Raw genomic sequence first — 72,089 nt, forward strand, 5'->3', positions numbered from 1 at the left:
AAAAATACATTCTCTTGTTGATATTGCCTTTGAAAAAATAGAAGCTTTTGATGAAACATTAGCATTGATTGAAATTGAAATATGGATATCTTTTGATGCTCATGATTATAATACGAAACTCCAATTTCCCAATCGGGCAATGCATCAATTGAGTGTTTGATAGTAAGGTGTTCAATATGCCAGCGAAAAGTGTGAAAAATTTGCAAAATAAAATCAAAAAATAAATTTAAGTTTAAATAAAATAACTGTGAAAGAAAAACTAAAATGAAATCACTATTTGTACAACTAATGTTACAACACATTTGGGATCGTTTTGAAATGATTTCATTTTCACAAGGAATGGTCAGAATTATGGAATTTGGGTAATTTCGAATTCTAACTTGTGAAATAGAAAACGAATTATGATTATGAATAGGAATGGGAGTTTGATCCTCATATGAATCATAAATTGGAATAATTTCTTGAATGGTGAAATCATGAAGATAATTTGCTGCTCTAAAATGAGGATTAGTTGAGATAATTCCTAAATTGAAGCGTTCTTCATCCTCAGATGTTATTTGAATTTTATCATGAGGATTCTCTTGAGAAAAATTGAAATCAACATCCTCAATATCAGAGTAATCATCATAAATGACCTCACAAGATTCTCTAGAATTCCCTTCAATCTCATCCAATATATCCAAACAAGGAGGAACAAAAATCTCATGTTCATTAGTGGCAAAAGAATGATCAATTATTATTTCTTTATCTTGATAAAAATTTAATGGTAATTCATTTAAATCATCCTCTTTAATTTCTGAAATATCATTGATACTAAGAGGAGAAAAATTACTATCATTAAAAATATCAGGATAAAGGGAAAAATGTGAACCTGAAACAATGCATTTAAAAATGTCTCTGTTTGAGAGCTCTTGTGCATTATGCTCATTGTAAATTTCAGATTGCAGATCATTCCTTTGCATACTCATGCTTTCTTGAAGAAGGCTGCTTTGCTGCTCTGATTTTGGCATTTGCTCATCATGGAGAAATTCAAAAATTTGTACAGCAGTTTGCATTTTATTTACTTTGATTGCTGCTTGTACTTGTTGATTTGCGATTTGATTTTCTGAATTTACTTCAAAATAGCTTTCAGATTTCAAGGCGGCTTTTTCCCCAAAATTGCTATTGTTGTCTTCTTGCATTTGAATGGAAATATTTTCCAAGCTTTGTGAAACCACTTCATCACCATTTATTTGCACATCCATATTGGAATTCTCATTTATATTAGAAGGGGATGGAACAAAGCTCGAATTAATTTCATATGGATTGGGAATGGTTGGAAGAGAACAAATATATTCAAACCAATCTAATGATTCTTCTTCCGTAGGTTTATCTTCGTCTTTAAATCTTAAGCAATTCAAATGAAATCGCATATTAAAATCATTAACAGACTCATTTTTAAACCTTCGTAGATATTCAATTTCTTCACATACCTGTTCATAATCATAGCTGTCGAATTTACACATGAAAATTGTAACAAATTGATCCCAGCTGTGGATTGAAGCAACTGAAAGAGTTTTAAACCAGTTTCTGGATTTTGCCGCAAATGTGAGAGTAAAAATTCTGCATAAAATGCCTTCATCAATTCCTTGAAAATCGTAATTTGACACATTTTGAATAAATTGAAAGACATGGTTAAAAGCAGAAGAATTTCTCTTACCATTGAATTTTACCTGAGACAAGAGTCTTACCACTTTGGGTGGAGTATTGGAGGATGCATGTCCATGGATACAACTCCAAATTGGAAGCTTAAGAGGAGCCATCACAATAAATAAAATATTAAAATTGAAAAGTCTCCAATAGACAAATTTCTCAGGCCCTCCTTCTAGCGCCAAAAATGTTGATGCCTCGAAAATCGCTGCAACAACATTGAGGGATAACCACCCGGTCTGGACCTTAAAGCAGCTCCTTTTCCGTTTGGTGTGGTAGCTCCCACTGGTTTAACTAGGTCCAGTTACCTTCTCCCTATCGCTATTGGTTTATGATGTACCTTTAACTACCAATAGACAGGGATATCAGATCACTTCTTCTTGCTGATCAGGCAAAAGAATGACCCTTAAGCTGATTTGGGTTCAACCAAGCCACAACTAAAGTTTTGCCTCTTTGAGGAGAGGACTTAAAAGAATGTAGAATTTACTCTAAATGCAAGCTTATTCTATGATGCAAGCAAAAGAAACTAATCTAAATCCTATCTTAATTAGGCAGATATAGATCTAACCCAACTAAGAGCAAGATAATTAAAGTATTGAGATTTACATGTCTTGTTTATAATGAATATCAAGTTAATGAAGTAGTTCAATTAACTGATATTATGGATATCAAAACACATCCTATTGAGACCTCTTAACTGAAATAATAAACCAACAATACTCAGGAAGTAGTTCACATAAATGATATTGATTATCAAATCAGCAAATCCAATAACTAAACAATAATATGTGGAAATAGTTCACAACATATTACCACTCAATAAATCAGTTTTAATAAGGCAGATTTCTGAGTAAATAGTTACTCAGAAATCAGAAATTAATCCATAAGAACAGAGATACATGATAACAACATTGAGACAAACTACCCATATTGACAATAGTGCACAAACATGAATAAAATGACACATTCCTTTTACCATAAAAATGAAACTGATATTTGAAATAGTAGTATTAAAAATACCAATTTATTGCATCCATTTCTCTAATCTTAGTCTCCAACAGTCCTTTACATTGCTTGAACTTCTGCCTTTAAAACTAGAGCCACAATAGTGCAAACTCTGCCCCTCATACATAATTCAAGATACAAAGGAAAAATCTTCAATAATCCCCAGATCTGAGATTTTCTCTCCTCTCTCCTACAACTCTAAATTCCTATTACACTATTGCTTTTAGAAGTCTAGAATTGCAAAGGAGAGCAGCCCCTTATTACATTCTGCAATCTATTACTTATACTATCTGTGAAGGAATTCTTGAGAGGAAAGTTTGGTGAAGAGAAATCTGCCAAATCCAATTGCTGGAGCATTCTCATTGATTGAGATCCTTTTCTCCATATTTCTTCCACTGTTTTCCTGCAAAAAGAAATCAAAATAAATTAAAATGCAACAATAAAATCAACATGGCATTGCTGGCATTTAAATAAAATCCAATCAAATTCTATAAAATATAAATTCTCTATTGATGCCTTGGGATGATTTAATTGGCCAAGAATATCATTGACGAGTGAATCTGCAATTAGAAGAGGCCTGGACCAATGAAAATAAAACTCAGAAAAATGATTTTTTTTTTCAAAATTCGGAGCTTGATCTTCTGCCTGATTTTTGACCCAATAAATGACCAAATCTGTCAATGAAATCTCCTCAGAAATATTCTCCTTGATTTTCTCTTTCCAATGAGTCGTCCTGGGCCTCATTTGGCCAAGTAAAACTCATTCTATGAGCTTCCAAAGTTGATGAGTCAAAACTGGCATGAATCTGGAAATTCTATTGTTGGGCTAAAAATTAAAATTTTAATTAAAAATCTAATCTTAAAATAGAATTCTAATTATCTAATAATTAATTCTATTTTAATTCTTAATAATAAATTAAACTAATTATTTAATAAACTATTATTAATTAATCTAACTAATATCTAATTAGCGATTTATAAACAAATTTAATCTAATTAAAAAACTAATCAATATTAATCTAAATGATATTTAAATTTTAATTAAATTAATTAAATATTACATATTAATTTAAATAATATAATATATTACATATTATTAATTAATTTAATTAATATATAACATATTAATATACAAACTAATATTAAAAATATATAATAACCTACACTACTTTTTATTCACTCCACTCATACGTATGAGTGATTTAGAAAACTTAAACGAATACAAAACCTAAAACATGTCTTTGTTTTAATGCCCTATGCTTTATGCTTTATCGCCGATCGGGGGAAGTGAGGGTATCGGGGTTCTCAAATGTGTTACAATGTCAAAGTCCCCGATGCGATATAAACCAAATCGGCAATCGGCGTCGGGAGGGCTTATGGGGTATATCGGGGGTTTGTAAAATATGTTGCAAACAAAACTTCCGACCCGATATCGCATCGGGGGTATGGTGTAATGTCGGGGCTTTTTATAATATGTTCCGAATAAAATCTCCGATGCGATTATATATTATTTATTTATTTTTTATATTAAATTTTAATTTAATTAAATTAATTATATTAATTAAATTTAATTAAATTAATATTTAATATTATTTTTTTGGTTTTGATTTTATTTTAATGAATTTTAATTAAGTTGTGAAATTATCTAAACTACAGCCACTTGAAAAATAATTAAAAATAATAAAAATAAACTACAGCCACTTGAATGTTTGGGTTTTCGAGTTTAGGATTTGATTTGGAATTTAGAGTGAATTTCTTAAAATCCCGATAATTAATAATTTGGCTGCATAACTAAAAATGAAAAATGTTAGTAAAAACTTGCTATGGGTTAATATTTAAAATGAATGCCTTATTGAACTAATTTATTTACAAAATGCAATATTGTACATTTTATGCATTTTTAACCCAGGCTAGATAAATGATGAGACTTCAAAGGAGTGTCATTTTCAAACCAATTGACCAAATGAGGCGAAACAAGCGTCAATGGGAAGCTTGTAAAAAATCGATTCTGACAAAGCAATCAAAACAAGAATCCAAAGAGAATGTAAAATTAACAAAAGCGTAGGGCAATCAACTAAATAAAAATCCAAAAAGGTGTTTAGCCAAATTTTTTATAGAAAGGGTCCCCATTATTTGAGTTGTGCAAGTCAAAAATGGGGGGTTGTGTTTTTACCACAACAGGCTCCTATAATGTACAAGACACTCTACATGACTCAAGTTATACTCTCAACTCGAATTAACTGAGACACCTAAGTCAAATTAACTTAGTTAACTAATACAAGTTGTCATGAGATGTGGAATTACAATTTTATTCCCAATTTAATTCAAAGAGAAGTTAAATTAGGATCTTTCTTGATGTTATTTTTAACATTTCTTGTTTTTATATTTAACATTCAATTATGTTTATATATACAAGCCTACATCTATATCTATGAATGATTTAATTATATTTGTATGAGCCTACATTATCATATCTTCATGCATTAATTAGTTAATAATAGGATAGTAAGAGAATTTGGTATCAAAATTAAATTCAATTTGAACTGGGTGTAGCATGGGCGATGAATATATTATAGAGTGGTATCAAAGCATGAAATCGATGGAAATTGGTCACATGAAGAAGTACCCCATATCCTTAATAATTTTAGAGGGTATTAGGCTTGCTACATTGAGGGTGAATGATAAATGTGTGTGTAATGTGAAAAGGGAGAAGCTTGACAAAGTATTGATCAACTACATCTATGTTGTCTATTTAGAAGAAGTTTGATGAAACAAGTTTTAGATATCATTTGGTTATCAGCATGCCTACAATCAAGATGCGACTTTCAAAAGGGAAAATTTCATGATGATTAAAGAGTATATTCCATAAGTATAGGCACAATATGTGGTGATTCCATATGAACATGTTTCTCAATCTAGAGCTGATGATCAAGATAAATAGGGCCCCAAGGGCTTGAGGAAAAATTTATAAAGGCATGTATTGAAAACACATTGAAAATTGAATTTATCATGCAATCTAGCTAGAGGAAAAGCTACCATCAACAACAAGTGAAAATGTGCATTGCTAACATGATTGGTGAGATCATGGGTGAAATTTGATGAAAATACTTTGTTAGCAAGTGATAATCAAGGCTACGAGTCACCTGATTTTAGCTATATTGCATGGGTGATGACTTGAGAAATGTCAAAGAGGCACTTAGTGGAGATGAACCTTCTCAAAGCCATATAGAAAGAAATGAAGGACATGGAATAGAACCAAACTTGGCACTCACAAGAGTTCTTGAAGGATGGAAGGTAGTTCGTTTGGTTGTTTGAGAAGCAAAAGGGAAATAGTATTGTGGAGCAATGCAAAGTTTGTTCAATGAAAAAAATGATTTTCAATTTGGAAGTGTTGATAATGAGGAGACCCTCTCTCATGGCCAAAATGGCATCTATTAGATTGTTGTTGGCATGAGTAATAGATAATGATTTGAAATCAAAACAAATGCATGTAACCCTTTTTTATCAACTTAAAAAGAAATATTCATGAAGTAACCATAAGGACTTGTTGTAGAAGGGAGAACATACATGGTTTGCTAGTGAGAGAGATTATTGTATGGATTGTTGCATTTCCCAACACATTAAGGCAAGGAGATAATATCCCAATTGTCATGTGAGTTTGAAATGAAAGACATATGTGAGTTTCACCATTGCTTATAAAAAGACTTTCGCCATAACTTGCAGCGAGATGATTAAAATAAAAAATTGTTTGTGAATGACAAAAAAAAATGGAAAACATACTTGAGCTTCTTACTATATGCTAACTCAATTATATATTTAGACATCCAATAAGTATGGAGAAAAATGGGCATAGAGCAAAGTCAATTGCTCCCTGCCCCTTGGATGAATCACAACTACAACCAAAATAAAGATGCCCAAGCCTTTTAAGATGGAGAAATGTACATCAATTTGTATCCCATCCCATGTGGAAACTTGTTTTTCAACCAACATGAGGCATAAAAACAAACGTGAACCATAAAAACAAAAGGGAAGAAAAGAGATGGCACTAGTGTTATTTGCGAGCATTAGTAAGGTTATATATAAAACAGTGTGTAAAAAACTAAACATTATACATAAATTGATATTTGCAAATAAGTGTAAAGAGAAATTAAATAATCTTAAATAGTTATATGTACTTATGCCTGTCTATTGTGATATTCATAGTATAAGCTTTGGCAGAAACAAATTCCTTACTTATATTCTATTCACAAACGATGTTAAAATTTCACAATTTTCATATTTGACAATAGTAGAAATACAAAACATTTTGGTAAATACATATACCAAACAATTTGCTAAAGAAATAATGTTAAAACTTTTTTTTTTTATAAAAGGTGAAATGCTTTTATTCCAACCTTGTTAATTCACAAAATATCCGAACAGAAATACCCTATATAAGAAGTGAATCAGTTTGATAAAGTAAACCTTGTAGAAAGTAAAACTCAAGCTCAAGATAATAGATGACACAACGAAATTCAATGCCTTTAGGCATACAGCTAGTGTGAGAAGGAACCAGTCGACAGGAGCCGTCAGCTTCTTGGGAAGTTATGGAAATGAATTTATTAAACTAGTTTATTGAGGATGTTTGTTATTTATTTTTAGCTGAGTTTAATTTATAGATGAAATTTTATTTTTTTATAAGAATTTATTAAAATTTCATAATATAATTAAGTAAAAACATGATGTTTTATTGTTTAAAATATATTTTTAAGTGTATAAATAAATTTCACCCTCTGAAAAAACTGAGAGTGGATGAATTTAAACTCAAGTTTTTAGAAATGTCTATTGGCTTTTGAAGCTTTTGTTTTTTAATCATAATTTTTTACTAAATTTATTATGTTTAATATTTAAACATATATTAAATTTGAAAATCAATCCACTATTAAAACACTTGGTTTATATTATTTTTATTTTATTTAAACACTTGCTTTATATTTTATATTTATTATTTTTTTACTACTTTAAATAGCTTAGTTATATAAATTATTTTTAAGTATTAATCTTTTTTAGTCAATCATAGAAATAAAATTTTAAAGAATCTTAATTAATCTCTTTTCTTAAAGTTTTAGTGAACATTGATTATTATCATTATCATTATCATTAAATTAAAAGAATTATTAAAACTATCTATATTATATTTTTTATTATTACTATTATTATAAATTATGGAAATAATTAATACATCATTTAAACATTTTTACATTTAAAAAAAAAGGTTGGAACAAGTTTTTTAACTAGAATGATCTACCCTCATTTTGCTATGGAGATTCTTAATCTGCAAAGATTGTATTAGTTTGATATGTTTTAGAAAGTAAGATTAATGTAAAAATCTTGATGATATTTTGTAAAAATATCTAAATTTCTAATAAATTTATATAGTGTTTATAAAAATTTGATTTTTTTAAGTAAAATAAGTTTCCTTAATTTTCCTTAATTATTTTTATAAAAAATAAAAATTGATAATTTTATTTTTAATAATATGCAAAACTATTTCATTTACTATCATTTAATCCTAATCAAATTTAAATTAGCTAATTACTACTAAATTTAATTATATAATACCAATATTACCCATAATTTATAAAACTAGAAACTATATCTAACCAATTGTATAAAAAAATAAAATAATAATAATAACAATAAGTAATAAAAATGCAGTATCATGCATAAAAATTTTATTAAAACAAAAATAAATATGATAATGTTTTTAATTAAATAAAAAATAAAAAAACATAAATAAATTTATGATTAAAATATTCATAAATTTTTATAAAAATTAAATACTTACTATAAATAATTAAATTATTAAAATTCTAAAATAAACATTTTTACTCCCTCCAAATTTATAATTTATCACACATTTTTACTCTCAAAAATATAATTTATTACACATCCCTACCTCATGGATAATTAAATTAAAATATTAAAACTTATCACTAAAATTCGCTTTCTCACTCAAAGCGTATGACTTTCAAATTACACTCGTTTCCACACTCAAAGAGCATGACTTTCAAATTACGCTCATTTCGACCAAGTAAGCACCGAAAACAAATACTTAAACTCCACCCTGGGCAGGTATGCTACAACCATGACCTCATGCATGCGTTGGCAGGTCTCCATTTTGCCAGGTGGGCAGATGAAGAATTGGCATTAGGGTTTCTGTATTCCGCCCAGTCATCAAGTGCGTTTCTCAGATCAATGAGCTTCGCCTTCAGGCCTTTGCAGCAGTTTGCGTGCATGGTGTAAACATCAACTATTTCTGGGCTCCTCTGGCAGAATCCCCCAAAATACTTGGTTTCCAAGAACATAAATTTCATTTTCCTTCGAGAAAATCTCCTTCTGCGCTTCAGAATATTTAAGACGTCTTGCTCTTTCTGGCCCGGGAAAGAGCGTCTTGATAGATACCAGTCTCTGTAAAAACTGATGGTTCGTTCATTGGAACGGACATACATGAATCCTGTGTTGGCCTCGTTCTTGACATCAAAAGGGTTGCCATTGTAATTGTCACAAGTAAGCTGGATGTCTGCATCTTCTCTCAGCCTTCTCATGGGATTCCGCAGCCACAATATGTCAGCGTCCTGCAGATCAAAATATGATATACTGTGTGCCTATCAAAATATACAAACTTCAAAAGGCAGAAATCTCAAAATCTTTGAAGGCAGGATTGAACTATGAGCAGAATTATTCTTAATCATATGTTGAAGCGAGATTTTGGGTTGATATGGAGAACCTTAAAATCCTGTAGAGCATGGGTTCAAATCAAGAAGAAACCATAGTCGAAGTGAAAATAGGTTCTGAACATTCCGAACAATCCACTTTCTGAACTTTGGGTATGGTAAACCATAAGCAAAGTAGAATTATGAGTAGAATCAATATGGCCTTGATCGATGACATGTTTATGCTTCAGGGCATGACAAAACCAGGACAGAACCATAATCAAGGTTGAAAAGGAGTATAAAAATGATTTCAGGCTATCTTGTTCAACGTATGTCAATTGTAGATTTCTCAAATATCTCAAAATCTTAAGGTGGATGACGTCAAAAAAAAATTTGACCCTTTATTGACCATCAAATTTAAGAATATTTTCAAAATCTTAGAATATATTTTGCCAAGTTGTCATTCAGGGATGTCTGTTGTTCTATGAAAAAATTTGATCTACCTGATTCGCTGTCTTAAATTTAGCTCTTCTTGCCAATAATATCTCATCATGCAAAACCCACTTATTTCCAGAGATAGCCTGAACATCCTTATTTGGATGGCATATTCTTAGAATATCCCAAAATTAAAAAAAAAAAAAAAAATTAAAAAAAAAAGAAACTATGACTATAGGGCTTGCTAAAAGAATCCATGTTCATCAGTTAAAATGGAAACCTAGAATGGAAGCCTCAGATTCATGTATCATCTGGGTACTAATGTTTTCCTGAAACTTCAAAAAACTTATGTTCAAGAATTATTTTGTATAAAGGCTCTAACAGTTAAACTGTTTTTATTTTGACCTGCTTAAACTTAACTCTCAATGTAGATTCAATTATTTGCAACAGCTGTTTGGAATGACAGGACAAAAACCATTTGGCAGCCTACCAAATAGCGCGTCCAAAGTATAAGAACAGAGTATAAGAACCTTTTGCTGTAAATAATTACATCAAAATATTATGGCCTTGAACTTAATTAGATTGCTGATTTTAGGAACGTTTTGAAATTTGAAATAGAGGAATATAATTAATTTATTTCACCCCTTTTTTTGATTTGTCTATCTTGTTTGTCATATTTCAAATTGAGTAATATTCTCAAAATCTATAATTTGACCTTAGATTGCAGAATTAAGAAATATTTTGAAATATGAGAAGAATGACCTCAATTTGATTGACCTTCTTGCCTGTTCGTCCTGTCTGTCAAATTTCAAATTTCTAAATACTCCCAAATTTTAAAATTTTGATCTTACTGGTGTTGGTCCTATTTTTCTCATTTTAAATTTTTAAATATTTCCAAAATCTACTATCAAAATAGGAATGATCAAATCTTCAGTATTAACCTGGAATGAGACAAAGACAACTCCCTGGAATGAGACAAGGACAACTCCTTTGGAGAGTAAAATTTGATAGACGGTCATGCCTCTGTTCCTATCCTTTAAATTCCTATACAAAATTCCAGGGATACAAAATTCCAGGCATTCTTTGAATACTTACCGAAAAAACAATATTATAGCCGCGCTCCAAAATCTCTCCCAAGAAGCGAAGACATGTAACCTTCAGACATGAACAACTTCTCCGCAGAGAAATCAACACCCCTTGTCTTCAGAGAGTAGCAGTGTGGATGAATTTGTTGACAGCGGTTGTAGGCCTTGTCATCCAGAGCAACAATGAGCAGATTGTTCAGCAATTCCTGCGTCCCTTCACCCACATTGAAGCTCTCCAGGAAGAGATCAATCATGGTATTCGGTTCGACCCAAGCCGCATTCAAGGCCGTGATTATTACTGTCCTGTTCGCATTAGCTGTTTTCGCCAAAACTATGTCCAATTCATCTTGAGGTGAAGGGGAAGGAACAAGAGCTGGAGCAGGCGTCATTAAAATCTTGTGTACACAACAAATACAAAAGATTAAAATCACGGTGCATGTTGGGGATTTTCTGATAAATTTCAAAACAAAATCACTGAACAGAGAGTAATACTCTGTTTTCCCACAGGATCAAAAAGTGAACAGAACAATGCTCTGTTTTTTTAACACAGCGGAATTAAAATTCGTTTGCTGAAACTGATGTTTCAGCAACACTCTGTGTTGACGCCGACAAACTATTTTCTGGATACGGTGTTTCAGCAACACAAAAAAAACTTGTATTAATTAACAGGAAATCAACTGTTACAAAAAAAAACATCTTCCTCACACAGAGGGATTTCACAACTGCTTGTTACAAAAGCATCTTCCTCACATAGAGGGATTTCACAACTGTCTATGCTGAAAAGCATCTTCCTCTTAACAAAGGTATTTTCCAACTGTCTATGCTGAAAAGCATCTTCCTCTTAACAGAGGGATTCTCCAAAAACTTCCAGTTCCATACAAAAAAAATTACTCTGTCTCTTCTGGAAATTTTTACAGTGCTGTGTGTAAAAATTTCTTCACTCTTCTAACATTCACTGCTGTGTGAAAAACAACTTCTTACATTACTCTCATACTACTGCGCATTACATTCCCTGTTCTCTCAACAAAACAAAATTACCCTTGCGCTGCTGCACATTCCTTTCACATTCAACAACAAAAAACAAACTTCACGCTGCTGCGTGCTTTCCTTACATATGCAATTCTACGCTACTGCGTATTCTTTGCATTACATCCACACTGCTGTGTGTATTACATTCAACCTGCTGGAAGAATTCTCCTTACATTCGCTGCGGCGAGTTTCTCTTTGCATTACATTCACAAAAACTGGACATTCACGCTCTGCTGCGTTTTGCCCTCTTTTTCATTTGCGCTCAGCTGCGCTTCACTTCCATTCACACTGTTGTAAGAGAAATTTCTTCTTCTTCTTGCTATCGCGCTACTGCGTCTTTCTTATATTTTATTTCAGTGCCTGCACTGCTGTGCATAAAAGCTTCATTAGATCTCTCAATTCCATCATCCTAGCCTCAGTCAGAGGAATAGGATCCCTACTATGAATCAACTCCATAATTGTTTGTTCATTTTGTTCACATACTTTCCTATTGTACCCTGAAGGTTGGGGGATGACCACAAGTCTTCCTCATTGAGAAAATCATCTTCATGCGGCCTAGACTACATATTTCATCAAAATAAAAGTTATTATTTCGATTATATAAACATATAATCAAAATTTCGCAGAAAATGTAAAGTGAAATGGTTATTTGTTTACTTTTGATTGTGCAAGTGCTTTTCCGTATGGATGAACCTACCAAATAATAATATAATTAGAGCCGTAAAATATTTTTTTTTAAATGTTAAGGAATATGTATAACATAAACATTTAATTAATGGACATATAAATGCATACAAAAAAGGCGAATAAAGGAGTAGTCTCATAGCGCGCATGTCAATAATTATGGCATTTTCAAATTCATGTTTTTATGGGAAAGGACCTACATAAATGGGAGTATGAGACGAGAAAAATTAGCACAAATTCAAGTTAATTTTAGCATTTTAGCATTTATTTTCTCAGCTTACCATGCGTCTTTTTCTTATTGGTGTATAATTTTATTCATCTCAATAATTGGAGTAATCACCTCATTTACCTTTTTAGTTAAGGACTAACAAGTGATCAATAGGTATTTATCTATGGTTGATATTCATGGTAAGCAATTTGTATTTATAAAATACAAGTTATATTGTGTGAGAAATGAAAATTGTATACGTAGCATGTTCTTCATGCTTATTTATTATTACATATTCTCTTCATAATCGTAATATCTGTATCTATTCAATTTAAGTTGTAATTGATCAACAACTCTTTTCCTGCAACTACTGATATTATTGATGCATATGAATACATGGTTTCCTTCACGTGGCTGAAATATGAAATTGGGTTTCTTATCTATTGCCCCACGTTATGTAGTGTTTATAAACCTTGCGATATTCCCCGATGATTTTGGCCTTCCATCAATATAGATAAACATTGTTTTATTTTTATCATTATCTCTTAGTTGTATATAATTTGTATCCAATTTGTATCTTAGCATACCTTGCATATATCAAATCAATGACATCTAATCTTTGCAATTGTAACAGGGTTTGACATACTCCATCAATTCAGTGAATGCGTTGTAAGAAACATTTATTCCTTCCATGGAAAATAGCACCAAACAATGTAGCAATGGAGTAATGTGATATATCCTATCATTGCGATCAAAAAAAAAAAAAATTACTTGAGGAAGGTCCTTGGGTACCCATCTTTTCATTAGATGTTGGCACCTCAAGGGCACCTTGATATCGTTATGCTCTTGGAATCATAAGAAGACGAAACCCCTTTAGCAATACAAAATTCCACACGCCTATGGAATTTTAATCTAATCTTCCCACCCCTAGGTGATCTTTGTATGTTAGACATACTATATATTTTACCTTCATCCACTCTACTTAAACTTCCTTCACTCGAGAAAGACAGATTTGAGAGATACTTGTTTGGTTTTACTTGCAATCCATCCAATATATCCATGTTTAACATTGAGATGAAGTGAATAAAGCAAGAAGAAATTCCACTAAGAGAAAAGGAAGGCTACCAACTAAAGAAAATAATGGATATGGAAAATCTGCAAGAAAAGAAACATTGTTGTGGCCTTGAACAATTTCTCTTGGATTTCCATCATACAAATTTGTTTGCCATATATAGCCATTTCATCAAAAAGTGTGTGGGACATGTGCCTCTCTATAAAAAAATATGTTGTTTTAGAGTAAATATGTCTTGCTTATCTAATCTTGCCTTATGATTATTTATGCGTATGAAGGATTATGGAAACAAAGGCTAAGATGAACCCTTGAGTTTTTAATCGATATCACGGTTAGCATTGGATCTCTTTTATCAAATGCGTAATGTAGGTGGACAACCAAACTAGTTTACTTTTGTCAATTTTCTTCAGGCATGTATTGGGTGGGCATCCCTAGAGGAAGGCATGCAGGTTCATGTCTTTGCAAGAAAGAATAAAATCAGGTCACAAGTCAAGTAATGACTAGAGACTTTAGAGAAGCAAATTTGAATTATAGTTACTCTTTTCTCCAAGGAAAATTTTAAGGATGGAAAATTTTCTTGAAGTTTAAAACATTGGCGAATCTCACTAATCCCTAATATGCAAATTATAAATGTTTATTGATATATTTGTAAAATTAATCAAATTTATAATTATTTTATATATAGTCTCTCTATAATGTTGGCGATTTTTAAGGTAAAATAATTTTATATTCTAAAATTTGGGCGAATCGTCTTTTATAAAATTGGAAATTGGCGAATCTTTTTTGTGGAAAAATCATGGAAAATTAGCCCACTGGGCGAACATTAGCCCCTAAAATTTTCCATGCTTTTCTCATGAATGAAAGGAAACATGGTAGAGTACCCATTTTGGAAGTGATAGGATAATTGAAATATGATCCTATGCTAATATCGTCTAGTTTTAATGCAAAGGAGAACCATGACTGCCCTTAACTCCAGGTTCTTTACTATGGGCTTCATCTCTATTTTCCTCAATTCTAGGTTTATCTTCAATTCAAATTGTATTATCAACTGTCAAGTTCCAGTGATGTTAAAATCCTTCGATAATGGTAGCACCATTGAGTAGAAATTTGGAAGCAAAAAGGGTCTTAGACAACCTACATGGAAGAAGACAACCTACATGGAAGAAAACTAGTTAGAGGAGTAAAATATATGATACTCTTTTCACAATTTGTGGATGACAGTCTCTTACTAGGAGGGGCCTCAACCATAATGGCTAAGTGATTCAAAAGTGTCCTTGATCATTTTTTCAATTATTTAGGAGGAAAAGTTAATTATGGTAAATTTCAAATTCAAATTTTATTTAGAGGTAGATATACTATTTCCGTGGGTTTATGGATATTCAATTCAAACTAGGGTTGGCCCTATTCATAACATCCCTATTTATTCTAAAGAAGAGGATTTAGAGAGAAAACATTATATCATAACTTCCCTATTGAATGGTAAATGTGGTCATATAGTGAAAGTATAACCCCCATTGAATGCCATATCTCCCACACTATTTGTTGAAAAATGGTAGCTATGGTTAGTATTTTCACCATGCAAACCAAAGAAGAAATAAAATTTATTTTTCTAGATCCCTCCTTTTGTTCAAGTCTACTCCAAGTAAGGATACACCTTTCGCATGAATGGAAAATTATAAATAGAGTCTATTCACTCTCCTCCAAGACACAATTTTCGAATAATCTATCTCTATGGCTCAACAAATGTGAATTTTTGTGGCATTCGAAGTATTGTGGATAGTATGGAGATTTTGTGGAACCATGTGAGTTTTTTGAGGCTACATTCTTTGTGGAATAGTGCAACCATGAAAAGTTTTATGAGGCTACAACTTCTATAAAAAGAATGTACAGTCAGAGACACATATCACTATTGATAATGTGAAGTCTAAAGCTAGATGAATAGGCCAAAATTCAGCCATATTGATGACTGGAAAGTGGCCCTTTGTAGATGGTTCTATGCTCAAATATGTGGTATCTTGAGATCAATTTTATCGACATACTAGTGACAAAATTCATATGGACAATTTTTTTCTGGTGGAGGGTTGGCTTGGCAGTCATAGGAGGATATCTTGTTGGACATTAATGCTTTGAGATGATGCTTTTGAAAATAGCACATCCTTTGAATTATCTGGATATTTTAGGGTCATCCATAAAATCATTTATAAAAATATTTGAGACAAATATCATGGACTTGTGAGTAAAATCTGCATCAAAGAAGGTGGGGAATCACTTGGCTTCCACTTGAAAGTAGGTCTAAATATCCTAGTAAATACCATCATTAACCATCTTCATCAGTTTAAAACTATACCTCATTTCACAATAAACAAAAGCATCTACTATAAAAGAAAACTACATAATTCTAGAACATAAGGAATATCTCCAAATGTGGTGGTGTCAAAGATGATATCATCACATTTCAAATTGATAAGCTTCATAAGAAATGTGCACCAGTAGATGTGCATTCAAAAGCAATGGATTAGATCTAAGATCTATTGAAAAACCCAAGGAAAAAGTTATTTGAATAAAGGTTTTGGACTCTAGAAAATAGATGGCCTGGAATTTTGGCTTCATGGTAACAAAAAATTTGTGATTTCTCTAGAAAATATTTGTAGGTATGTTGATAAATCTAAAGAAAATGTTAGTTTTGGGATGACACTAGAAAATATTCTTCAAGTATGTTGATAAATCTAGAGAAAATGTTGGGAAAGAAAAGAATGATCTAAAAAATGTAGTTACCAAGAAGTTCTTGGTATCCAATGCTTGAAGTGGGCTCTTCAAGGGAGCCCTAAACAATGTCAAGAATGTTAAAACCCTAGATTTGCAACCCTTAGAGTAGTGCCTCTAGTCAATAATCCTTGGATCCTTTGTAAAGAAAGGTTATCAAAATTGTGGATCGACAATTAAAACAATGATTCCATCAACCAAAATTCTCTAATTTTCAATTGAAAAATTCACAAAATAATTTAGTGGGAAACCATAATATAGGGTACTTTAGTATCATGCAGAAGATCCATTTTTTTATTTTTTCTATTTTGGCATATTGGATTTTGGTTTTATTGTAATGGACACAAATAATTGTTGAATAATTTTAAGTGTTTTAATTTCTTTTATGAATAATAGTGATGAGATTATATTCTCAATGACAGTTAGTGATTACACCATTAATGCATTGGGCAATGTATGTCAACCTTAGATTTTGTACTTGCCTAAATCCAAAAATTGACATATAATGTACCAGTGAATCAATAAAACCCCAATAAATTAATAGAGCTATAACTCCAGAAATATTGATAAACCAAAATTAATACTATTTTTCTATATATAAAATCTATTATAATTTATTTCTCAATATACAAAATTGTAATTTCCGATAACATACTTGTCTTATTTTCTATCAAAATTCTTTTTATATAGTTAAAAATATTGTTTTTTTAAGCTAAAATATTATGTGCACGATCTGGGATGGTATAATAATAATTTTTCCAGACCATTCAAAACAAATTTATTAAACCTTTTAAAATTGTCAAAATCAAACCTTTTAAAATTGTCAAAATCATTAAATATCTAGCTATTAAATATCTCGTTTAATTAGATATTATTTATTAATAAAAAATATAACATAATCCATCATTAATTTAATTTATACTGTTTTAATATTCGCTATAGGTTAAACTTATCAAATATACCAATAATTATACCAGCAAGATTCCCAAATCAACAAAGGAGATTAACCCGCTTAACCCGCTGGGACCCACAAATATCACATTCAAACTTGCATGGGAATCAAACCTGATTCGGATGGTAAAATCAAACCTGATTCACTATATTTATGCTGAGAATCGTTATAATTTAAATAGGAAAAATTAATAATTAATTTTGAAAAAAAATAATTCCTTTTATAATTTAAAATATTTTTAGTTATAAATTTCAAAACGTAAAAGAAAAACAAATAAAATTTAAGTATTATAATTAAACTGGTTTATTGATAACTTTAATTATAGAAATTAACTGGTTTTCTGATTGTTATTAGTTCTCATATTTAATATTTTTTTTTTTCTAAATTATGCTAAATTCTATTACTATAATATAATAGTACACTGAGGCTTTGGCCTTTGCATGTTCGTGCCATAGTTTAAGGCACATAACAATAAAACAGAATTGTGACTGCTCATAACGGGAAACCAGTCCAATTCAAAACTGAAATTGCAAAATAATATTTTGCTGCCCACAAGGGAAACCGACAATTAAGCACAGTATCTAACCAATTTTTCAAAAAATCATCAAAGAACCCAAATGACAACAAGTTTTCCAAAAAAGGCCCTAAAAAAACCAAATAACATAATTCCCGGAACCTAAGACTCGAAGACACGTGAAATGTTGTGTGGCCGGTCAAGTGTCATGCTGGCAAGTCAAGTATCATGTTGTGGCGACGGGTGTTTCTCAACGATGAAACACCTGTATGCATTCATGTCATCTTCTTCCTGCTGCGTTGCTCCCATGTCATTTTCCACCTGAAGGTCTCGGTCCTTCTCCTCCACAGCTTTCTTGTCCTAAGGAGTGTCCTGCTTCGCCCCTACGCCGTGTGATCTTCCTTTGACCCTAGTTGGCTCCTCGCTGGTAGGGCATCCACCTCCGGTAGTTGGCTCCTCGTGGAAGGAAATGGAGATGGTGGCGATTAAGATGGGTTGGTTCAGGGAGCAGCGGTAGGTGAACAAGGCTGAGCGGAGGGTCTGCTGTGGACTGGAGGGGATTTCAGTGGGCGGAGAGTCGAAATGTGACAGTTGGATGCGGGGAGCTCGGGAGCAGCCTCTGCCGCTGTGAGTATTTGGATATCAGCTTGTGGTCAGATGAGCCGAGGAGGAGGAAGTGTCTGAGGCCGGAGACGGTGGAGAGCGAGGTAATCTACCTCTACTGCTCCCTCTTTTGCTTCACATTCTGTGGCGAATCCTGGGCATTTTGTCGCCTGGGGGGGATGTCTGCTAGGAGACGGCTCAGAGTGATGAGAGGGCACAACAGGTTCAAAGGTCGGTTTAGAGGAAGGAATAGCAATAGACGCGGGGTGGAGAATAAAATTGCAAATCAAGCTCTGTGTAAAATGATTGCCCAGGCCAATTTCAATGCAGCATAGAATGCTGCAGCGCTTGCCCGTAGCAGTGCGAGAGCTCGGTTCCGCTACTGACAGTGGGCAGTGGCATTGCAGAGGCGAGGGATTAGAGACAATGGGGTGGAATTAAAATTACCAGAGGTCACCACTAAGCCAAGCCGAGGCAGGTAGACGCAATCAGATTGATTACAGTGCCAGCTTAATCGCCATTTATGGTCGCTGTTAAGTCGTTCTATGGTTTGGTGTGTGGGATTACGGAGGGCCATGTGGCGAGGCCACTTACCATCCCAATCTGCCGCCAGCCTACTAATCTTGACATACACCCGCATCCGGGAGGTTCTCATATTTAATATTATATATATAATGATTTTTTAATAGATTAGATGTTTCAAAAATAATTACCCTTTTCCTATTTTAATATTTTTGTGATAATTTTAGGGTGTCATTCTAATATTAATAAATAATATTAAGTTTTTTTTTTTTTTTTTTTTTTTTTTTTTTTTTTTTTTTTTATATATATATTTTGGTTTTATTTTAATATTAAGTTATATTTAATTTTTCTATATTTTGGTTTTTTGGTATGAACTAGCGATCATTTTGAGTGATTTTATGATCTTTATTTGTTTAAAATGAATTTTTGAATGTATAAATAGATTCAACGCCCTAAAAAACTACTGAATATATTATTACTTGTGATTATTATTATAATTTTGTTATGGAATAATACTATTTGTTGTTATTAGTTAATATACATTGACTCATTAGTATTATTTAATGAAACCAGGATGTGCAAGTAAAAATAGAATAGATAGATTATTTATGTATATTAATTTGAGATGTATTTGTTGAGTTTGAGAGGTTTATTCTATTATCCAGTATGAGAGGTTTATTCTATTATCCAGTATGACCGGATGTGATATGCAAGTAAAAATTGAATAAATAGATTATTTATGTATATTTATTTGAGATGTCTTCGTTGAATTGAGAGGCTCAACATAAATGATTATATATATTTGGATAGTTTTAATTAAAAGCATTATAAAACATTAATAATTACATTCTCATGAATTAAGAGGCTCAACATAAATGATTATATATATTTGGATAGTTTTAATTAAAAGCATTATAAAACATTAATAATTACATTCTCATTATGTTGGCTTGGTAAGTTGATATTTCACTTCCACTCTTCAAGTAATAAATAGAATATTTAATATTTATGTTAAATATATAACTTTATCTAACTTAAAATAGTAATTAAAAACACTTATATTTCTCTTATAAATATTTAAATATAAAATTTAAATAAATTATTTGAATATAGCATAACATAAAAATAGAAACAAACTATAACTAAAAACTCTTACTCAAATTCCTTAAAAGAGAAACCAACTATAACTAAGAACTCTTACTAAATTCAAGTAGAATAAGAGAAACAAACTATAACTAAGAACTCTTACTCAAATTCAAGTAGAATAAGGATGATTGATTGTATACTCTTCCGTGTTAGGTTTCTCTCTATCCTTATAAATCCATAAGGAAATAAAAATAGAATTCATGGCACATGATCTAAGTGAACATATGTTATGAAAACAATTTTTTTGTTTTTTTTTTTTTTTCATGTATGTGAACTTTTATATTATATTGTTTTCTAGTATTATATTATAGAAAACATATAGGGGATAACATCCCTGCATTCAATTTCAAAACCATAATAGGAACAGCGGGAGAGACACAAGTTACAGTTGAACCCCTCACTCTAATTCCATTTCTTATTAACCACACAGTGGATGACATACAAAACCCTTCACTGTTGGCTCTAATTCTAACCTCATTCTGACTCAAAATGTTGCTTAAGATGATGTGCCTTTAGGACCTTACAGTCTCACCCATCAATGTCCTCTAGCAATAGAGAATGTGTGCTTCGTCTATAGTTAGAGCTACAAATGGGGAATCAGAAGAATCGATCAAACAAAGGTAACACGCCTAGATTTTCCAATCAAGAAATCTATCCATTAGTTAGGTTTCAATGTGAATTCCGAGAAGAGGGAAACAAAAACAAAGGTTGAACCAAAAGAAAATCTAGAGGTATTCTCTCAAATCCTGTTATGCGAGTGCGAAGGGCTTCCTGAGGAAACAGGAAGGTGGGTTTAAGGGTATAAGGTGGGTTTAAGGGTATGAATTAATAGGGTCCAGAACTTGCAATTGTAAGTCAACATTCCTTAACATGAACACCTTCATACAGTCTTCTGAATATGGCATATTTTAATCTTCTCTAGCTTGCAAACAGACATAAGAAAACCATGATAAGTGAACCATTAACAACGCCTAAAATTAATGATTTAATAATATGTAAAGTTACAGCTTAAATATATGACATAAGAATTAAATAAAATAAAAAACAAAACATCTTTTCTTTTCTTTTTATATAAAAGTTGCTTTTAATTTATGATATATTTTTGAAAATTAGATGAACATGAGAGATGAATAGGAGCTGAGTTTCTTATATGACTGAGAGTTCAACTAAAAAATTGAATTGGTTCACACCTATTAATATTTCAAAATCTACAATGGAATCCATAAAAATCTCTCTGTCTATCTGATTCAGATTTATCTAAGAAAACACAACACAGGCCCAGGGCAAGATTTTCTTTAATCACCTTCGAAATGAGTAGTAAAATTTAAAACTACTTTTGATTAATTCAAAACTACTTGCCCGTAGTTGATCTGCTGAGCGTGGAAACTTACAGTTATATCTTTCATTGCGAGGGGAACATCTCTGCGAAGTCAAAAATGTCATATAAATGGAAAGAGCACATCTCTGCAAAATAAAAAAAGCCCCTTATACTTCTCTTAGCTACATAATGCTCGACATGGAACGTATACAAGCGTTGGCAGGTCTCCATTTTCCAAGACTGGGAGACGATGAATTGATGGTGGGGTCCCTGTATTCCAACCAGTCATCCATTGCATTTCCTAAATCAATAAGCTTCGCCTTCAGGCCTATGCAGCAATTTGCGTGCATGGTGTAAGCATCAGCCAAGTCTGGGCTCCTCTCACAGAATCCCCCAAAATACTTGGTTTCCAAGAACATAAATTTCATTCTCCTTGCAGCGAATCCGGTTGTGAATTTGAGAATATTTAAGACGTCCTGCTCTTTCTGGCCCGGGAAAAAGCGTCTTGACAGATACCAGTCTCTGTAAAAACTGATGGTTCGTTCATTGGAACGGATGTACATGAACCCTGTGTTGGCTTCGTTCCTGACATCGAAAGGGTCGCCATTGTATTTGTCACAGGTCATCTGGATGTCTGCATCTTCAGCCAGTCTTGGAAAGGGATTTCGCATCCACATTATGTCAGCGTCCTGCACAACAAAATATGATATAGTCTGCCCATCAAAATACAAAAACCTCAAAAAGCCTTAGAAAATTAACTTAACCCAGGTCTTTCTTATGTTGATTGATTTCCTAAAAATTATTTCAGAATCTTCTATTTCCAAAATATTTTAGGATGTTTAAGTGAAATACAGAGTTCCAAAATATATCAGAATTTTCAAGATTTCAGGACTTCAGGATGGTGGGAGTTTGCTCTCGGAACCTTATTACACTGAGTCAAAGATATTTTATCTAAAATTTGGTGGGAGTATTATCTAGAACTTTATCATAATGAGTCAAAGATATTTTATTTAAAATTTAGTGAGAGTCTGTTTTTAAAACCTTATCCCAATGAGTCAGATATTTTATCCGAGGATCATCAAAACTTAAAATCACTAGATCATCCAAACTTATTTATTTTAAGTATAGAATAATTATTCTATATAAAATTTAATGTCAAATTTCATAGAAAAGATTAAAATAAGAGTAATTTATAAAAGTTACAGGTTACACTATAGTCTTTGGATTGGGCTCAGATCTCATTACTGTATTGATTTTAGGACTTTTCATTTCTTTAACAAAGATCAGATAGGTTGCATGATATCCATCCCAAGGGACCCTTTGATGGCAAAATTAGAGAGGCTCTAAGATACCAGGTTTTGCCTTCATGAAAAGAAGGCATTATAGGCACTTAAAGAATTTGCCATACTCTGCATCAAATTTCCCGTATTATCAAAAGAATCCCCATCAGTTGATGAAGAATGGAGCTTTATCTGTTACCTAAAGATAATTCACAGATTGTAAGGTTTTTAACATGGGTTACATTTAGATTGACTACAATTTACATGCAGGAATTGCAAGAGCAAAATCAAAAATTATATCTGGCCCATTCCTAAAAAAAGAAAGACAATTCCCTCTGTTAATTAGGCCAAATGAATAATTCTTTTTTGGTTTTGAGCTGACCAAAACTGACAGTAAATTGGAATATTTGCACCAGCTGTTTCATAGCTGAAAGACAAAAACCCATTTGGCAGGCCCACCAATCCGGGCGTTCATAAAAACACTTTTGTTGATTGACAGGTAAATGACCACATAAAAGGCATTGAAGTCTTAAAATGTTATCCTGGAATCAGACTATGCCTTTTCTAGATAAGAAAAATTGACTAATGGTTTTGCCTCTGTTTGTATACTTTAAACTGAAGAGAAAACCCAGAAATAGGGATGCAAAATTCTAGGCTTTCTTTAACTACTTACCGAAAAAAGAATACTGTAACCGCGTTCCAGAATGTCTGCCATGAAGTCAAGTCTCCTCCACATCATCTTCAAGTAATCTTCAGTCATGAACACCTTCTCTGCAGAGAAATCTACACCCTTTGTCGTCAAAAAGTAGCAGTGCGGATGAATTCGGAGACAGCGGTCGTAGGCCTTGCGATCCAAAGCAACAATGAGCAGATTGTGCAGCAAATCCCGTGTCCCTTCACCCATATAGAAGCTCTCAAGGAAGAGATCAATCATGGTATTCGGCTTAGCCCAGGCCGCATTCAAGGTCGTAATTATTACTGTCTTGTTCCGGTTAGCTGTTTTCGCCAAAACTACATCTAATTCATCTTGAGGGCGGCGGGCAGGAACAGGAGCTGGAGAAGGCGCCATTAAAATCTTCTGCACTCAAGGAATACACAAGATTCAAAAAATGGTGCACTGAATTTGATATGCGCTGAAACAGCAAACAGGACAAGGAGCGGTAAAATTACCACAGGCAATTTTTGGGCAGATCTCATGGAATAGTCAGAATCTCCAATAACTGAGCGTGAAACGAAATTGGTGAGCACCTGCGAAACGGAAGGATGAAAGAAGGGACCGTAAACATTTGTTGCCAATCCGATGCCTCCAATGCAAAGCAGGATGAGGAACACCTCCCTCACAATATGCTTGCGGACCATCATGGCTTCTGCTAGCCCACTTTTCTTGTTCATTGCGGGAATCGGCTCACCCTGGATTTATTTTTATGTGACCACCTTCCAAACAGGATGGACAAGTAATCTCAGTATACACAGATTTCCATTTAATTTCAAACTGAAAGAGACTCGAACTTGCGACATGCCCGACCTTCACAAATGGGAAAATCTACGGTTAGCGCTAAACACTGCTTGAAGTTTGAACTCAAAAGGAACAAATGCAGCGGGGGTAATACAAATATTGGTCATCATGTTTGGAATTCTGTTGTATAATTAGGTGAGACTGGTTAATTTTGCTGATCGAACTCTCACAATGGGTGCCCACTGCCTACAGGCCACGCCATGTTTCTGCCTAAATCTTCACTTGTTCCCTGGCTCTGCGACTGGTTTTGCTTTCCACCCTTGAAATTAAGAGTCCACGACCAATTAGGAATTGGTGATCTGAATCTTTGTTCATCACAGCAGCTCTTGTCGACATGGTGTTCGAACCTAACGAATTTTCTTTACAAAGTCGGTAGAATTGGTAGATATTGTTTACCAATTTGGTTGAATTTTTTATCAAACTTATAAAATAATTGTTACGATTATAATTTCGATATAAACTAATGGTTAAGATTATAATTTTATGTGTTGTAGTATGTAACTTTTTACTTATCTTATATGTCATTGGTTGTTTTTTTATGGGTTATTATTAGTTAGAGTTTATTTTAAGAGGAAGAGTTGTTTCTGATTTCTAGGAGGTGGTTAGATTTAGTTGGTTTGAGATATATTATTTAATTAGTTAGTTTCCTAAATTAGTGTGTGGTTGAGATATTCTCTCAACTAAGTGATTGTGTCCAAGATAGTTTGTCCATTTTGAAATTACTTTCATGTATTTATATTTATATTATTATATTGGTTAATAAAACACTCAACACAATTTTGATATCTAATAATGTCTACTCTTAATATGACTTAGAATGGCTCTGAGTTTAACTCCTCTAAATGGAAGCTTGTAAGGTTAATTTATTGTGTGAATGAATTGGATATAAGAGAGCATATAACTAGCATTTGCACCACATGTTGCAAAGGAAATGCCGCAAGGCAATGGTATAAGAAACATTAGCAATTTTGTTTCTTTATTAGAGTTTCTTTTTATTATATGTTATGTTTTAGGGAGATTCCAACCAGGATATGTTCAAAGTGAAGGCAATGCACAACACTTCACTCCAAAGAATTTATGAAAATGCTCTTCATTAATATTCTAGAACCTTTACAAGTAAATGTTTTAAATCAAACATTTCATAACAAAGTAATCTTATATCACCTTAATTCACAATGTAATGGATAATAGTTTTCGTTCATTAGAAGTTGGTCTAATTTTATGAGGAAAGCCTAATAGAAAGGCTTTAGTAGTAAGGGGAACATTAATAAACTCCATCATCATTTGTTATATAATGTTGTTAATGTAGCTACTTGTTGCTTCTTATCCTTATTTTAGTCGTGTAATATGTCCAAACTATAAAATAATGGTATTATTTATTCTCTTTGGACCATTGTATTATTATTTAATATCGATTCATGAATTTTTGTATCCTCTCCTTTTGTTATTTTGATTTGTGTCATTTCAAAAAAATGTTCCTCCAATAACCTATATTATTGCTATCTTAGCAGTGACATTGCCATTAGGTTTGTTTGCTTGACATTAAGCACGAGTATGTAATTTCAATTGCAAATTTCATGCCTCCATTCCATTTTTTCTATATATGAAGTTGATATTCATATAAATTGGTTAACATAGATCTTCAAGTAATTTATTTCAATAACATGTTAAAATATTTTTGAAAAGTATAAGGTTTAAACATCTTACTCACATATTTTTTTTTACTTCTAATTACTTTACATAAAATTATATTAGGTCATATGGACCACTAATTAAATGTGCATAGCATATTTTATTATTATTATTATGGCTGACATTTCTTTTTTGTTTAGAGAATATTTGTGTTAATTCCAAATTGAACACGAACATACTTACACATCGCTTTCATATTGAATTATAAAATGAACCTAGACTCAATTACATAATTAGATTATATTAATAATATTTGAAAATAAAATTTATATTAAAAATATAAATTTTATCCATTTAAAAAATAATTAAAATAAATTACTTAATTAAATTTTAACCACTAAAGATTTTAAAAAACACTTAAAAGCTTAAATCAAAATAAACGTTGAGTCATCTAAACCAATGCACATTATACTAAAAAGTGGTTGGAAAAGGAGCATTGATTAATAGCGAAATCACTTAAAAACTTAAATAAAAATAAACTTTCAATCATCTAAACCAATGCACATTATACTACAAAGGGGTTGGAAAATGAGCATTGATTAATAGTGACACATGCAACCATACTATCGCTAACCAAAAAAAAAAATTGACATCTTAACATATGAATATATAGATTTATGACTATATTACGGTAAAAGTTAATACAACTTCAACATTGACTATAATTTAGTGTGGGAGGTGGTGGAGATTACACTCATCATACAGAGGATTTGATTAATAAATTGGAATCTAGGAAAAGTGCTTTATTACTCTCGAATAAATTCAACCATTATAGGGTTAATGCACCTTGGTAATTAATGGGGGTCACCCATCCCCAGGTGCCAACTTGGATCGAGGGACCGGACAGCTCCACGCAGCCACCACATACCCAACATTGTCCTGTGCATGTTCTAGCTATCGTCCTCTTCCTGCACTTGTTCCTCATCTGGCCGTCCATTTGCTCAGGGTTCGATCCGACGGTGCTAATCCTACTGAGTGTTTTGGAAACTACTTTTCCCATCCCAATCACGGTTTTGCATGCCATTTCACTATGCGGAGTCTGAGTTCTGGTTAACGAGTGATAGAGGAGGGTTTTGAGATTCATTCTACTCTACGACTGCTGCTGGGTTCTGTCTCTGTCGTGGGGCTCCCTTAAGCAGTTCCCTGCCATGACTCAAGCTCCAGAGGAATTACTAAAACGGGGGTTCCATGAGTTTGAGTCGATCCCAGTTATCTTACAGAGATGGACAACCGGGAAACCCTTGTCAAATTTGAGGTAAGGTTCTTATATCAGTTAATCACTCTTTTCTTTCTTGTTTTGGATTTACCTGCCATAATACTTAACTCACGGTTGTCGTATTGGTTGCATTGCAGTTCTCAAGACTGTGTGGCATAGATATTTCATCCGACTGGTAAGATCTCTAGACAATTCCTATTAATCAATCTCATTCCTTTTATCCTCGACTAACTACTAGCCTTGGGTTTTTGCAGGTAGAGCCTATTCAGGTATTTGGTAGCCTATGCAGTGACCCGAGTAGTGGTTCCTGGTTTGCGCACTTGCTCATATACAATTGCTCTTCAATTTTTCTTAACTCAAGTGCTTCCTAGGGCAGTAGGCTTGTGCTTGAGGCACGTAGGTGTTTCTAGCAGGATTGTTCTCAGCACTGTCGAATTTCTGGTGCTGCGCTTCACCTCTCAGGCCAGGGTTACCCTTTTTATATTCAGTACTTAATTTTTGTTGTGCTAATGGGATTCACAGATGATCAATGCCACAGGTAGTTTGGGGACACATCGACGGTGGAGAGGAATTCGTTGTGGCTGAAAGGTAACTGTTCCACCTCCTGCGCCGTTCCGTTGCTCATTCAACTCCTCCCCCGAGCACCCTACCTCCCTCTACAACCCCTCTGTAACCCAATTAGGGTTTCACGAACCCTTCTTATTGCTCAAGTTTCTGGTGGTATTTTTCTATCACGCGACTTTGTCCATGAACCAGCTACTCACCGAGGTCTGTTTCTTCACACCATTTTCCATGGTAAGCTAAAATGTTTCCGGATTGCTAAGGTTTTGTTTGTAATTTCTCTCTGGTTCTCATGAGTTTGTTTATCTCGACAGGGTCTCAATCTCCATCTTGTTGTGCAAGTACTTGCCCTTTATCCTAGTGCGAAACGAATATGCTGTCGAGTTCCTTCAAACCCTTCGCACTCATCTCACGTAAAGAATTAGTTTTCTTTTATGTACATTAAGGGGTTTTCTTAATTGTTCGTCTCAATTTTGCACCGATTAACCCCCACCTTCCTGTGTTCGATGTTTTCAGAATGTTGCGCAACAGTCAGGGTTTTGCACATGCTAGAGTGTCTTCTGGTTAGCTTCAACACTCCATGTGTGGTACTTGCGCATTCCCCTGTTCGCTGTAAAGGGTTCTTGGTATCAATTTGTTCCTAACGGCCTCAAAGGCTCTAGAGGTCGTGACTCTTTTTTAATGTTTTGTGTTATTTTAAGAGGAATATATAAAGCGAGCTCAAACTCCTATTCTTTTTTTGAGATAGTCCTTCTATGGAGGCACAGGTTCTTTCACATTCTAACTATTTATAGCATTTGGTTCTTGTATTTGTTTTGCCATAAAACAACATTTTTCTAGGTATGCAATTGAAATCATTATTACATTTATGTGTTTAGCTACGAGCTCTGTATTCCTCTTTTCTCTTTGTGCACATAATGTTTGTTTTAATGTTAGGTGTATATTATACTTATGTTAAATTATATACTACGTTCTTTGCATTCGACTGATGCTATTAGTTTTCCTAAATTATTATATGGACTTCTAGTTACTAGATGATTTTTCATTACATCAATTTACCTCAGGTTAAATGGTTTCATTGCATAGTCTAATACCCAGCACCTAGGTTTTCATGTTAGTGATAACAGAGTTTTCCTTGCTAACCCATTACTTGGCTCCTTCAAGTAACTTGGATTTTCAGGCCATTTCTCTGTAGGGTTTTCACCCTCACACAAAGAAATCTACCTACACAACTGACCAATGTTACAGTTAATATTTCTACCCTTGACTAGCCATGTGGTACGAGTTCCTAGTACTCGACTGCAGCTTCCCTTCACAACTTGGGAACTGCAACTTCCTTTTAATCACTCTCAGAGTCTTAACATGACCAAATCTTCAGTTAACATTCTACCAAGAAATATGGAGTTTTCTTTATATATATTTTTAAAGACAAATTCAACAAATGTTATACTGAGCCTCCAGAATTCATGAACCTGTAATTTAGGAATTTGTTTTATGAATTAGTTCCAAGTTCCTTCATTATTTGTTGTTGTAAATTTAATTTCTGAGGTAAAGCCTCAGGATCGAGAAATCCTTTATAGGTTTGCTCTTACAAAAGGGTTTGGGTCATTAGATTCCGATAGTTATTAACCCTAGATGCATTCATAGTTATCATGACAATTCCAGAATCCATTATTTCCAGTATTCTTTTAAATCATGCACTCTTTACTTACAACAATCTTGCTAAATCATGCAATCTTTACTTACAACAATCTTTCTAAATCATGCAACATTACTTACAACAATCTTTCTAAATCATGCAATTGTACAGTGACCAAACAACTTTGTTTTATAACAGAATTTCCATCATAATAAATATTTTCAGGAATCTTCCCTATTCATAGTAAATAATCTTAGTAAATAACCAACGTAGTGCAGACTTTGGGGTGTTAGAAATAGCGATATCTTTGAAACATGTGAGAGAGAGGATATAAGTTTTTTATTTAAATTGGAAGGGATTTCAAAAACTGAGAATAGAAACAGTTTAAGTTTTTATTAAGGAATACATAAATTAAAAAAAATATTTGTATGGTCATCTTCCACCTCTTTATTTTCATCCTCTTTCTTCAAACCTGCCAAGACCGACAGATAAACACCAGGCGCTAAATATCAACAAATCCAGAAAATACATAATTAAAGGAACAAAAACCCTATAATATGCATGATGAATACCTGGAGGATCAACCTTGAAGGTGTATGCGTCAGAAGTTTCCTTACCTGCCTGCAAGACCAACAGATAAACACAAATGAAAACACAAATGCAAAGTTTAAGCTCACGATTATGCAGGGTTATATGATATATCTTGTCATTCAGTTGAAACTGAAATGGTATTGAAACTGTATTAATTTGATGGCACACTATTCTTGAATCATCTAACATTTGATCGGATGGTGCAGACTTGTGCCAAGTGGCAATTAGGGGAGTTGATTTCAGAGGGGAACGCCTTACGACGTAACTATTATTGCAATGTGGATTGTTGCTATGTTAACAATAGTGTGTTTTTGTTTGTCCATCAAAGGTGTATGGAAATGCATCGTTCTTGTGAAAAAGTGAAGCCATATGAGTAAAGGAGCTAAGATATGCACAAAGGAACTACAACCTATTGTAGAAAATCGTTGTCATCATTGCATTGGAGAAATGTGCTTAGATAAAGAGAAATATGCCTGTTAAATTTGTAGATTTGGTTGAGAAAACTCAGAAGGCTACTGGCCTTGCAAATTATTTTATCGCAAAAGAATTAATAGCTAAAGTCTAGGCTCCTATGAAGAGTAGGTACATTTTCTCTTTTCCTTTAACATATATAAATGTCGAGAATAAATGGGACAACAATGACAATATTCTTCCAAAGGGCTTTGTAAAAAAATTGATAAAAAATAAAAAAAAATCCAAGAAACCATTGAGTAGAGAAAAGAAAGTTGTTGGTAGTGTTTGAGAGGTGCCAACAAAGAGAGGGATGGTTAACCACAATAATGGTAACAATGGCCATGGTATTGAGAAAGGTGTCACCGACTGGAAAATAAGGGAGGTATATTTCTTTTTCATTATTCCATGCACATGAGATGAAAAATATTTTATATAAATAAGTGTGATCTGTGGTTAAATAATATTTTAATTGCTATTGTAACACCCCTAAGATGAGACCCATCTGTGAGATGTACATATCATGTTTAGTTCGATGACTAGGAACTATTTAAATCCAATGAACCCATGTACATATGTGTTTTAGGTTAGTGTACCTATTTGTGTTTTGAGGCTAAATAGTCTAATTTTGTAAATATAAAAGCACATGCATATTAATACAATAAACCACTGTTACAGAACAAGTCAAATAAGAGTGTATGTGGATCTAAAACTCCACAAATGTGAAGGGCAAGATAAGGGATAAGTAATGAAGGGCTTAAGCCTATGTGGTTATGCTATTATTAAAAGAAGCTTAAGTCAAAAAGTGCACATGTTTTATCCTGAGACAATAAAGTGACTTTGGAGAGTGTGATTTGTCAGAGGAGGTGCATTCACATAAAAGTAAAATATGTTGGAATCATTCTATCATCCATTGCGATTTTTTGTATAGGGAAAAGTGATTGAACTCCCAAAAAGGGGAAACGGGGTGACTACATGACATGGTTGGCTTACAGTAAAAGCCTAGGTGGATTCGAGAAAAAAGGGTTAGGTTTCTCTAGTGTGAGGCTAAAAAGGTATTATGGGGAAAACTCTTAAGAGAAGCTACAAATCCTATCATCCATAGATATCTTAAGAATCCTTAGCTGCTCAGTTGAAAACCCATGGAAGGGTAGTGGCACAACCCAATGGACTATAGGTACAGAGAAGGGGGAGCACTACTTTACGTAGTGTGAGCTAATGGGGGATATAACATATTGATGGGAGGTTACTGAAGTTTGGTGTTGTGATGTTATGTTCAAAATTAATTAGGTTCCATAGCTAGCTTTAGGTAATCCTTTCTATTGGTTATGTCATGGCCCTGACTTGGGAGTGACCCAATGCTAAGAGATTATGTGTAGTGTGGTTAATGGTTGGGTGGAACATCTAAGGTCAACAACCAATTAGTGTTTTCTTTATAAAGATAAGTGTTTATTCTTAGATTTATTTTATTTCCACTATTAATATTCATGTACTTTTATGTGTGCATGAATAGTAATTTAAGTGGTTTCATTTGTGTAATTACATTTCTGTACATAAATTCATTGTATGTTAGAACACATTAGACATGCTTGATCAATGCCACATGAATCAAATTCAAGGAAATTTTTATGAAAAGCAAATTGCATATGTGGTGATGCACTCCAGTGGGTGGCTAGGGGCATTATAAAGTGGTGTTAGAGCCCATGTTACAACACTTAGGCCATATGGGTCCAACTACATTTACAAAGTAAATATCATGGGTTGCATGGCCATTGTTTGACGGAAGTTCGTAAAGAATGGAGATGGCAGAAATTTTCAATTTATAATAAAATTTAGAGGATGAAATCCGTTAAGAATGAAAAAAAGAAAAGTCAAATTGATTGTTACGTGCTCATAGTTTGTGAAACAATGGGCCAATTATAGAAGTGGAGCTTCCAATTTTGCGTAAATGAAAATTATGAAAAAGTAAATTTTATTGACGAAAAAGAATTTGAAAAAGGATTATAAAATTTTGAACATTTTGATAATTTCATCTTATGACATCAACAATGAGGTGTCAATATTAGGTGGTAGTGAGGGTGGTAGCTAAGTTTGCATGTGAAGGGCATGTGGCACCACTAAATTCCATCAAAATTCAACTAGTAGTTAAACTCACTCACACCTTTAGATCCAATGTCAATATAAGACATTAGTTTGCTTGGATGTTAGCCATTAGATTCATAGAAGTGCAACTATGCGTTAACCTATGCGCATGTTGGGATCTGATAGATTTGTACCATTAAATCAACTGGATGCTAATCATTAGATCCATTATAACTATAATTATGCATCAACCCACATGCAAGTTGAGATCAGATATGAATCTAGATAATAAAATCAAGTCAAAGTCAATTGTTAGATCCATGAAAGGTGCATTCACATAAAAGTAAAATATTTTGGAATCATTCTATCATCCATTGCAATTTTTTGTATAGGGAAAAGTGATTGAACTCCCAAAAAGAGAAAACAGGGTGACTACATGACATGGTTGGCTTATAGTAAAAGCCTAGGTGGATTTGAGAAAAAAGGGTTAGGTTTCTCTAGCGTGAGGCTAAAAAGGTATCAGGGGGAAAAATCTTAAGAGAAGCTAGAACTCCTATAATCCATAGATATCTTAAGCATCCTTAACTGCTCAATTGAAAACCCATGGAAGGGTAGTGGCACAACCCAATGGACTATAGGTACAGAGAAGGGGGAGCACTACTTTGCGTAGTGTGAGCTAATGGGAGATATAACATATTGATGGGAGGTTACTGAAGTTTGGTGTTGTGATGTTATTGTTGGAGAGGTAAATCCCCTCTACGGATAGAGGCGATCCCTACTAGCCCAGAATGGGTCTAGCAACAATCAATCAATGCTACTATGCAAGTTCCTAATTGCAAATAAAAGAGAGGCAATGAACACCTACTTGGATTCCAACGCTATTGTTTGATGAAGAGATGCCGCTCTCGCTCCTTCGCTCTGGCCGGTCACGATCCTCCACGATCTCCGTGAATAGATACCTGCGCACACGAAGAGAAAGGCAAACGCAAGCGTGAAATCTAATAAAAGCAATTATACATCAGTCAGAAAGGATGTAATTCACATTAACCATTATAAAGACAAATGAGAATGGAACCATAACAGTAGTCATCTATTATTAAATCAATAACAGAGAAAGGTACAACCAAAGTTCTGACGCTGAGTCCTTCTCTAGAGGGTCCAGCCAGCAAGTCTCTTAAGCATTCACCCTTGGAGGTAGATTCTCCCAAAACAAAGCTCTCTCTCACACAAGCAATACTCACAACCTTCCTTAAGCTTCCTCTAGCAAAACCACACTTGTCACACCAACTACCTACTAGCAGCAGCAGTCTAAGCACTATGAATTCGACACTATCCAAAACTCGCTGCTCATGGCAATGGTGGAGGTTTAAATAGGAGAAGGAGTCTCCATGAATGGTGGGAGGATAAGCTTATCTTCAAGGAAGGTGGTTTCAAATGATGAACAGACATGCCATAGAAGGGAGGGCGATACTCACAAGGCCAACAACCAAGTCTGGAACCATCTGGAAGGCTGGCTGTTGGAACAAATTCGCCCAAACTGGATCAGCGCGGGTGCGACACTGAACTGGGGCGCTGACAATGCATCATAATAACGGAGCAGGTTGTGTCAGCGCGACTCAATACTTTCATAGGATGCGCTGGCTCATGAAATTCGACCAGCACGGAAAACCCGTGTGCTTCTGCGCTGGCAGCACATCGGTTACATTATCAACCGCCAGTCAGCGCGGTTATTTTAATAACAGTCGCGCTGATGAAATAAACTTTGGAAAAGTGGGTCATTTGGCTAGTTGAGAGAGCATGAGCATGGTGCATTTGATTTCATGACACAGTAGGGAGACTGACAGGGAGACAGTGACAAATTACTGCGTAACAGATGCCCCCTAAAGCATGAAGCCCGAGAGAGTGGGAGGGGTGAAATGCTTTACAAAACTGCTGAACTGGAACACCACCAGGAAGGACCTGCACGTATGTACAACTGATATCTCGATTACATGTAGTCTAGGCATGGGCGCAGCCATCCAAAAGACATATGAAGAAGGTCTGTGGTATGGACGCAGCCACCCAACTGAAAAGACCATGATGATAAGAAGGTATGGACGCAGCCATCCCAAAGACTCAGGTATGGGCGCAGCCATCCATCAATGAGTCATGTAATAACAATCCACAAAATCGCAGCCTGGTTCACAACAGACAAAGACCAGGGTCTTGCGCTCCATCCCAACCCGAACAAAGTACAATTCCAAGCATGTGAATACATGAGCTGAAGTCGAACATGCATGAACATCGTCTGATTACCAGTCAATGATGAAAACTGTTAACAGACGCGAGAGGTACCACCAATAATGACAATGGTCCTCAAGGTACTTATAGGTACAATCTGCGGCGTGTGAATCAATGAGCTGGTGTCGAACACCCGCAAAATCATCCGATCGGAGGCCAATGATGAAAACCTCACGATGAACCTGCCATTGAGGCATGCAGGCTCTAAGGCACCTGAAGGGAGTCTCTAGGTCACTGTCCTGGATAATGAGCTGAAGTCGACAGGAAGTAACCTTGATCGAAGGTGGGCCATGATGTTTCCCACATCATCGACACGAGACAGAGAAGGATAAAATATTTTGTGCGAGACATCAGAGGGAGGTGGTAATCTTGCAGAGGCCAACTTCTCTTGAACATATCGGCGGCACAACAGCGGATTTGGCAATATCTAACGTCAAATGAGCAGAGGTCATGGTGACAATGGCAATGAGCAGATGAGAGGTCAAATAGGATAACCCAAACCCACGAAGGCTAGTGTAAAACAAGATGAGAAATCCCCACCCAGACACGAATGCAGACGAGTGCCATGTTCAAGAGCGACATACTGCCGACACAACCATTATTACAGTTTCATTTTCCCCACCATTTCTGGCAGGTACCCCGATTATTTTTGGATGACAAGCTTGACGGGGATAGCATATGCTTGAGAAGGCGTCATTTTGACGATGTCCGATGTCATTAAGTTTTAACGAGCCTGACAAAGGAAGAACTCGGCGTCTTTTCTTGTTTAGAGAGTCTGAAAAGACAGCGGAAAAGGAAACTCCAGGGGGGTCCTTTTTCGTAAAGTTGTGTCTCTCGAGCCCGAAAAAGTATAAAATGATGCTCGAAAGAACCGCCCGACCAGTATGATCGAGGAGTACTTTTCGTGAATAGTGACTTCGACCCGAAAAAGTAAAAAAACGGTCGGAAGCACGTCGTTTTAGAGCCAATAACGAGTGCGAAACGACAAACACCTGGCAATCTTTTTAAGTTAAACGGTCAAAAAAAGAGCTTTAAAAGCGACCGCCTCTCGTTCCTTTTAACGAGCCGAAAGGAAGCTCGGCCATCTTTTCTTGGTTTATGTCGGAAAAGAGCTTAAAGACGACATTTTTTGGGACCAAGTGTACATAGAATCGTTATGACCACGCCGGTTACTAGAACCTGCACAAGAACACCACCCGCATAAACCTGTTCGACATGCTTAAAAACATAGTAAAACATGCATAAAAGCATCATATAGCGACATTAGTGCTAAATCCATGGTAAAAATGACAAAAACCCACATTGATAAGGAACTATAGCTAATTATGAATTTTTTACCATAAATAGGGGGGTAAAAGTCATTTTTTACCATTGTTACCATTTTGAGTTGTGAAGAACGTTGTGGAGCTGCAAGGTTGATGGAACGATTTCAAGCCCATGCGGACACCATTCATCCGTCAGCTTGTTCCAGGTAGGTTCTCCTCTCCCTGCACTTCATTTTGAGTCCTTTTTGCAGCATTTCCATGGCGGGATTTGGCCGTTTGGGAAAATTATTTGAGCGTTGATGCGCTCTCGGTCAGCGCGGATTTCCCGCTCGGGTCCGCGCTGATCGATTTAAATTTACACACACCACCTCTCGGGTCAGCGCGTAAAACACGTGTGCTTCCGCGCTGACCCAAGGAAAAAACAACGGTGTGCCATTACCAGCGCGATTGTTTTAAAAACAGCCGCGCTGACGCCGTAAAATTTTGTTTTTAAGAAAATGAACGTACAAACTTCAACGGTTAGCACTCTAATATTTTTTCATGGTCTTGCAGGACATAATGTCTTTTGTTTGGCAAGAGAGAGCTCACGATGATGAGGATATAGCTGCTTATGCCATTGCCGAATGCCGAAATGCAATGCGGGCATGCGGGTTCCTAAAATTCTTCCTCACTCCGCGCCTGAGGGTGCAACCTGATCTCCTCGAGCTCTTAATCAGAGCTTGGAACCCAGTTAACGGAAAATTCACAATCCGTGGCCGGGACATTGAGTTTGATTCCACGGATATCTATTTTTTGACTGGATTGTCACGCCGAGGCCAGATGCCCATCCTGCAGGGGCAATGGCCCAGCGGTGATACCCTTGACCAGCTCATGGCTCGAGTGTGCCCACGGGCTGTTAAAACACGGAGCGGGAAAGTTGGTATTCCGACGGTGGACGACATGGCTCTTCGCACCATACTCTTTATGGTGACACGGGCAGCGGGCTCTTTGGCCAATCATGAGGCTTCAAAGACCCATCTACTACTGGCTCTTGAGTGCTTACAGCCCACCATTTTTAACTAGGCAGCAGCAGTGACGACCAGCATGAAGAGGCAATTGAGCAACTGTCGACGCGGAGAGTCGAAGCAGTTTGCTTACGGGTCGCTCTTACTTCCGCTCATGCTGGAGCGGGTGCCGGCCCTACAGCTGCAGAACATGGCCGTGGATCCACCCAGAGGTCCCCGGGAGACGAGGGCCAGCCGATGGGCCCGTGTCATGCCGCGCGGAGGTGGCGGCCGCCCAGTAGCTTGGGGAGTGTATTTTCGAGAGTGGCTGGATCGGCAGGTCATTTTCGTAGAGGACTGGCCATATGCCGGTATGGACTTCCGCAACGATCCTGACATGCCACTGCCCGCGGGAGAGCATTGGGACGATGGAGGTATGACACTTGATTTCTTTTTAATATATATATATTTTTTAATGTTTTTTATTTTTCATGTACATGTCTTAATAAATGTCACGGTGTGCAGATGTGGGACCCGTGAGACCCATTGGTCTAGCCCCAGAGGCACGGAGAGAGGGGCAAGGTGCTGGAGTCCTGGCCCTGGCTCCTCCAGGAGTTGACACGTCGGAGACTATAGCTCGCAACCTCGAGGGTTTACTGGAGGGGGTGCCAGATTACCAGGGGGTCGAGGAGGTCCCCATAGCTCACCAGATCCACACAGTGGGGGTGGAACCCATGATGCACCGCCTTTTGAGGCGGGTGGCACGGGTAGCTGTATGCTATAGAGAGCATAACCCAGCTCAGTAGTCATCTAGGTTTTATTTCCACTGATGTTTTGAGAGACATATGTCTCAGATGTTCTGAGGACACCGGCTTTACCTTGGACATATACACTTATTTTTGAGCGTCTTAGTGCGCCGCACGATATATATATATATATATATATATATATATATACGGTTTTTTGGATGGATCTTTTCACATGTGATGATGTTTTAATATGCTATGAAAATGTCTAATACAAATGTGATCTAATGTATGAGTTTGCACAACACACGACCCATATATATTTTCATTTTTATGCAAGCTTAGAAGAACTCATGCAAGCACACATGCAAACTATGCTTGGAAAATAATTTATTTACATATGCTTATTCTATGGTCTTATTATGTTTTCTATGTCTTCTTGTATGATGTTCATCTATTACACAAATGTCTGTCCAACACATGGTTTGCCAATGCATCAGTTAACGTATTTAATCGTCTCGGAATGTGTTGATATGTGATGTAATCAAAATTCCTTTCTAACAATCTTACACGTAAATACAACCTTAGAATGCGTTGGCCTCTGACGGAATATCGCCCGTTGAGCTGATGGATGACAAGTTGAGAGTCCAGGTTTACCACCAATGAACGAATGCCAAGATCAACTGCTTCGGCTAGTAATTCAATTACAACACTGTATTCGGCAACTTTGTTGGTGGTACGGCCCAAGCACACGCCTTGAAGATCTAACAACTCGCCGTGAGGATCGTAGATCGCCCACGCCGCAGAAGACAAATTGCAAGTACTACGGCAGGCGCCATCGGCGAAACCAACATAAGGTGTATTAGACATCTGCACAAGAAGTAGAAGACAAAATAAGAGGCAAACACGCCTTCACACCAAAGCAAAACAAGAAATCATGCACACATAACATACTTGCTAAGAACACACGTATGTACAAACTAGGTGCACGAAATCATGCATAATATTTTTTCAAATAGAGCCCGTTGCGGGGCTTGTCGAGAGGATTTCCTTCGTAATCGATCAGCTCGTATGCCCCCTTTTGCAAAACTCTCTTCACGATATAGGGGCCTATCCACATGGATTCGAGTTTACCTGCCCCCAGCTTATCCTTAGCTTGATCATAGAGCAGTACTAGATCTCCCTCAACAAAGGAACGAGGTTGAATAGTATTGTCGAAGTGAGCCTTAACCATCTTCTTCTGCGCTTCAATATCCAGAGAGGCTAAGCGACGAGTCTCGTCTAGCCGTTCTAAATAAAGAAGTCGTTCCTCCACCGAAGTGGTGTTGGGAAGCAACTCGAAAGCTAACTTTAATGAAGGAATCTCACACTCAACAGGAAGGGTGGCCTCCAGTCCATAAACGAGCTGAAAAGGAGTAAAACCGGTGGCGTGCTTCACGGAGGTCCGATAGGCCCACAAGGCGGGGAACAGCATCAGATGCCAGTTAGACTTGTGCGTATTCACGGTACGTTGGAGCATTGTGATCAAAACTTTGTTCACAACTTCAACTTGGTCGTTGGATTGAGGGTAATACGGCGTCGAGCTATCTTGACGCAAGCCTAGCTGGGTCGTTAGTTTCGTCATCATGTGATTACGGAAATGTTTTCCGTGATCCGTGACGATAGCCTGGGGGACTCTGAATCGAGTAATGACATGATTAAACAGAAACTGCGCCGCTGTGTAACCGTCTTCGTTCAATGTAGGCAACGCTTCGACCCATTTGGTGAAGTAATCCACGGCAACGATGATATATCCATGCCCCTCGGCCGAACGAGGGTTACAAGACGTATAATCGATGCCCCATTTGGAAAATGGACCTACGGTAACAACTGGGTGTAGCGGTGCAGGAGGTGCACGCATTTTCTGGTGGTAGACCTGACATTCATGACATGCACGGACGACAAGGATGCAATCCTTGAAGATAGAAGGCCAGAAATAACCAGCACGAAGGATTTTCTGGGCGGTGGCATATCCGGACATGTGGCCGCCACAAGCACCGGAATGGCAGTCATTCAATACCCGCTTAGCCTCCTCGAGAGTCAAACATCGGCGGAGGACAGAATCAACGCCGAGGCGGTACAGGGTATCGCCCATAATGCGATAGGGTTGAGATTGGTGACGAATCCTCCGTCGAGCGTTTTTCGATACATTAGGACCGAAGGAAGACGTCTGCAAATACACTATGATTTCCCCATACCAAGGGTCGAGGGTGCTGATTAGAAACAATGTTTCATCCAGGATATGCTCTTCCGAACGAGATGGTGTAGAAGGGGATGGCAAAGAACATAGCAATTCTGCAAAGACCAGAGATTTCTTAGACTTGGCAGCAGTAAATTCCAAGTCAAACTATTGTAGGATGACAATCCATTTCGAGTACTTGCCCCCCAGCAGCTGACGCGACAAGATGTAGGTCATTGGGTTGCAGTCGGAAATCACGGTCGTAGTGCGCAACAGGATATAGTGCCGGAATCGTTGGACGGCGCAGACAGCTGCCAATGCCAACTTCTCGACATAAGCGTAACGAGTTTCCATATCCAAGAGATTGCGACTAAGGTAATAGATAACGTGCTCATTGCCATCATCATCATCCTGCACTAGAACCATGCCGATGGTGGTGTCAGCGGCAGCTAGATAGAGAGAATAATCACGGTGATAGTTCGGAGGTCTTAAGAGTGGAGCCGAGACAAGGAGATCCTTGAGTCGCTCGAAAGACTCCTGGGCGATGGCATCCCAACGAAAGGGTGTGTGTCGCTTTAATAACCGTGTGAAACCCTTAGCCAGCTCGGCATAATTCGGAATGAATCGTCTAAGGAAATTCGCTTTGCCCTGCAAGCTCTGCAATTGCTGCAAAGAGGCAGGGGGAGGAAGATTCAGGATGGCCTCAACTTTGAGGGGATCCAGACGGATGCCTTCTCGGGAGACGATGAACCCGAGCAGTCGGCCAGATTCTACGCAGAAGACACACTTATGAGGGTTAAGCCTAATGCGGTAGTGTCGACAGCGGAATAAAAATCTCGCGAAGATGAGAGGGATGGTCCTGGCGCTTAGCTGAATGAGCCGGAAGGTCATCCAGGTAAGGTTGTACAATGTGACGAATATCATGAAAGGCATAAGACATTGCACGTTGAAATGTAGCACCGGCATTCTTTAGACCAAAAGGAAGCTTCTTATAGGCGAAGGTGCCCCAAGGACAAATAAAAGCCATCTTATGCTATTCCGTGGGTGCAATGTTGATCTGGTTATAGCCAAAGAAGCCGTCCATAAACGAGTAAATCTCACTTCCTGCGCACTCGTCAATAAGCTGATCGATGAAGGGCGTAGGGAAGTTATCGTTCGGACAGGCACGATTGATATCACGATAGTCAACACAGACCCGGATAGTGCCCTGCTTTTTATTCACAGGGACTATATTAGACACCCAATCCATAAGAGGAATGGGGTAAATGAAACCAGCTTTAAGAAGCTTTTCGACTTCGGCCTTGATGGTTGCAGCCTTTCAGGGGTGCACAGGGCGTAAGCGCTGACGAACAGGCTTAGCACCTGGGTATGTAGGTATTTCGTGCACCACTATACTAGGATCGATGCCGGGCATTTCCTCATAGGACCATGCGAAGACATCACGAAATTCGCGAAATAAAGCAGTGTAGAGTTGAACTTCCTCTGGAGTGCAAGTGACTCCGATATGAATGTGCTCGACAATCCCTGGTTTGACAGAGATGTCGATCGGTTGGGTTTGCGTGATATTTCCCATATTGCCCTCTGAAGACACTTGATAAAGCTGAATGGGTGTTTGGAGGGGCGGGGATGGGACACACGAAGCAAACCGCTCGAGACATACGGTCATTTCCGGATGGGGAGGGAGAAATGAAGAGCAATGGTGGTGATCTGACCAAGGGGGATCTTCGAGAGACATTGTCTCTATGATGGCTTCGTCGGAAGGAAATATTTCTTTCAATGGATCCGAAGTAGCCTCATCTCCTAGCCAAGGGAAATGATCATACGAATCCGGAACACTGCTCGGGAGAGCAGGTTCATCAGGGGAAGCCGATGCAGCAACAATCTCGATGTAGTTGAGTTCGGCAGGACTCAACGGCATCATATCACCCAAAGAGTCTTTCTGATTAGCAGGAGGAAGAACCCACGGATCAGAGCATACAGAGATCATTTTAATAGGGGCGAGATTCGGAGGTGGGAGGGGAAAGACTCCCATTAAAGTGGGATCTTTGAAAATTCTGGCACCCACGCTCTCGAGTGACTTAGAGGTATGCTCCACAAATGGCACAATACCTTCAGAAGAAGAGGCGAAGAAGGAGAGCTGGTCCACCATGACAATCTTCCCCTGGTGAGGGAAATGAATGACACGGAACAGGGAAGAAGCCATGGCCTGCATGGCGTATGTCCAGCTCCGTCCGAGGAGGAGGTTGTAGGTCAGATTGGCGTCAACAACCTCGACCTCTACTTCTACGATCTTCCCTTCTAAAGAGATGGGTAAGCGTTGGAGGATACCGTAAGGACGGGACTCTCTTCCATCGAAAGCTTCTAACATCGTAGGAGACTGACTCAAAGTAGGGGAACCAATTGCCTTCCAGCAAGCAACGGACATGATGCAGGTTGAGGCACCTTCATCAATAACCGTACGATGAATCGTTCTGCTATTGATGATGACCTGTATAAGGAAAGCGACTTGGTGAGGAAGTCTCTGTGTAAAACCCTCGAGATCGAAAGAAATCAAATCTGAATCTGCCAGGTCGATGCCACCAATTGTTGATAGCAGGGACTTCCTCTGGGAGGGGCATCTCTGGAGGACTTCTAAAGCGGACATAGCAGACGGAGCCTGAGCTAAGTCCTCAACAATGCTATAGTGCTGGGCGGCACGAGCATTAGGGTTGTAAGATGACTTCCTGAGTACACCTTTTGGAGGGGGTTGGGGGATCGTCTCAGTGTTGGGCCTTTCGATGTGGAGAGGACCAGAACTAGACGGAGGAGCGCTGGAGGGAACCTCTGGCTCTTTCCCGACACGAGATGGATAGTCTTTCGCTCAAGTTGAAACATGGATGGGAATCGTTCCAGCCATGAACACTTGAGAATCGAACGAGGAAGAGGGTTGAGACGGGTCTGCCACCATTTGGGTCTGCTGGGAAGGGAAAGGCTCTTTAAGCACGGCAGGAGTCCCAGGAGCACCTTTCAATAACCGACTGACTTCGGACCACCTTGGGCAGTGCTTAGTGTAGTGATCCTCATCACAGATGAGACAAGGATATTTAGGTTTTCGTTTAGCTCCTTCCTCGGGTGGAGGCTTAGGGGCATCCTGCTTGGGCTGTCCAGATTTATCTTTAGCTTTCCCTTTCTTTTTCCCTTTTGAGGATTTATCCGCCGCGGTGGACTGAACGGCGTTTACCTCGGAGGTACTTCTAGGATTAGATTGGCCCTGGGGAGCATTTCCATTAAAAGCGTTTTGTTTTTGCTTCCTAGGGTTCGCGGCCGATTTCTTTGATGACGAATTAACAGAGCCAATGACTCCATCAACGGATGGTTTGGGTGGAGCCTTGGTCTTTCCAGGCCTCGGGGCGTCTGGCAAATAATCATGTAGAGTACCTGATTGAGAGTATACCAAGTCTAGGTACTGAGCTCGCGCGATCGCTTGCTCTTCAGTTACACAAGCTCCCATGGCTATGTCTTGCGCAATCGCAGGGACAAAGGAAGTTGTGAACCAATCGGTCAGGAGTTGATCAGGAATCCAGAATTTGATCAAGCGACGACGCCTTCTCCACTCATGTATATGATCAGATATATGGGTCGCCATGTCCTGTTTGAGAGACGTGAGGAGATGCGTCCCCGTCTCGTACCGAATGGGTAACTGAAAATGAGTTAAGAACGCCATAGCCAGCGAGTTGAAATCTTGAAACGTGCCGCGATTCAGCTCAATGTACCACTTAGCGGCTGAGCCGGTGAGGGTTCTTTGAAAGAGGCGAAGTTGGATAGAGTCATCAAGCCATGAGTTCGATGAACACCAGAGGTCATAGGTCATAACATGGGCTTGAGGATCTTCACCAGCTTTGCCATCAAATTTTGGACAATCACCGGGTATTTTAGTTGGAACTGGTGGCCAATACGGATTGTGCATAATGGGGTCATTTGTCAACTTGGACACATCCGGAAGTTCCAACGTCGCTAAGAACGGCAACTGAGGGTTAAAGGACATTTGTGGCTGTGGGTTCGAGGCAGTATTAGGGTTCCAACCAGATGGCGGTTGCCCCCATGGACCCTGTCCAGATGGACCCGGCCCGAAAGGGCCTGGCGCATAGGGACCTTGTCCAGATGGACCTGGCCCAAAAGGGCCTGGCGCATAGGGACCTTGTCCATAGGGGTTCTGCCCATACGGATTTTGTCCATATGCAGACAGTTGTCCCTGGGTCTGCCCCCCAGCACCCCATGTGTTAGCAACTTTACCCGCAGGTGCAGCATACTGATAATTTTGGTAAGGAGTGACCTGCATCTGTTGATAATTCTGATAAGGGGTAAACTGAGTTTGCCCCTGGGGTTGCTGGTAGCCATACATTTGCTGGGCTCCATACTGAGCCTGGTAAGCAGGCTGCGCTTGGTAGGAAGGTTGGGGCTGTGGCCCGCCTTGCATTTGATAACCTATTTGAGTTTGAGGCCCAGAATAATGTCCTTGAACCGGCTGGGCTTGGATCATCTGGCCGGAAGGTTGGCCTGGTTGAATTTGGGATGGACCTGTTTGCCGAGAAGGACGTACTTGCTGGGTGCCAGGTTGTCCTTGAGCAACCAAGGGTTGTCCTTGCGGAACAAATGGCCGAGCAGGCTGGATGGCTGGTTGACCTTGTGGTTGGCCGGCCTGTCCAGATGGATGACTAGGGCGGACAGTGGGTTGGCCTTGCTGCATAGAAGGCTGGCCCGTTTGTCCGGAAGGTTGTACTGGCTGAGCAGTGGGTTGGCCCTGCTGTACGTAGGGCTGCCCCCCTTGCCCAGAAGGTTGCATGGACTGAGCAGTGGGTTGGCCCTGCTGTACGTAGGGTTGCCCCCCTTGCCCAGGAGGATGCACGGGCTGAGCGGTGGGTTGGCCCTGCTGTACGTAGGGTTGCCCCCCTTGCCCAGAAAGAAGATTAGACTGAGCAGTGGGTTGGCCCTGCTGCACGTAGGGTTGCCCCCCCTGCCCAGAAGGATACCCCTGCTGGACTACTGGTTGACCTTGAGGGTTATAATTTTGCCCAGCTTGTCCGGCGGGATACCCCTGCTGGAAACCAGGTTGGCCTTGTTGGATGTAAGGCTGTCCTGGCTAACTAGACAGATAACCTTGCTGGGTACCAGGTTGCCCTGGATAACCAAAAGGTTGACTCTGATAGGAAAAATATGGACCACCCATGGCCGAAGGTTGTCCCGGGTAGGGTTGTCCTTGTGGGCCCCCAGATTGTCCTGGGTAAGACTGGCCATAAAGTGGTTGCCCCTGGGGGGCTTGCACATAAGGTGGCTGGCCTAGATTAGGTGGTCCTTGAGGCTGTCCAGGAATTGCCTGGCCCCCATGAAAAGAATGAGTACCGGGATCATAAGTAATGGATAATGGTACCGAGACTTCAACGAAAGGTTGAAGAGGCGCGGATTGAGCGAACTGGAGGTACTGACCGGTAGAATCATAATAAAAGAGTGGACCTTGGTAATTCGGGTCCACAATGGGTTGCCCATGGCCATCATACAGCCCCCCTCCTGGAATAGGACCAGAAGAGGGTTGAGCACTTTGTGCAGGATCGATGACTCCAGACGAAAATCCCGGCTGGCCATTACTCACTTGACCTTGAGATGGACCAGCCCCAGGGTTCGTAGATGAGGATGCTGTCACAGCACTAACGACTGGAGTTGAGTATGCCACACAAACAGTTGGAATCGTGGGAACTGAGGTAACAGGTGTATTAGGGGGTTGCGAAAGAAAAGGCTCCGTGGTGGCAATGAGACTAGGATCCCATATAGTCGTAGAAGGCATTCTGGCAGCTATTCTATCCCTCATCGACTGATACCGTGGAGGGAGTGGGGAAGTAGCTGGAATGGGAGATTCAACATTTGACACCACGGGTGTCTCGCCTGCGCTGGGAGATGTCTCATCCATGTGGGAAGTGGACATCGGAGACGACATACCGGGAGGGGTAACAGGAATATCGTCCTCGTCAGGCTCCCAGATAGGGTTCCAATCTTCTTCGTAATCCTCATCGCCCGGGGCACGTACGTTGATAGGTTGGATACTCGGGATAACCGGAAGAGTATCGCTTACAACTGGTACCTCAGGAGCAACAGAAGATGGAGAACCTTGATCACTTGGACCGGGAGTTGACGGGTCAGCCAGGATGACAAACCCCACACAAAAACCTAAAGGAAACTAACGATAAAGACCCTACTCAAGCTAACGCACACAAGAACTAACCAGGTAATGTTATCGTGGCCGAATAAATTTTTAAGACACAGGAACCAAACTTGACCTTTTCATGTTTCAAGAGTCGAGAAAAGGACGAAAAGATGACTCTAGTCTCCTTCGAATGTTTAATGAGCACGAAGTGACAAGAAGCTCACTGGCACCTTTTCATTTAGGGAGTCCGAAAAGGATCAAAAGTGACTGCTCTGGAGATTCTAGGCAAAGGGTTTACCAAGCAATCCGTAAAACTGCTTATACACCTTGGCAATCGTATGAGAACCAAGGACTTTCCGTACTGCAGTCAATCTTCCCGAATGCTGTGTTCGGTGCGTTACGGCTCGCAGGGCGGCAGACTCGGCTTCCTATGGATCAAGGATAAAAGCCTAATGGGGCCTCCCTATATATGCGACGGTACGTGGGAGCACAGTCCGTGTTAGACCACTATCGAGTCACAGAAGGAGGAATCACCCAACCGTAATGTGAAACAACAGTGACTATGTTTAAAGACACCGGAACACGTCTCTAACCTAGACCTCTAGATGTTTGCATTAAGTTCCAATGCGTTTTTAGGTTTATTCGGTTTATTTTATGGTTGATCTTGAATTAAGTTTCGGTTTCAGGCCTTATCGTGTGATCTCTCACAATTACTTAGATGCAAACTACATGCCAAAGAATACCATTTCGTTCGATGAATTCTAACTATGAGAGGGTTAAGAGTTTTCAATCAAACAAAACGAACTCAAACAATCAAACAATCTAATGCAGCTAATGACAAAGAAATGAAATTTTTCTTTTGAGAACACAAATCAATGAAATGCTCTTCTTTTCATTAACTATTGAATGCAAAAGACATTAGTTTGATTTCTTTTTCAATGGCACTGTGCACTTTAAAATGAACTTTGAGAGACAGCAACACCGAGCAAAAAGAAGTAAAATCACTCAATGACGAACACAACAAGCGTGAAAAGAGCTGATTGAACCCTAGCAACTGTGATCTGTGTCTTGGGTAGTGAAACAATCCGAGGATCGGTTCAATGACAATCACCTCAAACAAACAAGCAAAGAAAGCAAAAAGAGGAAGGTTTCCGCAATAGCAAAGGCAAGTAGCAACGAACTTTTGTGAACAAGTGAACAAGTGAATAAAACAAGGTCAATCCAGTGAAAGCTGGATGATGGCACTAGGTCACGGGACACAAAAACGAAATTCGTCCGACAAGACTTCGCAAGCAAGTGTTTCACAATTCAAACAATAAATATCAAGTCATAAACCAAGTAGAAAGAGCTGGAGATAGTCAAACCAACAGGCTCAGGAGGCAAAATTGAAACAAATTCAATTTTACAGGATCAGCGCGGGTAGCGCTCAGCAACAATGCGCTGACAAGAGGTCACGCGTAGCAACAAGGCGCTGTCAGCGCGGAAGGACACGACTTAAGCGCGCTGGTTCGATTTCAAAACCGTCGCGACTGTTTTACGTACAAGCGTGATGAAAACGGGGTTAAAGAAACAGCTATGCGCTGTCAGCGCAACTGTTTTGATATAAACCGCGTTGAGGCTAAAAAAGAGGCAGAATCAAGCCAAAAAACTCCCAAACCAAGGCCAGAACTCTTTAAACAATTTATACGCCTCCCAGACTGAACCAGGAAGTCTAAAAGTAGAGAACTAGTCCCCAATTTTGAAAAGAGAGAACAATCAAACTCAAACACAAAAATGAACAAAAAGAGACAAAGGCCAGCTCCCCAGTGGAGTCGCCAAATTGTTGGAGAGGTAAATCCCCTCTACGGATAGAGGTGATCCCTACTAGCCCAGAATGGGTCTAGCAACAATCAATCAATGCTACTGTGCAAGTTCCTAATTGCAAATAAAAGAGAGGCAATGAACACCTACTTCGATTCTAATGCTATTGTTTGATGAAGAGATGCCGCTCTCGCTCCTTCACTCTGGCCGGTCACGATCCTCCACGATCTCCTTGAATAGATACCTGCACACACGAAGAGAAAGGCAAACGCAAGCGTGAAATCTAATAAAAGCAATTATACATCAGTCAGAAAGGATGTAATTCACATTAACCATTATAAAGACAAATGAGAATGGAACCATAACAGTAGTCATCTATTATTAAATCAATAACAGAGAAAGGTACAACCAAAGTTCTGACGCTGATTCCTTCTCTAGAGGGTCCAGCCAGCAAGTCTCTTAAGCATTCACCCTTGGAGGTAGATTCTCCCAAAACAAAGCTCTCTCTCACACAAGCAATACTCACAACCTTCCTTAAGCTTCCTCTAGCAAAACCACACTTGTCACACCAACTACCTACTAGCAGCAGCAGTCTAAGCACTATGAATTCCACACTATCCAAAACTCGCTGCTCATGGTAATGGTGGAGGTTTAAATAGGAGAAGGAGTCTCCATGAATGGTGGGAGGATAAGCTTATCTTCAAGGAAGGTGGTTTCAAATGACGAACAGACATGCCATAGAAGGGAGGGCGATACTCACAAGGCCAACAACCAAGTCTGGAACCATCTGGAAGGCTGGCTGTTGGAACAAATTCTCCCAAACTGGATCAGCGTGCGTGCGACACTGAACTGGGGCGCTGACAGCGCATCATAATAACAGAGCAGGCTGTGTCAGCGCGGCTCAATACTTTCATAGGATGCGCTGGCTCATGAAATTCGACCAGCGCGGAAAACCCGTGTGCTTCTGCGCTGGCAGCGCATCGGTTACATTATCAACCGCCAGTCAGCACGGTTATTTTAGTAACAGTCGCGCTGATGAAATAAACTTTGGCAAAGTGGGTCATTTGGCCAGTTTAGAGAGCATAAGCATGGTGCATTTGATTTCATGACACAGTAGGGAGACTGACAGGGAGACAGTGACAAATTACTGCGTAACAGTTATGTTCAAAATTAATTAGGTTTCATAGCTAGATTTAGGTAATCCTTTCTATTGGTTATGTCATGGCCCCAACTTGGGAGTGACCCATTGCTAAGAGATTATGTGTAGTGTGGTTAATGGTTGGGTGGAACATCTAAGGTCAACAACCAATTAGTGTTTTCTTTATAAAGATAAGTGTTAATTCTTAGGTTTATTTTATTTCCACTATTAATATTCATGTACTTTTATGTGTGCATGAATAGTAATTTAAGTGGTGTCATTTGTGTAATTACATTTCTGTACATAGATTCATTACTTGTTCTACATTAGACCTGCTTGATCAATGCCACACATGAGTCAAATTCAAGGAAATTTTTATGAAAAGTAAATTGCATATGTGGTGATTCACTCCACTGGGTGGCTAGGGGAACTATAAAGTGGTATCAGAGCCCATGTTACAACACTTAGGCCATATGGGTCCAACTACATTTACAAAGTAAATATCATGGGTTGCATGGCCATTGTTTTATGGAAGTTCGTAGAGAATGGAGATGGCATAAATTTTCAATTTATAATAAAATTTAGAGGATGAAATTCATTAAGAATGAAAAAAAGAAAAGTCAAATTGATTGTTACATGCTCATAGTTTTTGAAACAATGGGCCAATTATAGCAGTGGAGCTTCCAATTTTGCGTAAATGAAAATTATGAAAAAGTAAATTTTATTGACAAAAAAGAATTTGAAAAAGGATTATAAAATTTTGAACATTTTGATAATTTCATCTTATGACATCAATAATGAGCTATCAATATTAGGTGGTAGTGAGGGTGGTAGCTAAGTTTGCATGTGAAGGGCATGTGGCACCACTGAATTCCATCAAAATTCAACGAGTGGTTAAACTCACTTACACCTTTAGATCCAATATCAATATAAGCCATTAGTTTGCTTGGATGTTAGCCATTAGATTCATAGAAGTGCAACTATGCATTAACCTATGCGCATGTTGGGATCTGATAGATTTGTACCATTAAATCAACTGGATGCTAATCATTAGATCCATTATAAGTATAATTATGCATCAACCCACATGCATGTTGAGATCATATATGAATCTATATAATCAAATCAAGTCAAATTCAATTGCTAGATCCATCAACGGTGCAATTCTCTTTTAACTTCTGGGTCACCAAATCGAATTAATCATGGCCATTGGATCCATTAGAATACAACTCTTCCTAAACCAACATGTATATTAAAGTTTGATATGGATATCAACTATCAAATCAAGGGAATCCTTTTAGCTTCTTAATATTCTCCACATTCACGGTTCCACACCCTCTGCAAATCATAGTTTCGTCACTCTAAGTTCTGTCTCTTGCTCCTCTGCAGATCTGCTCAAATGGTGTATGAGTATTTTAAATACAATTGAGGAAGTAGATGTTCCAACGTATGACAATTGGCCGGATTAGTAAATCGTTATGGTTTCTAGGCGCAGGTTCGGGTTCAAAAACTGACTCGACCAAAAATAAACATTGGTGTTCCTTTTTTATTAACCATGCAAAAATTTATGTACTAGTAGCTATAACTCATTAGTTGGTGGATTTTTTTTAGCACCGATGACTATGTATGTAAAGGTTTGTGTGGAGGCACCTAGGAGGCGTGCCGAACAAGCTAGCTAGATAGGTTCAAGCTCCGTCTCCTCTAGATATGTGGGATTGGCTTCGCAGGTGGGTGGCCGGCCTGTTAACATTATATATAACGTGTATTATATATAAACTGGCGATGGTGGTGTTCAACCACCTGACACCCCATTTCAATCATTTTAATATATATTACAATGTTGACCTCCAACAGGGGTGGTGGGGGTGGTAGCCTGCCACCCCTACTTTATATATATATCTATATATATGTGTGTGTGTGTGTGTGTGTGTGTAGATTATAAAGAAACCAATTGTTTTTAAGTTTGTAAAAAATAAGGGTCACTAGAAAAATTAACCATTCAATAATTTTGCTCGTTTCGATGGCTAGATTTCGTGCATCGGGTTTTAGTTAATTTGTTGCCTCATTAAGCCTACCACTTGTCCAACTTTGACCAAAAAATGGACCATCCATAACTTGACCATACGAACTTGGATTTAACTGTCATTCACACCATTGGAATCAGGGTGACGAGCACTACGATATGGTCCTCATTTCACTTCAATCTATGGTATTTTATTTTTGAGCTTTTCCATAGCCACTTCTAGATTCTGAGCATGTCTGGAGCCACCTGGATCATGGAGACTATACATAGGTTGCAGAAAAGTACAGGTACAATTACACGTAAAGGTATTGGTATAGGTACAAGTATAGGTATATGTACAGGTGCATGCATAGGTGTACAGGATGTGGACTATTATCTCACGATAGATGGATTGATTAGATTTAGGAATAAGATATATGTGCTAGACAACAGTGAGCTCAAGAAGGTGATCTTAAGGGAGTTTCATGTGAAACCATATTCAGGTCACCTCGGTTGTCAAAATACATTGAACTCAGTGAAGATGTTTTTTTATTGGTCGAATCTGAAGAAGGATGTAGTAGAGTTTGTGGCTAGATGTTTGGATTGTCAGCAAGTAAAGGCATAATGTAGGAATCCAGGTAGATTGCTACAAGTAGTTGCAATTCCAGAGTGGAAATGGGAGGTAATTCCCATGGAAAGTGAGACAACATGATTCTATCATGGTTTTTGTGGACAGGTTGACAAAGGTTGCATACTTTATTCCAGTTAAGACTATGTATTCAACTAGTGTCGTGACACATGTGTTCATCAGAGATGTGGTCAAATTGCACGGTGTTCCAAAGAATATTGCATCAAAAAGGGATTCAAAATTCACTTCAATTTTTGGAAGGATTTGTTTGCAGGATTAGGTACAAAGTTGGCCTTCAGTACAACTTATCATCCGCAGACTGATGGAAAGATAGAGAGGTTCAACAGGATCTTGGAGGATATGTTGAGGATGTACATGATGCATTAGAAGAGAATATGGTAGGAGTATCTTCCATTGGTTGAGTTTGCATACAACAATGGTTATCAATAGTCATTGAGGATGAATAATTTTGAGGCATTGTATGGGTAGAGTTGTAATACTTCCATTAGTTGGAGTGATCCAGTTAACAGGGTGTTGATTGGACCAAACATGTTGGAAGACATGGAGTGTAAAATGTAGGTAATCAGGAAGAATTTGAAAGTAGCACAAGATAGACAAAAGAGTTATGTAGATAGGAACATGTTTTTCAAGGAGTTCCAAGTTGGGGAACATGTGTACTTGTGCATCAAACCGAAGAAGAGCTCCTTGCAGATTGGATCATGTGCCAAGATGGCACCATGGTTTTGTTGACCTTTCAAGATTATTGAGAGGATAAGACTAGTAGCCTATCAACTTACATTGCCTCTGATAGTGAAATCCCATAATGTTTTCCATGTGTCATTACTTAAGAAGTATGTTAAAGATGTTGATCATGTGATTGACTAGTCTGTATTGCAAGTTGAGCCAGATGGAGAATTCCAGATGGAACCTTAGTGTATATTGTAGAGAAAGGTGCTCATGCTCCATAACTAAGCAATCCAGCATGTTAAAGTGCAATGGAAGCAATTTGGGCCCGATGAAGCTACATGGGAGATGGCGGATTAGATGCAGGCTATGTATCCTTCATTGTTTGTCAGTTGAGACAAAGCAATTTTGGTATGACGTTTGGTATATGTTTTTGGTACATGTTTTGGTGATGTTTTGATATATGTACATATGTAATGGATGTAAATACTATCATGAGATATGTTATAAATCTCCAATAAGAGGTATGTGTGTCATGTCATTATGATGTTATACTTTTTATGTTGTCATGTTGGTTTTCTTTTGAGCAAGATAATCATTCTAAATATTGCAACGATTTGCGTTATAAAGCTCCATGTGCTGTATGTTTTATTTTCAGCAGTTTTGCTGAGGTATAGGTGTGGTTGAACATCGAGGACGATGTCCCCCAGGGGGGAGGGTTCTCTAATAACCCTGGTGAAAATTCCATGTAATAAAATTTAATAAAGGAAAAATAATAACCACAGTGGATGGCACACGTATTCCAAGTTGAATGTTGGGAAAAAACATCCTACTGTGGGTGTTCATTGGTTTATTATGGCTAAGGAAATTGGAAAAGGAAATGACTAAGTCTTTGGAAAGGAAAAATTACATTTTTGACACATTTATTTAGGAAAATAAGGGAAAATAGGATAAAATGAAGGTGAAAGGTCACAAGTTGCATGTGAGGAGTAAATTGAAGGAAAATAATGGAAAATGAAGAAAATAGAGGCCTCATTGATAAGAAGGCTTCTGAGAATCAATGTGTAACCTATTTTCAGTTTAGTTTTGGAGCTCCCTCATTATTGTCTCTCTCTCTCTCTCTCACACATACACTCTTGAACACTTAAGAGTTTTCTTGGAGCACTTTGGCATTTGATCAATAAAGGCGAAGAAGGCAAGAGGAAGGAAGAAGCAATCAAGGAAGAGCGAGATCAAGCAACTACAACATGATTTTTTGCAGGGATCAATTTTCATGTGTGTTTTCCTTGCTAGATTTGGAATGCATGGTATTGTATGTGGTTCTTTGTTGTTATGGCATGGGATTTTCCACGTGTGACAGTGTTTTCAGCCTAGCATTTCCATTTTCAGATAGCCATGGTGTGATGGGGCTCTCATGTTTTAGTTGAGCTAGATTTTTAGATGGATTTGAAGCTGAGTGAGGTGGATCTCCAAATAATAGAACACATGGACTAGTAACCCCTAAACCAGACTGTGGGTTGCGGTAAGGCTAGATTTTGTGTTGCCTCAGTGGGCCTAGGAATCCTTGATCAATGAATGGAGTGATATACAGTAAAACCTAGAGGTGGGTGCTCTTCACCAGGCCTAGTAATCCTGGGACAGCATATGTGGTAAAGCTTGGAGAGTGGATCTTGTTGGTACGTCCCTATACTACTAGTGTAACCCCTTATTGTTATTAGTACAATCCCCTTATTATATTTTTGTGCCCATGTAGTCCCCATATTATTGTGCCCCATAGAAGCCCACTATTGTTATTATTGTGCCCTTACATTATTATTGTTATGTTGGCTCTGATTATATTATGACCCCTTAGACTCCTATATATAGAAAGGAGGTCTTGTCATTTGTATCATCTAAGAATTGTTCATTTGTGTAATGTAAAGGAGGTTTCCCCCTCGAAGACGCTTACTTCTCAGGAGTTCATCTATCATTTCTATCTTTTTGTGAGCTGGTTCCATAACATTTGGTATTAGAGCTTTGGATTCTAGGGTTCCGCTGCTCCAAACAAGTCATCGTGGCATGTTCGCTATAAATTTTTCCCTACGACGTTTCAGAAGCTTAAAAAAAACCCATTTGAGAATAAATCACGCTAAACCTCGGGTCTAATTTTAGATCTTGTCTCGCTATATTTTTGGATATATGATCTGACAAGGTTAGGGTTTTTGCAAGCTCTAGAATTTCATCTAAAACAGGTCATCGTGGAATTTTCGCTATAACGTTTTTGCTACAAAGTTTCACAAGCTAAAAAAACCTATTTGAGAAGAAATTGGTCTAAACCTCGGATCTTAATTTTAGATCTTGGCTCGCCATATTCTCGGATATATGATCAAAGGAATTTAGGGTTTTTGAAAACTCCCAAATTAAATCCTAAACAAATGACGTTGGGAAAATCATCATAACTTTCTCTCTGAGCATCAAATTGAAATTTCGTAAGAAGTTACGAAAAGAGGACAGACTTTATTTTGTTTGGGTATAATTTTTAGAACCTAAGGTTGAAACAGTGACACGTGGCATGTCGTAAAATTTCACTCTACTGAACTAGTCTATAATTAGGTCATCACGGGAGATTGGGACTAAATATTTCTTCAGGAATCCAATTGTGATCAGAGTTGCAGAGTTAGAAATAGGACTCAAAGGGCTATTATAGACCAAAATTTCAGAACCTAAAGATTGGAAAGTACAGAGTTACAGTCATTTCAAGATCGAGCTCCTAAAATCAAGAAAAAGCGAGATGAGGAAGTTTGATGGCAAGGATCCAGTAAATTGGATACTACAGATGGAGAAATATTTTGATCTACATGGTGTGCCACTATCACAAAAGGCACGCATTGCATCTAATTATTTAGAACCAGATCAATTTTTATGGTATAAAGGGCTTTGTTCTCGTAAATCACTTGTTACGTGGTCAATTTTCATGGAGGAAATGATAACACATTATGAGGATATAAAGAGAAACACCTTATTTAGCCAATTGATAAATCTCAAACAAAAGGGTTCAACGATAGAGCACATTGAGGAATTCCAAAAATTGAATATAAGGGTAAATGATATTCCAGAGAAGAAAATGGTTGATGTCTTCATAGGGACTTTAAAGGATAACATTCAACATGAGGTTCATCTTTTGGAACTTGATTCATTAGAGAAGGCATTCAGGTTGGCAAGAAAAATTGAAAGTGAAATTATGGAAACAACGAATCTCACCACTCATGACTATAATTATGGAAGCGTTTTTTCTCTAGCCTTCCACAACCTACAAGGGTTACACTACAAAAATTGGAAGAAAAAAAAAGAAAAAGGGCTTTGTTACACTTGTGATAGAAAATACACTAAAGGTCATAAGTGTGCTGAGAAGAAATTATTTTACATAGATTATGAAGAGGAGGAAGAAAATGATCAAGAAACATCAAAAGAAGAGGATATACACTAGGAACCACCCAGAGAAAGAAGAAATGAATCCGGGAATATCTTGTAAAGCATTGGAAAAAATTAGCACTACTCAAACTCTCAAGATAGAAGGACATATCAAGAAGAAAAAGGTTCAAGAAGTGAAAGATCACATCGAGAAAGAAGAAATGAGTCTGACCATATCTTGTAATGAATTGGCCGGAATTACCACTCCTCAAACTATCAATACAGAAGGACATATGAAGAAGAAAAATGTTCAAGAAGTGAAAGATCACATCGAGCATCAAGAAATGAATCCGACCATATCTTGTAATGCATTGGAAGAAATTACCACTCCTCAAACTATCAAGGTAGAAGGACATATCAAGAAGAAAAAGGTAATAGTGTTGATTGATTCGAGCAGTACTCATAATTTTATTCATTATAAGATAGCTAAGGAATTGAATTGCTTCCTATATCCAGGACCAGAGTGTCAAGTGATGGTTGCAAGTGGAGGAACCATAAATTGCTCTGGAAGGTGCCATAATATCAAGCTATCCATGGGAGAATATGTATTGAATAGCCCAATTCTTTCCATTCCAATGGGTGGTGCTGATGTTTTACTAGGAATCCAATGGCTACAATCTTTGGGCACGATAGCTTTTAATTTTCAAGAACTTTTCTTGAAATTTTTTTGGGAAGGAAAGGAATTTGAATTGAGGGGTATCGACAGGAAATTGGGAAAGATAATCAACTCTAACAGCATGAAAAAGCTCCTAAATAAATAACAACGGGGTGTAATTGCACAATTATGTTCACTAGAGGATCCCACATTGAAATCATGTATTTCTCCAGATCTCCAAAACGTTTTGGACAATCATTCCAAGGTATTTGAGACTCTCAAAGGCCTCCAACCTATTCGTGATCATGATCATGCTATTCATTTGATTCCAGGAAGATTTCCTGCAAACATAAGGCCTTATAGATATCCATATGCCCAAAGGAGTGGGAAATCATTCAAAAATTGCAGAAGATCCCAATTCAAACAGTATTGTGAGAACTTGACAAGGAATGAAAAATCATATTGGAACCTAAAGCAGTCACAGAACCAAGAAATCAACAGCTATGAAATAGATCAATTCCAGAGTATCTCATCAAGTGGAAGAACTTACTTGTTGAATATTTGACATTGGAGGACAAGAATTTATACAGAAGCATTAAGAACTACTCAAGCATTGAGGACAAAACTTTTTGAAGGAGAGGGGCATGTTACGTCCCTATACTACTAGTGTAACCCCTTATTGTTATTAGTATAATCCCCTTATTATATTTTTGTGCCCATGTAGTCCCCATATTGTTATTATTGTGCCCCATATAAGCCCACTATTTTTATTATTGTGCCCTTACATTATTATTGTTATGTCGTCTCTGATTATATTATGACCCCTTAGACTCCTATATATAGAAAGGAGGTCTTGTCATTTGTATCATCTAAGAATTGTTCATTTGTGTAATGTAAAGGAGGTTGCCCCCTCGAAGAGGCTTATTTCTAAGGCGTTCATCTATCTTTTCTATATTTTTGTGAGCCTACATCAAGCCCTTCATAGATGAGATGTTGTCCATACAACATCAAGCCCTTCATAGATGAGTTGTTGTGTGATGTTGCTCCTCTTGAAGTTTGTGATGTATTATTAGGCCAACCATACTTGTGGAAGTGTCATGCTATTTATGATTCTAGGCCTTGCATTATTATTATTTCTTAGGGAAATAAGTTATATCGGATATCGAAGGTAGGACCACAAACCAAATTCATCACCCCATGGGAGCCCGATCATGTTGGTACAAAAGAATAATGGGACTTGAATACTTTGTATTGACTATCAAGTGCTGATTAAGATCACTATTGTAAATAGGTATCCAATCCCACAGATTAATGACCTTCTGGACCAACTTAAGGGGACCAAACATTTCATCAAGATTTGCTTGAATTCAGGTTACCACCAGGTACCAATCGAACCCTTCGATGTGTGGAATATTACTTTCAAATCCAAGGAGGGCATTTTTGAATGGTTGGCCATGCCTTCTGGGTTGATGAATTCCCTCACAACCTTCATGAGGCTGATGGAAAACATCTTGCGGCCCTTCACTAAATCATTCATGGTAGTTGATGAGGCTCATCAATGGGTAAATTATATGGACCTTAATGCCACTCTCCAGCTTATTAAAATCAACTTTTCTCACATATCTTTACATGTTTTGTTATATTTTTCTTAGTGAGAATGGTAAATATGAGATGTCATGTCTTTTGGATAATTAAAGTGCAAGAAATCGAAGTAGACAAGAAAGAGGGATTTTAGGAGATTAGATCTCCCTCCTTAACGCCTCACTCACTTGAAGATTCCTCCACTATATCTCATTAGCTCGGAGTTACAAGCAACTGAGCCATTAAGGTCATTGGCAGCCAAGCCAGTGATAGCTGAAGACCAGTTGATCTCAAGTTGGGAGCCAAGCCTCCCTAAATTTAAGGAAGTTGTTGGTAGCTTCAGTTGTAAAAGTAAGAAGGCTTAGATCCTCATTAGGATTGTAATTTTTTTTTTTTGTAGCCAAGAAGCATTTTTGAGCTAAGACATTGTGATTGATGAATCTTATGTATTTTTGATATTTTAATGAAAATGAAAAGCATTTCCTTGATCCAGCACTGAGTTGACTCAGAGGATTGAAGCTCTTGGGTTAGGGACCAACCCTAGCAGTAGAGGTTCCTCTTTTTGTACATGTATGCTTAGATTACATTCATAGTTAGCTGTTGAAGTGATTTTGGTTTTGTTAATCAGCAAGTATTTAGATGATTAACTAGTTTGCTTCCATTTGTGGATAGTTAGATCAGTGGTATCTTAGTAAGAATAGACACTTCAAAAAAGCTTGTGATAGTGGCTTTCACCTCATCTGCCTTATGGGATCATGACTAGAGGGTTCCATTCACACAACCCAAAAACAGATTTCTTGTTTGATTACTACATAATCTAGGGTTTCTTGGTTAATAGATCATTGTCTTTGAAGTTTCTTATGATTATTTGCAATTTTCATTTGGATCTCTTGAGGTTTTGTATGGTTTTAAAGCACTTCCATTCATGAACTTAGCCATTAGCTAATAATAACTTTGTTTTCCTCCATTCAATAAAAAAATTCCATGTATAGATGAATTTGTGCATAAATGAAGAAAAGAGTGTATGTTTTTCATGAGCTTCTAATTTGTAGGGAGACCTCATCTCATTCGCCTCATCCAAGTCCTATCCAACCATTCTTCCAAAGTATACTAAACCCTTGTTTTGTAAGCAAAGTTGCCATTTCCATTGAGAAAATCCAATTATATTGAAGCATATGATTGAGCCTTGGATAGTGTTCACCTCCTCCATGCCTTATTTCTCCATCAGACACCTTTCCCACACTTCATTCTACCTTTCCTACCATCTCCTAAGTTTTCGATATGTTGTCTGTAGTAAAACAGGGCATCCTATAGTAGAACCAGGACATCCTGTAGTAGTACTATAAGAAACCCTATAGTAGCTTGTTTTAAACCCGAATTTAGCAAAAATTGTCATCTGAGCTTAGATTAGGCCTCCACTTGGCTTCCATACCTTTGAGACTAGTCCATACCTTTCCCTCCATACCTGTCTCCCGTTGTCGGGGAGATGTCTAAGTAGATGTGATTTCTAATTTCTTTATTTCATTATTCCTTTCTAATTATGCAGATAGTTCCATTCAACATATAGTTGCAATATTTTCCTTTCTTTCCAATTCTGCAAGTAGTTCCATTCAGCAAGTAGTTGCAATTTGGTATTGTTTTCTTTCCCATTATGCAAGTAGTTCGTAAAACCCCCTAAAAAGAAAAAAACAAACTCCTTTCATGCCTCGTAGGAGTAGAGACAACTTAGGGATTTTTTTGCCAAATATCCCCACTGCAGCAAATAGCCAACCTTCCATCTTCTTCGGTGGTTGTGAGCTAAAGGACTCATTAGGCGAACAACCAAAGATTTTTGAAGAGCTTATTGGGGAAGAAGAAGAGACCATTCCACCACCCTACACCATGGTTGAAAATAGAAATGGCATTGGAGATAGAGAAGGAGCTGAGAATAGAGCTGAGGGTGCTTTTCCCACCAGAGAAACTAATGGGGATTCTAGGATGAAAAACATAAGCCCCTCTGCTCTTCCTCACTTTCATGGCCAAACCTTAGAAGACCTAGATACTTTTTTGTTTGAATATGTTGTCATATGCAGAAATTATGATTACACCTTTGATGACCACAAGTTGAACTTTTTCCCATCCACTCTTAAAGATGCAACCTTGTGCTAGCTCATGGGTTTACTTGGGGACGTCATCACCACTTGGGCTTAGATGCAACAAGCCTTCGACAGTAAGTATAGGGAAAACTGTAGGTCCAAAGATACCAAAGAGGAAATTTTTAGAATGACCTTGATACATGATGAATCTTTAGAAGATTATGAGGAAAGATTCCAACTCAACTACAAAAGAGCCATGTGCACCCTTGATCCTAAATCACTTAAGCTAGTCCTTCTTGGAGGGATCAGGGAAGATCTCCTAGAAACCCTAAACCTACTATTAGGAGGTGACATCTATCAGTTACCCTATGATGATATCAAGAAATTTTTCAAAAATCATTCCAGGGCAGCTAGAAAGAAGGGTAGGGCTAGTCAAGCTTTGGCCAGTTCATCCAGGCTCCTCCAACACATCCATAAAATGTGAAATTTGGAACATGTTGGAAGACTTCAAGAGTGAAATTATGCATACCCTTGCTCTGCAAATGGACACCATGCGGATCAAGAGGAAGTAGGAGGAAGCTAAAAGAGACTTAGTTGTCTTCTGCCCTATATGCACCAAGACAAACCCTAAGAACGAATGTACATTAAATCTTATAGAAATCTGCTCGATCTATGAGGAAAACCACTCCATAGACAATTTCCCTTCTCTGCCTGGATTAAAATTTGTGTATCAAGGAACTGAATGGGTGACTGAATAAGTCTGCTACATCAACCAAAGGATGCCTCAAGGACCTCGACCATACCAGCAAGGCATGCAAGGGGCATCCTATTCATATTACAACCCTAACCAAAATACATCCATTCCCCCTTTGTGCCCTCCTACTCATCCTTCATGGTCCACACCTTCTCCTTGGAATTTTGTTCCTCAATACCACTCCCATCCTACCAACCAACCATTTCAGCGATAATTCTCCTCCACAACCTTAGTGGAATGCACCATCCCAAGGGTGGAGGCCCCCATACAACCAAGCTCCAGCTTTACTGCCTCCACCTCCATCTCAACTACAACTCCTACACCCTACTCCACCTAAGCAATCTCAGATTCTTACTCAACCAAATCCGAACCTGAACAACAAACAGGTACATCAAGTCTACAATGGAGAAGCATCCTACCCTACATATGTTATGGAAATTCAAGAAACTAACCTCAGGTTTGGAAAAGTGCTTCCAGATAATAAACATCCATTTCCTCCTGAGGAGCATGAAGATGAAAAGGAGGAAAGTGTCCCTCAAGAAAATCCAACTCCTTTTTTTGAGAGATTAACCCTTCCTATCTAGCACACCCCAGAAGATATTGAACTTCTCAGTGAATTGAAAAACGTGTGCATTAAAATCCCACTTCTCCAAGCTATCAAGGATGTCCCCATCTACAACAAGTTAATCAAGGAGAAGTGTTTCAAACATCTGGGGAGGCGAAAGAAAGACACCCCTACCATTAATGTCATTGGACAATTGTCTGACTTAATGTTGGGGCAGGTGATTTTCCCAAAGTATCTAGATCCTAGAAGTCTTGTGGTAGATGTACACATCGATGGCATCATTGTGCCCCATACCTTGATCGATATTAGGGTTGCCATCAATGTGATGACTAAGGAGACTATGCTTAACATTAATCTCCAAGGATCATTAAGAAGGACCAAAACAGTCTTGCAGCTTGCAGATAAGTCCACTATAGCTTCAAAGCGAGTTGTTGAGGATGTCATGGTCTCCATTGATTCTTGGGAACACCTTGCTGACTTCTTAGTTCTCCAACCTAAGACCAAGTTCAATGGTTATCCTCTCATCCTTGCGAGGCCATGGTTAGCCACTGTTGATTCTTACATAAGTTGCAGGGCTTAGAATATGACATAAAAAATGGGCATTTGTCCAAACAATTGGTACTGTACTGTTATGAAACCATCTCACAAAAAGATAGAAAATATAGATCAATGCCTTAGAATTTAGCCTCTTCGAGGGGGAAACCTCCTTTGCATTACAGAAATGAACAATTCTTGGATGATACAAATGACAAGACCTCCTTTCTATGTATAGGAGTCTAAGGGGTCATAATATAATCAGAGCTGACACAATAATAATAATGTAAGGGCACAATAATAACAATAGTGGGCTTCTATGGGGCAAAATAATAACAATATGGGGACTACATGGGTACACTAATAGAATAAGGGGGTTGTACTAATAACACTACGGGGTTACACTAGTAGTATAGGGGCCTAACATGCCCCTCTCCTTCAAAAAATGTTGTCCTCAACGCTTGAGTAGTTCTTGATGCTTCTGTATAAAATTCTTGTCCTCCCATGTGGAATCTTCAGCAGGTAAGTTCTTCCACTTAATGAGATACTCTGAAATTGATCGATTTCGTAGCTGTCGGTTTCTTGTTTTTGTGACTACTCTAAGTTCCGATATGATTTTTCCGTCCTCTTCAAGTTCTAGAAATATTGTTTGAATTAGGATCTTCTGCAACTTTTAAATGAGTGGTTGTGGAGTGATAAAAAGGTGTCTTTTAACCCCTATTTACCCTACATTAATTATCAATCCAAGCACGATTTTTTATCTCAAGAGTGTACTCAGTCTGAGGCGGTCACTTGTTCAAGAGTAATGTTTGTAGTATAGTACTTACAAAAGTAACTGAATGCTGGAAACAAAATCTAATTGTAATGGCAAGAAACTTAAATGCTTTGTAACTAAATCATTCACTCAAGAAACTACAACAATCATCAGTCAAGGATGCAGTAATGATAACTCTTTCCCCTGTAAACTGATGTAAATGAAAATCAATCACAGACAAGACCTCTAGTTTGAGAACTTAGACAACAGTAGTCAATGTTCGTTACAGTTGTAATTCTTTCACACCAAAGCAAATACTAGAAACAACAATTCAGTTAGTAGAAAAGGAACAACAACTAAATCTATTGAAAAGGTCAACCAACAAAGCTTAATCTACAGAATTGAATTGATTAGCAATCTTAATTGAAATGAATTGAACAACAATCTTCAACTAATAAAGGAATTAAACAACAATCTAAGAAAGGAACAACAAACCAAATTAAGTGTAACCACACAATGACTATAGAGTAATTGAATCAGTAATCTTATTCTAGCATAATGGAGATTAACCACAGGTATAAAGGAATGACAATTGTAGTTATAATTGAACGACAGTTAAATGAACAACAATCACAATTGTAAGTGAACCATAGCTAAATGAATAGCAATCACAACTGTAAATGAACAGCAATATCAATCTGTAAATGAACAATAGAATCCGAATTAGACAGTGCAATATTGTTTCAGAATGCACAACATGACATTTTAAGTTGTAAATAATAATCTTGCTATCTAATTATGATTTCGATACAACATAGAAATTCAGGGAAACATTTCGAAACAGAAGATTACTGAATAAAGTGAATTAAGGAAATGCAAAGGAAATCAAACCACACACGACTGTAATCGTAAAATAATGATACAAGAAGCAAGTGGATCCACTAGGGCCGGGCCCTTAGCCACCAGGGAAGCACTGTTGCGTTTACTCCAGGATCAGATAATGGAATAGCAACTGAGTTATATATTAATCATAAATAGCAGAGTTACAACTATCGCTCTTTAAAGAGAATCGATGATCAAAGTTAAGATTACAACAGTAAGTTCTACAAATTGACAATAATATCTGCCCCCTGGGCTACCAGCGCTGTCCCTTTTTATAATGGGCAGGCGAAAGTATCAAGAATACAGATAAGTCTTAAAGTAGCAATCCCTCAGGATCAAAGGATCCTGAGGGATTCGCTATATCTTTGATCTCCAGTTATCATTTTGTCTTTTTGCGCTGATGCTGCGTTTTCTCTTCCTTTTCCTAGACCATGCGCTCCGATCTTGATTTCCTCATCTGGATACGGCTTCCTATCAAAGGGACAACAGTTGCTTCTGCTTTGTCTTTTCCTCCTGAATAGTGATTTTCCATTTTCTTCACTTTCTATATAGAAAAAGACAATAATTAGTTACTTTGTATCAATCACAAATCTCCTTAATTCTATCATAATTCTTTAACATATTACCATCTTAGAATGTAAAGGAGTTATGATTCAAAGGAAAAGATAAAGAAATAAATGGTAAATACATACCTTTTCAAATGCTTAACACACCCCCCTGCTTACCCTTTTTCATGCCCTCATGAAAACATTGTAATTTACATGCAAGGCAGTTAGGGAATAGGCTGGAGAAGGATTTTCATGCAGTGGTTTAAAACCATGATGTGTAGCTAAAACTTCAAAAATATGCCATGTCTGGCCTTCAGGAAATTCATATAGGGCCTTATACCTTGCTGCAGGATACCAGATAATTGGACTTTGAAACCTATAACCTAGCCAATATGGGCCTTCTCTCAAGATGAGGTTACTATAGGTAACCAGGCAATCGGCAGCTAACTTAGAATTTTCGTAATTGAATGGCTCTCTGTCCTGAACATTCCAATTGGAAGTCTTCCATCGGAGTTTAGCTGCTGCTATGGCAAGGTCTTTGATGGATAGGAAGTATTCTACCCCTTGCTGGAAAATTGCTGTGTGAATGGGTCCCAATGTCTGGATCACACCCTTCTTTCTCATCATCCATCTCCTCGGATGCACTCTTACTGTGAGCAAAGTGTTCCCATGATTGTCCTGCCTCAATATCGAGGTTGAGTGGGCTGTGAGGCTGGATGTACTCACTCATATTGGCCAAAATTTGGACCAATTCATCTTCTTGCAGAGGGTTTTGTAATGGGCTTCCGCTGGGTGTCTCTGCTTCCTCCCCTTCTTCCTCGCTGGAGTGCTCAATTTCCTCTTTCGGTTCCTCTTCTGTATTTTCTTCTAATTCTTCTTCTTTGTTTTCCCCTCCTTCAAGTTGTGGGGGTTGCTCATCCTCTGAGTCATATATCTCTAATGGTTGGCTACTATTTTCTTGGGGACTTCCCAACATTCCCTTGCTTCTCCCCAATCTGGCAAACTGTCCGCTTTTCTGCGGTCTCATTAATGTGCTGGCAATTCTTTTTCATTTTGGGGCTGGTAATTCCAATCCCCTATCTATTGAGAATACCAATTATTCCCAACTAATATATTGTTGAGCGAGACTATAACTGACTACTAGTCGAATTAAGCTGTGATGACTTACTACCATTTCTACATGACGAGATTTTCTTATGCTTCAAGTAGCATCATGCAATAAAAAATTTAAATATGTGGGCAAATTTACAGCACATTTTTGTTTTAATACTACTAACAATTTGAGATGTCATGGTCTTACCACGTCTTTTCTCTCATCGCATGTGATGTAGCTTTGCACAATTCTGGCTAATTCTGCCCAAGGTTCTCCTAGGGTTGCAGGCAGGACTCTTTTTCCTTTGACAGTAATGCTCTGTCCTTCATCCCAGAAGATGGTTATGGCGTCTTGGAGTCTCACTTTTTTCTCGGTCCATACTGGTCCAACAGATGGCAGTCCTGATACTTCGACAATTATCGCATCTGTTACTGTTATTTGCCTCCCCCTCACCATGGAACGATCTTCCTCCAAATTCTTTAGAAATTAAATGGCCACTGTTTCATGAGATTGCTGTAGTCAGTTAAGGTAGGTGATCCATCCTGCTCTCACTAAAATTTTGCGTGCAGCGTCAGATATTATTAACACCTGCGGTTCGCTACGTATTGATCTGCCTCCCATTTTGTTCAAGCTTAGAACACTGTTAATTTTAACATAGCAAAAGCACAAAAATGACAATGGAACAACAATTTGTTCAAGCTTAGCACATTGTTAATTTTTACAGAGCAAAAACACAGAAATGACAATGGAATAGCAAGTTGTTCAAGCTTAGCACACTATTAATTTTTACAGAGAAAAAACACAGAAATGACGATGGAACAACAAGCTATGCATATTGGGAAATATCAATACCAATAAATTTGCTATTCCCTAGTTCTGATGGAGTCATAGTACCTCCAAATAAGGAGCTGACATGTATGCCAGTGTATTATGGAGGTCACCCGCGCCCCCATGAAATGTGATAGGCCATCCTCGACCGACAGATAAAGGAGCAGCATGCTAGACTGTAGTCGTATAGTAACATAAAGGAACGACGTATATATCCATGACATGATTACAAAAAGCAATGGATTACTGAAATCGAGGTTGATGATGGAAATCACGAATAAATATGGAAATGCTATGAAATGATGCGAAAAATAGAGGAGAGGACAACTGACATAAGTAAAAAATCTTATGTGGTCATTATCCACTTTAACCATTATGATTGATTTATAAATGATTTTTCATATATAAGAGGTTCGAAAGGGTTATATAACATAATCTCATTTGAAATCAATATAGAGATATAAGAAAAAGGGTTTATAATTACTATTGGTGTATGAAAAGTATGACTTCAATACCGTCAACAGAGCTTTGTTGCCCACAGGTGTCCATAACCTTGACATAGTTGCTTGTTTCACCCTTGGAACCATAATCCTTCATGTATGCCTAGGAAAGTGTTGTGCGATGTCAGAATGGAGGCCATTGTGCTGGCTTGGTAACCGGATGAATCACAATTCCATTCACCAGGAAGGAGTGAAAGGTGGCCAGGCCGGCTTGTGATGAGACCTCCTGTTCCAAGGACTTTTTTATTTTTTTGATATGCCTCTTGGATCATATCCCTGGTGTGGTGGCCATAGTGGGAATGCCACTTCACTGCTTCCTTATGATCATGGTAGGCTAGTTCTTAATGAGACCCCCTATCCTTCATTTGACAAATCATATTAGTAATCATATAGATATAAATTTTTCTCTTTTTTTTTTATTTTCTTTTATTTTCTTTTATATAGCACTTTCCTATTTATATATAGAGGATGGCTCAAAACTCAAGAGTAGGGATGGTGGAAGATGTCTGAACATCTCAATAGAGGAAAATATGCCCTTATTCTTATTCAATAATAATGATAAAGAGAATTATGAAGATTTAGAAAGAACCAACATGATAAAAATAATCAATCAAATTGGTTTTAGTGAAAATAAAGACAACAAAGTGATATAAATAGTAGTGTCCTTTCCTCTTTTTTCCTATCGATTCAGAGCAATTTCTCTAGATAACAATTTTTCTTTGGTTTGTTGATTTCACTATCCTCTAGTTTTTGTGTTCTTGCATAAATGTATACCAGTGCCTTAAATGAACCATCATTCACAAAAATCATCTAAATGATAAAACACACACACACACACAAAAAAAAAGAAAAAAATGCACTCGAAAAGTGTTGTTCCTTAGATGGAACAGCTGTTGTTCCTTAAGGGGGACAAAAAAAGAACATCTGCACACAAAAATCATGGTTCCTCTAAGAGGAACAACAAGCAAAAGAAAAAAAATACACTCGAAACTGTTGTTCCTTAAACAGAACATCAAATAAAGCAAGCTTGAAATAAAATACCAATCCTTTGGCGGAACAGCCTAAGATCATCCAAAATCGAAACTGTTGTTCCTTTGGAAAGAACGGCAGAAAGAAAAAATGTAGAGGAGGGTTGTTTCTTTAAAAGGAACGACAAAACAATCTGGCGGAAGTGTTGTTCCTTTGGAAAGGAACGGCAAATAAATATGGCGGAAGTGTTGTTCCTTCGGGAAGGAACAATGAAAATGCGAAAATGCTCTTCCTTCGGAAAGGAACAACAAAAAGTTGTTCTTTCGAAAAGGAATAAGAAAAATGCGAAAGTGTTGTTCCTTTGGAAAGGAACAACGAAAATGCAGAAATGTTGTTCCTTCAGAAAGGAACAACAAAAATGCGGAAATGTTGTTCCTTCGGAAAGGAACAGCAGAAAAACGAAAGTGTTGTTCCTTCGGAAAGGAACAACAAAAATGTGAAAATGTTGTTCCTTCAGAAAGGAACAACAAAAAAACGAAAGTGTTGTTCCTTTGAAAAGGAACAACAAAAAGGCAGAAATGTTGTTCCTTCGGAAAGGAACAGCAAAAAGGCAGAAATGTTGTTCCTTCGAAAAGGAACAACAAAATGCAAAAATGTTGTTCCTTCGGAAAGGAACAGCGAGAAGGCGGAAATGTTGTTCCTTCGAAAAGGAACAACAAAATGCAAAAGTGTTGTTCCTTCGAAAAGGAACAACAAAAAAGACGTAAATGTTGTTCCTTAGGAAAGGAACAACAAAATGCAAAAAAAAATGCAAAAATGCAAAAATCTATACAGAAATTAGTTTATACAAGCAGAAAAGAAAAATTTATGTATAAAATTTAAGAAAAAAGAAATTGTTTAGTGAACCAATGCCGAGGAAGGATTATTTTCCTCAACAAGAATCTGCATATCAGAATCTTTCCAGAGCTATTGGTAAAAGGATCCCCGAGTAAGCGGTTTATAGTACAGTCGCAGTCGGTGGCCATTTGCTTTAAAGGTATGTCAAGATCCGTTAATAGTAGTCAAAGTAATGGTGCCATTGTCATGCACTTTCTGGATTTCATACGGTCCAATCCATCGAGTTTGAAGTTTTCCTGGAAAATCCTAAAACCTAGATTCATATAGGAGTGCTCAATCTCCTTCATGGAGGATTTTCTTTTTTATCAGGGCGTCATGCCATTTTTCTCTTTGTTGTTGAATTAATGCAGTGTGTTGAAGAGATGAGAGCCTAATTTCATCTAGCTCATTAATTTGTTGTAATCTCTTAGTCTAGGCCTCATTTAAATCTAGACCGATCTCCTGTGCTGTTCTTAATGTTTGTATTTCGAACTCTATTGGAAAGATGAGTTCCTTTCCAAATACTAGCTGATATGGTGAATAATCGTTGGTGTTTCTCCACGTTGTTCGGTATGCCCACAAGGTCTCCGACAATCTTAAAGTCCAATCACGCCTGTGTGATGCAACGGTTTTTGTCAATATTGTCTCTATCACTTTATTCGTGCTTTCTACTTGGCCATTTTCCTGTGGGTGATACAGAGTGGTAACTTTGTGCTGAATGTGATAATTTCTTAATGTTGCAACAATTTTATTACCTACAAACTGTGGTCCTCTGTCCATGATTATGTTCCTCGGGAGGCCATATCATACAAATATTTGGAATAGGAAATGAATTGCAAAGTCCTTTGTAGCTCTTGGAAGTGCCTCTGCTTCAACCCATTTAGTAACGTACTCTGTTGCTACTAGAATATATGTTTTCTGATTTGATGATGGGTTGATCGGACAAAAAAAATTGAGTACCCAACGCTCAAATGGTTCGATTACTAATTGTGGGTTTAAAGGCATTTCATTGGACTGTCTAGGGCATCCTGCTCTTTAGCAACTGTCACAGGCTTGAACAAATTTCTTAGCGTCTTTAAATATTGTGGGCCAGTAATAACATGTTTGCAAAACCTTGTGACCAGTCATTCGATCTGCGAAATGTTCGCCACACGGTCCATCATGACAGGCTTTCAGAATGTCAAATATTTCATCTTCGCGGATGCATCTTTTGATGTGCATATCTTCCCCTGTATGAAATAGGTAGCCCCCAATCCAATAAAATCGGGCACTACGTTTCACAATCTATTTTTGTTCATTGGGGGTTAGATTCTTTGGTAATTTGCCTACTACTAAATAATTTGCAACATCAGCATACCAGGATGTCTTGATAGTAACAACAGACAAATGTTCATCTGGGAATTGATCTTCAACTGCTGCTGCGTCCGCTGGTTTTGGCATTTGTGAGAGAAAATCAGCTACAGGATTCTCTTTCCCAGGTCGATCTTTTATTGTGATGTCAAATTCCTGCAATAAAATCAACCATCTTGTTACTCTACCATTTGTGATAGGTTTATTTGCTAAGTATTTTAAGGCAGAGTGATCTGTATATAAAACAACAGGATATCCAGTGATATAATGCCTAAATTTATTTACAACATGTATTACAGATAAAAACTCTTTTTCAGTTATGGTATAGTTTGTCTCAACAGGAGACAAATTCTGGCTAATATAATTGATTGCATATGGTTTTTTGTCTTCTTCCTTCCCAAGGACTGCTCCAATAGTTGTGTCTGAAGCATCTGATGAAATTTGAAATGGCGGGTCCCAATTTGGGCCTCTGAGCACTAGGGCTGTTGACACAAGCTTTTTCAGATCCTCAAAAGCACGACTGCATTTATCTGTCCAAACAAAATCAACATTCCCTGTCAGTGCGTATAGAGGTGCAACTATTTGAGAAAAATGTTCTATGAATCTCCTATAGTAACTAGAAAATCCTAGAAAACTGCGTACCTCTGTCTGTGTGGTAGAAGTAGGTATTAACAAAATTATTTGAATTTTGGTCGGATCTACCTGTATTCCAACCACTAAGATATAATGACCTAGGATGAGCCCTTCGTTCATCATCATATAGCACTTTTCATGGCTCAAGCAGAGCCTGGTGGCAATACATCGTTGCAGCACTTTTTCCGATGTGTCTAGTGCTGGCTCAAAATCATCTCAATATTGTGTGAAATCATCCATATATACTTCAAGCCCTTCATTTATTAAATCTGAAAAAGATACTGAGGATGGCCCTCTGAAATGTGGCAGGGGCATTGCATAGGCTAAAGGGTAGGACTCTGTAATCAAATGTTCTCCAAGGATAGGTAAAAGTAGTTTTGTCCTGGTCTTTAGGGGCAATCTGAATCTGATTGTACCCACTGAAGCCATCTAAGAAAGAAAATAATTTCTTTCCTGCTAATGTGTCTAATACCTGATCAATGAATGGAAGGGGAAAGTAGTCTTTCTGGGTTTCTTTCTTTAATTCTCTGTAATCTACACAAATCCTCCATTTTCCATTCTTCTTTGGCACCACTACTAGTGGAGAGACCCACTTGCTATCAGAGATTGGATAAATAAAGTTTACATCCAAAAGTTTTTGTAATTTAGCTTTCACAATATCTTTTAGGTGAGGGTTGAGTCTCTGTTGGGGTTGGTGAATGGGTTTGACGTCCTTTTCTGTATAAATGTGGTGCATACACAGCTGGGGATCAATTCCCTTCATGTCCAGATAATCCCATGCAAAAGCTTCCTTATATTTTCTCAGTAGTTGGACCAACTTTTCTTCTTGTTCAGGAGTCAGGTTATTGTTAATGTTCAAGGTTTTTCCTGGCTCAATCTCTATAGTTTTGTTGTTTGAAACAAAGGTAGTGGGAATTGATTGATCATGAGTGTCTTTGACGGGATCTTATTCTAATTCATTGTCAAAATGTTGCCTCTGTCATGTGACATTGTACATGATTCAGATTGGTTAATGAAGTTGTTAATAATGTCATCCTCTGTTTAGTCTTTAAAATCGAGGGCATTTTCTATGGTTAATGGGGACCTAATGGTTTCTGTGAGGTATGATACAGCTTGTTTGTTAGTTTTCATTATTGTTACACTTGGCTGGGCTAGAGAGTATAGAGCTAGATTCTTGATATTACTCCTTCTAGTTATAGTCATACTGTCTTGTCGGTAGCCAATGTAAGCATCAGCAGTCGCAAGCCAAGGTCTACCTAATATTAAAGGGTGTCCATCGAGTCGGTTTTTGGGGTTGATTATCATAAAGTCGACAGGATATTCCCACGAATATACGGATACCATTACATTGTGTAGTGTACCTTCTTGCATAACCACTGATCGGTCAGCTAGTTCCAACAAGGTGGAGGTTGGTTCTACTGATGCAATGCCGATTTA

The 72,089-nt window shown here is 37.7% G+C and overlaps 1 protein-coding gene and 1 pseudogene across 1 annotated transcript; both read right to left on the reverse strand.

The window, feature by feature from the left end:
• Positions 1-8,812: 8,812 nt before the first annotated feature.
• Positions 8,813-11,297, reverse strand: LOC149256477 (uncharacterized protein At4g15970 pseudogene; annotated as a pseudogene).
• Positions 11,298-21,719: 10,422 nt separating this feature from the next.
• LOC149256478 (uncharacterized protein At4g15970-like) lies at positions 21,720-24,818 on the reverse strand. The gene is made up of 3 exons (XM_089457436.1): positions 24,170-24,818; positions 23,673-24,077; positions 21,720-22,408 (listed from the first exon to the last, which is right to left on the reverse strand). Exons 1-3 carry the CDS (start codon positions 24,389-24,391, stop codon positions 21,902-21,904), a joined length of 1,134 nt encoding a protein of 377 aa, XP_089313562.1. The 5' UTR covers positions 24,392-24,818; the 3' UTR covers positions 21,720-21,901.
• Positions 24,819-72,089: the final 47,271 nt, after the last annotated feature.

Source organism: Pinus tabuliformis, chromosome 7 (genome assembly GCF_031772625.1).
Source record: "Pinus tabuliformis cultivar Carrire ecotype Pingquan chromosome 7, CPIR1, whole genome shotgun sequence".
Lineage (NCBI taxonomy): Eukaryota > Viridiplantae > Streptophyta > Pinopsida > Pinales > Pinaceae > Pinus > Pinus tabuliformis.

What these genes read in the sequence shown, in the direction of transcription:
- LOC149256478 (XM_089457436.1), bottom strand. Translation starts at nt 24,391, where the DNA reads ATGAACAAGAAAAGTGGGCTAGCAGAAGCCATGATGGTCCGCAAGCAT. An exon ending in CTGCCCAAAAATTGCCTGTG is followed by an intron (nt 24,078 to 24,169) that starts GTAATTTTACCG and finishes CCTTGAGTGCAG; the next exon opens with AAGATTTTAATGGCGCCTTC. An exon ending in GTTACAGTATTCTTTTTTCG is followed by an intron (nt 22,409 to 23,672) that starts GTAAGTAGTTAA and finishes TTTGTTGTGCAG; the next exon opens with GACGCTGACATAATGTGGAT.